This window comes from Rutilus rutilus (genome assembly GCF_951802725.1).
Source record: "Rutilus rutilus genome assembly, chromosome: 7".
NCBI lineage: Eukaryota > Metazoa > Chordata > Actinopteri > Cypriniformes > Leuciscidae > Rutilus > Rutilus rutilus.
This window is the reverse complement of record NC_140221.1, coordinates 8875254-8947342: the sequence shown is the minus strand read 5'-3', so window position 1 is coordinate 8947342 and position 72089 is coordinate 8875254. Positions and strand designations below refer to the sequence as shown.

At 40.0% G+C, this 72089-nt stretch overlaps 1 protein-coding gene across 1 annotated transcript; it reads left to right on the top strand.

Moving 5' to 3' along the window:
• Window positions 1-28793: 28793 nt before the first annotated feature.
• Window positions 28794-30965, top strand: LOC311292945 (E3 SUMO-protein ligase ZBED1-like; the record flags this gene model as incomplete). The annotated part of the gene is made up of 2 exons (XM_084412778.1): window positions 28794-29882; window positions 30417-30965. The coding sequence occupies 2 exons, from the start codon at window positions 28794-28796 to the stop codon at window positions 30963-30965; spliced, it is 1638 nt and encodes a 545-aa protein (XP_084268904.1).
• Window positions 30966-72089: the final 41124 nt, after the last annotated feature.

Sequence of the window (72089 nt, the reverse complement as noted above, 5' to 3'; positions counted from 1 at the left end):
TTGAGAAGGATCCATTTGCAGCTTTATTGAAGGAACGTCAAACAGGCAGGGGTCAGAGAACAGCAAACAGGGAAATCAAAGGTCAACACAGAGAGAGTAGTCAGGTAACCGGCAGAAGATCGGGGCAGGCAGCAAGAGACAATAATCCAAAGGCAATCCAAGTCAAGACAGGCAGCAAGCAGGCAGAAGTGAGATAACAATCCGAGGTCGGCAACAAGATCAGTAGAATAGGGTAAACGCTCAGAAATTACAGGCCGTGGCAATGCAATACTTCGCACTGATCTTCCATTTGAGTGTGGATTAAATAGAGAGTCTGAATGAGGTGCAGGTGTGTGCGCAATCAGTCCCAGGTATGAAGCATTATGGGGATTGGAGTTCCCGAGAGAACTAGTATTCCGGTGAAGGCTCCCTCTGGTGGTGGAGAGGAGGCGGTGCGGGAGCCCGCTCTGTAACAGAGCCCCCCCCCTGCGAGCAGCTCCTGAGGCGAGAAGGCAGACGACGCCGGGGTCTTCCACGGGGTCTAGGGGCCGGTTTTCCCGGGTATGTTTGATGAAACTCTTCAGTGAGTGATGGGTCCAGGATATCTCCGGCATTGACCCAAGATTGTTCCTCCGGACCGTACCCCTCCCAGTCCACCAGGTATTGGAGGACGTTACCCCGGCGTCTGGAGTCCAGCACTTCGTGCACCCGATACGCCTCCTCGCCGTCAATCAGGATGGGTGAGGGGTCTGGAGCTGCAGCTCCCACTTCCGACGCTCCTCCAGGCCCACCGGCAGGTTTCAACAGAGATACATGGAATGTGGGAGAGATGCGGTAGTCAGCAGGTAAATCCAAACGAAAAGATACAGGAGAAACTTGTTTTAATATCTGAAATGGTCCAACATACCTGGGGCTGAGTTTGCGGCAGGGAAGTCGAAGTCTCAGATCTCTTGTGGAGAGCCACACCCACTGACCAGAGCTGTACTTCGGAGCAGGGCGCCGATGACGATTGGCCTGTTGTTCTTGTCGTCTGACTGCATGAAGGAGATGTATATGAGCCTGATCCCAGATCACCTCGCTCTTGCGTAGCCACTCTGTGACAGATGGTAGTTCTGTTGGTTCCCCTGACCAAGGGAACAATGGTGGTTGAAAGCCCAAGACGCATTTAAAAGGAGTAATACCTGTGGCAGGTTTGATCAGTGAATTTTGTGCGTATTCGGCCCAGAATAGATACCGGCTCCACTCGGCTTGTTCCTTCTGGCAGTAGGATCTTAGGAAACGTGTGACATCCTGGTTCAGACGTTCTGTCTGTCCGTTGGATTGTGGATGGTACCCTGAGGTCAAACTGATGTTGACATTCAGATTTTTGAAGAATGCAGTCCAAACTCTGGATGTGAACTGAGGACCCCGGTCGGAAACAATATCCTCAGGTAAACCATACAAGCGGAACACTTGGTTGCACAGAATTTCAGCTGTTTCTAGAGCAGTGGGGAGTTTGGGTAAAGGTATGAGACGGCATGCTTTGGAGAATCGGTCGACAATGGTGAGTATGGTGGTGTGTCCTTGCGATTTAGGTAGATCTGTGATGAAGTCAATTGCAATATGGGACCAGGGGCGGCGAGGTGTGGGAAGTGGTGTTAACAGCCCAGCAGGTAATTGTCTGGGTGATTTGGACGTATTGCAGCTGACACAGTTCTTTACATGTATAGTGGTGTCGACCCGTAGCGTCGGCCACCAGAAGCGATTCTGCAAGAGATGAATGGTAGCCGTGATTCCTGGATGCCCTGAACTGGGATTGGAGTGCACATGATCAAGGAGCCGGGAGCGGAGAGTTTCTGGAACAAACAGTAAATTATCCGGACATTCAGAAGGGGGTCTCACCTGACTGTTCGCTTGTTGAATCTCCGTGACCAAATCCCACTGTACTGGAGCTACCAGCAGATTTGTCTGAATTATGTTCTCTGGAGTGTGGTTCTGAATTGTGCCTTCTGTTTGACGTGATAGAGCATCTGCTTTGATATTCTTGGTTCCTGGTCGATATGTGACGGTGAATTGAAATCTAGTAAAGAATAGTGCCCATCTGGCTTGTCGTGGATTTAGGCGTTTAGCTGACCGTAGATACTCCAGGTTCTTATGATCGGTTAGGATGACAAAGGATTGGTTTGCTCCTTCCAGCCAGTGTCGCCATTCTTCCAGTGCCAATTTCATTGCGAGCAATTCTCTGTTCCCCACGTCGTAGTTTTGTTCAGCTGGCGTAAGTTTGCGGGAGAAGAAGGTGCATGGATACATTTTTTCTGGGTTACCCTGTCGCTGTGATAGTACAGCCCCGACTCCTGTGTTAGAAGCGTCTACCTCCACAATGAATTGGCGTTCAGGGTCTGGATGATGGAGAATGGGTGCAGATGTAAATCGGGATTTGAGTTCCTTGAAAGCCTGTTCTGCCTCCTCTGACCACTTTAATCGAGTCGAATGACGTTTGGTCATTGCGGTTAAAGGAGCCGCGATGATGCTGAAATTTCTAATGAACCTTCTGTAGAAGTTGGCGAACCCCAGGAAACGTTGTAATTCTTTGAGGGTTTGAGGTAGCGGCCAGTCCAGAACTCCTTTTACCTTTCTTTCGTCCATAGCGACCCCTTCCTGACCGATAATGTAACCCAAGAAGGACGTTCTTGTCTGATGAAATTCACATTTCTCAGCTTTGGCGTAGAGTTGATGTTGTATGAGTCGCTCAAGGACCAGCCTGACCTGCTGAATGTGTTCCTCTATGGAATTGGAATAAATTAGAATGTCGTCAATGTAAACGATCACCCATTTGTCCAACATGTCTCGGAAGACGTCGTTCATAAAGGATTGAAACACGGATGGACTGTTGGATAAACCGAAAGGCATGACCAGATATTCGTAGTGCCCACTAGTGGTGGAAAACGCCGTCTTCCACTCGTCCCCCTCACGAATACGGATCAGATTATAGGCGTTGCGTAAGTCCAGTTTAGTGAAATACTGGGCTTTGCGGAGTTGTTCGAGTGCCGCGGGCACGAGTGGTAGGGGGTAGCGGAACTTGACTGTGATATCATTTAGTGCCCGGTAGTCAATGCAGGGTCGTAGACCACCGTCCTTCTTCTTGACAAAGAAAAACCCAGCGGCAGCAGGGGAAGTTGAGGGTCTGATGAAACCTTTGGATAATTCCTCATGGATGTAGTTTTTCATGGCTTCGGATTCAGGTTGGGATAGAGGAAATATCCGTCCACGAGACGGAGAAGCACCCGGAAGGAGGTCTATGGCACAGTCAGTAGGGCGATGTTCGGGGAGCTGGGATGCCTTCTTGCTAAAGGCTTCGAGGAGGTCTGTGTATACAGCAGGTATGTTAGGTTCTTTGTTAGCTGAGGATTCAGGCTCTGTGTTTTGCAAAGGAATGTGATTCTCCCTAGGTGGTCGGTGAGTTGGGCTGCTGGGATTCGAGGGCTCACTTTTCGTCTCTTGAAGCGATATGCGAGTCACAGGAGTCAGGCAGCGGTTCTGGCATGAAGCATCCCAATGTATGATTTGACCCTCCTTCCAGGAAATATGTGGGTTATGAGCGTGTAACCAGGGATGCCCCAATATGATGGGATGATGGGGTGATTGAATGACATAAAAACTGATGATCTCTGTGTGCAATGTGCCAACGTGAAGTTTAATCTCTTCTGTGGTGTCCTGAATCCTTCCCTCTCCGAGGGGTCGGCCGTCTAACGCCTCCACTGCCAAGGAGGAAAGACAAGGCGTTAGATTGAGTCTGCATTGTTCAGCAAAAGTACGGGACATAAAGTTTCCAGCAGCCCCGGAGTCAATGAGAGCTATGGTTCTAAAAATCTTTCCTCTTATCGTGATAATTACTGGCAATTGGAAACTGGATGGATTCATAGAAATTTTAATGCGTGGACTCACCGCACGGGAACTGGCAGAAGGACGGGTTGGGCATGCAAATTTCATGTGTCCTGATTGACCACAATACAAGCACAATCGGTGTTGTATGCGGCGCTCTCTCTCCTCTGGAGTGATGTGAGTAAAACCAATCTGCATGGGTTCATGTTGAGTGGGTGTTTCGTGATGATATAGCTGCAAGGGTCGAACTGATCGTCGTGAGCGAATTCGATTATCCACTTGGATAGCTAGATCAATGTATTCTGTCAGAGTTCTCCCTTCATCACGGCAGGCTAGTTCGGACTGGAGTTCCATGGTGAGACCTTTGCGAAAGAGAGTTTTCAGAGTGCTCTCGACCCAGTCAGTTTGTGCTGCGAGTGTGCGGAAAGTTAGAGCATATTCGGCTGCAGTTTTATTCCCTTGAGTGAGAGATAGTAGCTGTTCCCCGGCGTCTCCTCTCTCAGTAGAATGTTCGAAAACCTGGCGGAATTGTTGCAAAAACTCACTAAACGAAGCGAAGGAAGACCCATCAGTTCTCCAAACAGCTGTAGCCCATTCTAGCGCTCGCCCCGTGAGCAGTGAACAAACAAACGCAATCCGGCTTGCGTTGGTGGTGTATAATGACGGTTGCTGCTCCACAAAGAGAGTACATTGAAGCAGAAATCCCTTGCATTTCGTGGGGTTTCCATCGAACTTCTCGGGGAAAGCCAGCCGTGGATTTACTGAGGGAGTGGCAGCCGGTGGAGGATTTTCTGGGGAAGAACTGGCAGGTGCAACAGGAGGATTTGTGATCGCAGTTCGTAGTTCTTGCAGACCCAGAACCAGTTGCTCGGTGAGTGAAGTCAAATGACTAAGTTGATGGTGATGTAGATCCAGACGAGATGCTTGAGAGGTAAGTTCAGTGGATATCTGCAGAACAGCTGCTGGATCAGTTGATGGCGAAGTATTCTGTAATGATACAGGAGATTGAGAAGGATCCATTTGCAGCTTTATTGAAGGAACGTCAAACAGGCAGGGGTCAGAGAACAGCAAACAGGGAAATCAAAGGTCAACACAGAGAGAGTAGTCAGGTAACCGGCAGAAGATCGGGGCAGGCAGCAAGAGACAATAATCCAAAGGCAATCCAAGTCAAGACAGGCAGCAAGCAGGCAGAAGTGAGATAACAATCCGAGGTCGGCAACAAGATCAGTAGAATAGGGTAAACGCTCAGAAATTACAGGCCGTGGCAATGCAATACTTCGCACTGATCTTCCATTTGAGTGTGGATTAAATAGAGAGTCTGAATGAGGTGCAGGTGTGTGCGCAATCAGTCCCAGGTATGAAGCATTATGGGGATTGGAGTTCCCGAGAGAACTAGTATTCCGGTGAAGGCTCCCTCTGGTGGTGGAGAGGAGGCGGTGCGGGAGCCCGCTCTGTAACAGCTACAATAATAAAAACAGCCCCGATCAAGCTTTATTCTATGCAAAAATAAATCATCACATTTCTGTAATTATATTATTATTGTTAATTATTATTGCTATTATTAGAAGTATTGCATTCTCTAAAAAGAGATTTACTGCTAGTTATTTAGCTTCAGCTGGAGAATATTCACCTCTCACCGGCTCGTCTCGTGCCGGGTTTTTCCTCTTTAAGTGTTTTAACATGCATGTTGTGCTCCCGTGAAAAGCAAGTTCCACCTTGCATGTATTGCATACGACAGCATTCTTGGTTTGAAGTTTTGTGAAACTTTACACACCTTGCTAGTTCGGATTCGTTTGCACTCCGTCATAATTCGCGCTGTGTTTTCTTCTACCGCAATAGCATTTGTAATGGCTGCATTACACTCTAGCGCTACAGCGCCGTAGCGGTCAAATCGCGATATTGCAGGCCCTTACATTAGGTCACGTGGGATCAAACGACTACTCGACAACAAAGATATTTGTCGACAATTTTTTATTGTCGACGTTGTCGACAATGTCGACTAATCGTTTCAGCCCTAGTGATATATATGTGACTAAAGGTTAAAGTTACAGACAGAAGAATATAAAATGTCATTTTAAGTTAGTTAAAGTGGTTAAATCAGCAAATGCTGTAAATTCATATAAATGGGTTTTCAAGTAAAACTGTATTCCGTTATTTTGATTTAAAATCTAAAAAAAATCCTATGTAAAAAGGGATTAAAAGCAGAGAGAAAAAGTTCATTAGTACAATGTGTCTCTATAATTACATTTCATTGTAATGACATAAGGTTAAAATGGTATATTCTGATTTAAATAGTTAAAATAGCTATTGTTTTCTTCACGTGAACTATGCTATGATATTTTCTAACAGTAATATAATGTTGTACAATACTTTAAGAACTATTTGATATAATTGATTTTGGACTGAACCTGTTCTATATACAGGTCAGGTCTTTTTTTGATGAAAATTCAGAAATTCCAAAAGCTCCAGTCCTTGAATTATACCAGGTGATCCATAGATGGCGAGCCTTCCCAATGAGCCGTGAATCTCCACCACAGCATTCCGGAAGCCTGTGGTAGGATTGTGTCAGTTCAACTAACCGGCACCAACGAGATTTTCCCTTGACTTTGACTATTTCCCTTGACTAACTGACTTGAATTCTGGATTTAACTTTGGAATTCCTAAGGGAAATTTCCAAGGAACATTTTCAACAAAGAAAGGACATTTTATTTTATTTTATTCTAAATTTATTTTGGGCCCATAGGTATTGTGAACAAAAATTTGTTGTGAAGTGTTGAAACATTTTGTTGAACTAAAAGTTTACACATGTCAAACGTTACACCTGTGTTGCTTGGTTATTACTGTACTCTCAGCTCCTACGAACCTAGGGTGTACATACTCTGAAGTGGGTTACATCAATTAATAGCCTATATTTTTGTATTTTAAAGGTGCCCTTGCATGGATTATTTTATTATTTTAGAATGTTTCCCGGGGTGCCCTTATAATGTTAGTATGTTTTTTAGATCAAAATTTGTTATAATTTTGAAATAAAAGGCATTTTTCCTAGCCTGATTTTAGCCTGATTTTTGAACACTCTGTTTGAAGGGGCGTGTCTGCTGTGAGACTTCAGTGTAAACGCCCACTGCTGTGATTGGCTGCTGTGAGACTTTAGTGTAAGCCCGTTGATCAAGTGAATGAAGATCTTATCATTGCAAAGCAGTTTCTGCACTCTCACTAATGATTTCACCAATGCAAACATGATGTACGTACAGTAAGAGCTTCGTTGTACAGTGTAACAGCGTCATTGATTTCATAACGAGTTTTGGCAAGTGTCCAGGGGCCCGTTCTTCGTACGTTGCTTAAAACATCCGAGATCAAATGAGACATCCAAGATGATATCATCGTGCTAATCATGATCCGGCTAATTGGGTTCTTCGAACACACCTGTTGTTTATGATTAGTATCGCTGGATTAAGTTATCTGAGATAACTGCGCGTTCATGCGCTGGTTTAAAAGGGGATATGTATCGATAGTAGAAACATTGATCAGCAACGCTGCTATTGGCTGATCAGCGCGGCCAAAGAGCGCGCACAGTTTTTCTCCTCAGCAGAGCAATAACTTATAGTCGAAGTTTATTCGGAATTTTAATGTTTAATCAAAACGCCAGGGAACACCTCAAAGTCTGCAAAAGCCAGGAGAGAGGGCTGGCAAAAAGTAGCAGACAATTTAAATCCATTAGAAGTGGCCATGTTAGATGTTTTTTATCACTTATTAGCCTATATTTTTGTATTTTAATAATTGCATAATTACTTTGTTGTCATTGTAATTGTAATGTCAGAGTCACCACACTAGAACATGGGAACAAATAAAAGTGAAGTACAAAAATATTCTACATAATGTTAATTTTTAGTTATATTATAGTCTCTTTTATAAAAGGCACTGTTAAATAAATGTTTGTCTGTTTATAAAAGCAACCAAGAAAAAAACAAAAGAAAAGATCTTAGTAGCCTACACTGTTTGTTGCTGCATTACATTAAGGCCATATAGTCATTTCAACTGTTAAATCTTGAGTAATGATGAATTGCTTTGACTTGTGAAAGTGAAAACTGATAAACTTTTTATTTTGCCATGAGTTATTGATCACATTTTTCCAGAGTGTAGTTCATTGTAATGACATTTTTTGTGCACTTTCACATTATACACCAACATTGTATCTGTTCCCAAGAAAGTGGTGGCTGAAATATGTGCAGTAAGTGGACATGTTCTAACTTTCCAAAGGAAAGAAAGTATAAGACTTTGTAATGTCCATTTGTTTCCATTGCACTGGACAGTGAATAAACCCTCTCAGATAACTGTCATAATAGGAACTAGCCTACCTGCAAGTGCATAAATAACTTTACTTAATTTATACTTGTATGCATTATGGGTGCAATATAAGTTGCAGGATTCCACATCTATAGAAAGGCCTACAGAAGAGTCTGCACAGACAGAGGAGACATACAGTAGGCCTACAGATGGGCAGTGTATAGCCAACTTTTCCTTTTTATTTGTTGCATGAGGCATGTGTCTAATATCTCTTGTTGCAGGCACTTGACCACTGGCTTTCCTTTACAAAGAACAATTGAAATAAAACTCAAGGAACTAAGCATATTTGTCTTTTATTAAACATTGCTACATTCATTGTTTGTATGCCCTGAGGATGGTCTTTTGACCGAAAGCTTGGTGATTAAATTTGCTTAAAGGATTCAAGTGTGCAGACAGTTTATTTTTTGAGATTAAACATTTAATGAAAAGTTTTTTGTTTGTTTTTTTGGCAATGTTGTGTAATATGGCACATGCAACAATGTCACAGGCCCTGTCAGGTGTGCAACCCTCAGACCCTTCAGACACTGAAATCTTCCCTTTAGTTAGCCAAAGTTAATTTCATTGTGTGCCCTTGTCCTGGCTAGAGCTGCATTGTAACTGGTTTGGGTCAGGGAATGGGGTCATAAAACACCTGTCTGCAGGCAGGAACATGTAATCACCTATGAAAAAATGCAGTTCTGTTAGGATCAGCATAAGTGTATGTAATACAGTGAGCTTGATATGTAATAGTGGAACTTTCCTTACCACTTTCAAATAATGTGCATAAATGTGAATCTCAAAAAATTCAGTCATGCACAGATCCTGGCCATTTTGCTTTCACATTTGTGATATGGAAGATTTTAGTCAACGGCCTTTTTTAATTTAATTGATTAATCTGGAATATTAAGAATCCCAATAGTAACTGGGCTGCACATTTACATTGTGAACCCCCTTTCTGTTCACATAATCCCCTTCATTGAGGCCTTGATGGCAGTCTATAGTCTATGGTACCAATCACGTTAGTGAAGCCTGAGTGACATATACTGTAATCGTCATGATTGCATGATCTTCATAAAAAATTATGATAGCCTTAAAAAAAAAAAAAAAAAAACTGCTTTAAAAAAAAACTGCTTTACAACATTGGGTTTTAAGTGGCTTGGAAATGCCACAAAAAAACAACCTAAAACTGTTTTTTAAACCTAAAAGCGCCAGGTAAACTCCAAATGACACGACAGACAGCACTTTCCATCAAGTTCTCCGCATCTCCAATAGTGTAAAGGAAAGAGCCACTCGCAAATAATCTTAGGGCAATGCAAACAGTTTGTGCTGTAGTTAAAGCCCGACTCCGACAAGTCGAAAATAAATGTGCGTTTCCAACAAATTAATAATGTAAACGACAATCTCACGAGTCACGAGAAAAAAAAAAAAAAATCTCAGAAAGTGCACTATCGCGCTGTGCTGGACTTCAGCTCGGCTTATAAAGCCGGGATCTAATCCTGTTTACATGAAATAAGCCTGCTCCCGAGCTGGTTTAAGCTTGCGCACCTGTTGCTATGACAGCAAGTCCAGGATGAGCGTCGAAGAACCAAACAATCCAAGATCATGCCAAATCGGCAACAATCAAATCCAGCTAACTGAGTTAGCGACGTACGAAGAACGGGCCCCAGGTTGCTAGGTGCCAACAGCTGAAGTTGAAGCTGCTGTCTGCTGTTCCAATAGCACATTTTATCAGATTGAGTGTAATTGTAGAGACTATAGAGCATGGCAGTAGAGTCCTGCACGGGTCCGATTTTGTAAATCCGCACCTGCCCGTACCCGCAGTGCTTAAAATCGCATCCGACCCGTTTTCCGACAGCAGCACTAATTAAAATCCGCACCCGACCCGACCCGCTTAAAATAGAACCGACACCCGACCCGCACCCGAAATAAAATCAGTTTAGCCAATCACATTATAGACACAATTACAAAAATGTTTATTGCCAGGTCATACAGAAGTTATTACACGACAATTAACACAAGGACAACTTCAGCCGAAGCTGTCAAAAGGCAGGTACATGAAGAACATGGCAAACGTAAAACTGAGTAGCCTTGTAACATCTTACCAATCGAACAGACGCGGCTACAACAACACTATATGCCACGCAATTTCGTCTAGCCTACATTTGACAATTTTGGGTTCAAACACGCCCTGCACACCACACATAGCCTACTTAACAGTGTTAAATTTGAAAAATACTGCTCGATAGAACTGCTTGGCACCCGTGCAGGACTCTACATGGCAGTGTATAGGCATCCTGGAAATTTCTCTCAATTTTGTGAAATCACTGTTTGATGACTGTGAACATTGTTTGTATGATGCACTTTATAAAGTCACGGTTCAATGTGTTTTTTTTTTGTTGTTTTTTTTTTTCACATAAAACAAACAGCTTGCGGCAGAAAGCTTTTTTTTGTGTGTGTGTGTGTCCAAAACATGCACAAAGGACTCTTTGGACGTTGAATAAATGTTAAGAGGGTTTAGTCATATTAGATTAATTAACATTTTAAATAATTTCATGTCATTTAACGCAGAAACATTGCTATTTTCTCTCTCTGAATTCATAAGAGAATTTCTCTGGGGTTGTCAAAATGCTTATGCATTAATGAAAGCACTTTTGTTATGGCATCAAGTGGATTACCATTAATGCTTTGAATTAATTTGCTAAACAAGCACTCCTGCCTAAAAACTTAAATAATCTGTCGTCTACTACATCTACAAATCATTTTCTTGACATTAAACATATAGAAAAAAAAGAAAATAGAAATACAATAGAAAAAAAGAAAAATATAAAATGTTAAAGTTAAACTCTAATAATATAATTAGTAATTATGTTAGTAATTCAGTGATCAGTGCTGGATAATTGCTTTTGCCTTCAAACCTGTATTTCTGGGCTCTGGTAGCAAAAACATATAGGCTGGAAACTGAAGAGTCTTAGATTCAAACCCTGAAAGTTTGTGCATCACCAATGTAGCCTTGAGCAAAAGATTTCAACCTGAGTGGCTGTGGTTGCTTTAAAACTCTCCTAAATAACAAGTCCACTAAATGTAGATAGATAGATAGATAGATAGATAGATAGATAGATAGATAGATAGATAGATAGATAGATAGATAGATAGATAGATAGATAGATAGATAGATACTTTATTAATGATCAATTTATCATTTCTAAATTTAGTATTACATTATTTACAAACCAGTTATTTAGGAGTTGTCAGGTTCATTAGATCATTTAGAAAGTGTAAGTAAATGATTAATAAACTATTTAAAGGTACATTTATACATATTATTATGCAGTAATAGTTCCTAAGTGTGTTAATAAATGCTTTGACAACACATATTCCTACTGTAATTCATGATTAATTCAGGTAGTTATAAAACATTTAGTAGTTGTCAGTTAACTATTTTTGTGAGCTCCTCTAAAATGAGGACTATTTAAGCCTCATAAAGCTGTTACAAAGGAGATTTAAAGGCTTAGTTATATTATAAACAGAAAAAGGAAACAGACACAACACAGAGTGATACAGAACATAGATATATTATTTCAAGATGCAAAAAAATGTAACTGTACAACTGGTAACTTGAAATAAAACGAAAGATATACCTCTGCAATGTTATAGAAAATAAAAATCCCTGTACACCTCCAGAAAACATAACTGTGCAGTAAAATTAAACTGTTCTGTATCACTCTGTGTCCTCACTTTAGATGAGCTCACAAAAATAGTTAACTGACTACTAGGGCTGCATGATTAATCGCAATTTACATGAAATCGCACTTAAACCGATTTGGCTTATCGCGATTATGAAATCGCAAAGGCTGCGATTATTTTTTATGCTCAGCTTGTCATTGATGTACGGCTCTGTAAACGCTGCTCCATCTTTAAGCACTGTGAGTTTGAGTCACTTATAACGTGCATTTGAAAAAGCAGCACGCATCAAACATTTTTCCAAACATGAGAAGCATTTATGAACTCTTGTCCAACAAAAGACAACATTAATAACATGCCTTTACTCCAAACTCACTTTGTAACGACAGTTGAGCATTCTTCTGAGATGATGTGGCTTCTTACACAGAATAAGGCAGTCGTGTGTTTAGTACGGTGGTCGAGAGAGCTCAACGCGCTGCAAATGAAGAAAACACATGCAAATAGAAAAAACCCCGCTCCAAATACAACACAACCAAATACAGAAACGTGCTGCAAAAGTTCACAACACAACCAAATACAGAAACGCGCTGCAATTAGCACAGAACACAACAGAAATGTTTCCAGGGGACCCAAATAATTGACGAACCCGGATGGGACATGCTTATTGCTCAGTGTCTACTTTTTATTTTTATTTTTTACTTTTTTGTCTTGCAAAACATACAGAGATGACATGTTTATGACATACAACTTTGTATACAATATACAAAATGTATTAGAGTTAAAGGATTAGTTCACCCCAAAATGAAAATTTCCTAATAATTTACTCACCCCAATGCCATCCAAGATATCCATGTCTTTCTTTCCTCAGTGGGAGAGAAATTATGTTTTTTGAGGAAAAAGCTCTTCTTCAGCTGTGATCGCGTACAGCCCGTTTAAACACTTCACTGTAAAAAAATTCTAACCTCCCTAACTCAAAATTTTCTTGTGACTGATAACATCAAAATTTTTCAATTGGCCCAAGTGAAATTCTGTAAATTATAAAATTAAATTTACAGAATTTCACTTGGGCCAATTGAAAAATGTTGATGTTATCAGTCACTAGAAAATTTTGAGTTAGGGAGGTTAGAAATTTGTTCAAAGACTTTTGAAACTGCATTGATTTGGACTTAAAAACGATGGTAACCAATGAAGTCCATTGTTAGAAGAAAAATCCAGAAATGTTTTCCTCAAAAAATATAATTTCTCTCCCACTGAGGAAAGAAAGACATGGATATCTTAGATGGCATTGGGGTGAGTAAATTATTAGGAAATGTTCATTTTGGGGTGAACTAATCCTTTAACAAAGAGCTGACAACTAAAAATAAAATAGAAAAAAGATAGAGAAAAAGAACATGAGGATAAGATATTCATCTATACATCAGTAACATTGTACACATTTTTGTAATGTTATGTTTAAATAAGTTTCATAGTAAGAAATGTTAGATAATGGAGGGTCCAAAGATGAGACAGCAATTTGTAAAGTTGAGACGCACACAGATAAAGCATATTATATATATATATTTTTTTATATATATATATTTTTTTTTTATAAAATGTATTTATTTGCAACAGTTATGTTAATAGCAATAATAAGACATTTCTGTCATAAGAACAGCTATTCAGCAGCTGATGGACGCCATTCTGCGTTGTCATGGGAACATCCCAGGTGAAAATAATGAGGAAATTACGTTAACTGAATCCAAAATCGCCCCCTAAACCCTCATTCATTAATCCTTACGTTAGTCCAGTAATACAGTTCACTTGAAGGAGTGAATGTGAATTCGGACAGCCATTGATCCTACCTCGGCTGTCCACAGCCGGGTTTGTCACTTATTGGGGTCCCCTGAAAACATTTTCGTTGTGTTCTGTGCTATTTGCATCGCGTTTCTGTATTGTTTGTGTTGTTAACTTTTGCAGTGCATTTCTGTACTTGGTTGTGTTGTGTGAGTATTTGGAGCACACGTGTGTTGTAAAACTGATGAAGATGTTTTCTTAATTTGCGGTTGTTTTTTCTATTTGCATGTGTTTTCTTAAGTTGCTGAATGTTGAGCTCTCTCGGCCACCGTAGTTTAGTCATGTTTAATCAATCAAAGCGTTTCAATCTTCTGTTTATTCAGCTACAGCAATGATTTCCTGGAATGATGTGCATCATCGTACTTCTGCGGTGGGGCATGTTTGGCGTGTCTGCGTGAGATTGCCCTCTGGCGTTCAGATGAAGCAGCATTTACTACCGATCAGTCGTGCTGCACTGACAAGCTGCGCATAAAATAATCGCAGCCTTTGCCAAATCGCGTGCGGTTTCTTTGCAATTAATTGTATAGTTTATTAATCATTTACTTACACATTCTAAATGATCTTATGAACCACTGACAACTCCTAAATAACTGTTTTTTAAATAATATAATATTTAATTTAGAAATGATAAACTGATTATTAAACACAGTATATACTTATAAATCAAAGAATAAAGCATGTATAGCTGTGTTTATAAACTGCTTATTGATGTCTATTAATGCTTTATAACTGATTAATTAACTATTTACTAATGCTTAACTAATGATTCATAGCATGCAGTTATTATAAAGTGTTACCATATATTTATTTCATTTTGTTTTGAAGATGAACTGTTTAGAACAACATGATGGTGATAAATTGATGACAGAATTCTTCCCTTTTGGGTGAACTATTCCTTTAAATTTTAATCTTGTTTGACAGTCACCATTTACTTTTATTGTATGGAAAAGACTAACTTATTGACACGTTGTCAAATATCTCTTTGTTTTTTGTTTGTTTGTTTGTTTGTTTGTTTTTTACAAGTTAGTCATGTCAAATGAAATGTGGGTTTCGTTTAACTTCGCAATAGGGAAGAAAATCGCAATAGGGAAGTTAAGACTATCGCAACTTCGATTTCATGCCAACTTTAATTCAGCTATAAGCAGCTCTACAGAAGGCTGTAGTGTTGTAATTCAGCTCAAGTCAGTTCAGTGTTGATTCAGTTTAGTTCAGTTTATTGTAGATTTTGCAGAGTTCATCAATTATTAAACAAATTCGCTTTACTTATTAAGCAGCTCTACTGAAGACAATTGTCATTATCCAGCTCAATTTAGTTCAAGTTTTGTTCTCATCCAATAGTGTCAGTGTTGTCAAATAGATGATATTAATGAATATTAATATACTAAATGATAACAGAATTCTAATTTTTGGGTCAACTGTCCCTTTAACTAAAAGAACAACGCAGTAGTCTCAAACCAATCCCATGAATGCACATTTTGGATTACTACCTTATTGGGATATCAAATTCAAATCATGGAGTTCTATACCACCGAGTTCAGTTGATGCTTTAAGTGGTTTGTTAGATTAGAGAGACATCCAAAATATGTAGCGGGGGGCTTTGGACAGGTTTGAAAAACACTATTGTCTTCACAGTTGGACTGAACATTTTCAAAATATTGGCTACACTGTTGCCTGGCATCTGTTTTATACCCAATATTTCTGTTTAGCTGACAGCCAGCCTCACCTGCTTGATCTAAATCCAGATTCATGTGGGGTCACCCAGCAGACAGATCTTTTCCATCTCTGAGACACTCTATTCAATAGTCGACACAGCCCATGTTTGTACTCTAGTCAGCACAGCTCGTGTTTCCACCACTCCTGCCCATCTGGGCCTCGCACAGGCTGCAGCCAACACATAAGATTGACGACAACACATATCCTTCCAGAGAAGCCATTCTCATCTGTTCCCAGGAGATGCATGTGTTTGCATTGCCACAATGAAATCAAATGGCATATTTGATCTAATTTGAATGCCAGTTAGCATGAGATGAAGAATGTGGTGTGATTTGAGCAAACTCTAATTCAAAAATGAACACAATGATAATAATTTATCTCAAATACACAGTGACTTGCGACTATGTTCCCAGCTAACATTTATGTAAATGTTAAGATTAAACATTATTAAAATAATATTTATAGAACATTCATATAAGATAATTTATATTTGATATGCATTCTCATCTTGAAGTCACCATTAAAACAAAATTGACCATTCTTATTATTAATTAAATATTGCAGTATTTATTCTAATTGATTTATCCATGCACATCATTTTTTTTAATAAAAAAAAAAAAAAAAGTATTCATGTACCCTTGTAATCTTTTAATCAAAATAACCCCTCCCTCTTGCAGCGACATCTCTTCTCTTATGACGCGCGAGGGTGGGACAACCTGACGCTCACATGATATCAACCAATAGCAAACAACAACAATCAAACCAAAATCAAGTCCCGCACTACTTCTTTCAAGAAGCCTTTTTTCTCATTCTTCTCATTCTCTTTCGCATTCTTATAATGTTCTAGGACTGTGTTTATGATTTTGTTTTTACTTAATGAACATTCTCATATCGTTAAGAGAATACATTCTGAGAACAACATTCTCAGAACATCTTTATGATGTTTTTTGTACTTGATGAATGTTCTCAATGTTGACAGAAAGTGTTCATAAAACAACATTCCTTCTGTTACTGATATTTGCTGAATTTTAGCTTTCTTGGGATATTAAATAAACTGAAATAATGTTCTATTGTGATAAAAATAAGGTTAGGTGAATATTGTACTATCATAACCTTTTTAAATATCATTCTAATCACAACAAGGAAACTATAACTATAACTATAACTATAACACTATAACTTTTTAGAAACTTTGCAAACCATGGTACCCACAATGTTTTTAGCAGATTTTAGCAAATTCGTTAGCAGGGTTGTTTGTTATGTGAACTGACAAGGTGAATTAAAGGTGGTCATCACTGTCACCACAAGACAACGTCCTATTACTGGGCTGAAAAAGGCTCCATCTTCCATCCACCTTGGACATTCGTGATGTAAAATGCAGGCTGACAAGTCTACAAATCAATTTTACTGAAATCTGTTCTGGTAGTTAACATTTAAGGGTATTTAAAGAATAATAATTTTATAATAATAAGTTCACATGCATATTTTTTCTCACAGCATAGTAAAGTGATCATCCAATGCACACTTCAGAATCTCAGCGGAAGTAGGTAATTATGGAGCTAGAACTGTGTCTTTATTACATGCGAGAAAATAAATGATCTGAGAGAGAGAGAAAAAAAAAAGTTTGAGAGAAAAAGTTATCACACTGATAGCAAAAAAGCATTTCATGAGAGAAAAAAGAATATTTGAGAGAAAAAGTTTTCATACCAATAGCAAAAAATAATAATATTTAAGACTAAAAAAAGTTTTGAGAGAAAGTATTTTCTCATAGAACATAAAAAAATATAAATTTGAAATTTTTAAAATCTCTCTCAAAATACTTTGAAAAAAACTCTCAAATATATATATTTTGCTATCAGTGTGAAAACATTTTCTCTAAAAAAAAAAAGTGTTTCTCTCAAAACGCTTTCCTTTGCTCTCGATACAATTTCTTGCTCTCGTGTCAGGATTTTGCTTTTGCTGTGAAAATTGTGTCATGGGCAGGGCCACGTTCCTATTGGCCAGTCGGGTGAGCATCGTCTTGTCTTGGGAGTCGAAATGAATCATTACACCATTGTTCTAGTTGAGCATTATGCTTAGTTGAGCATATAATACACAATATAATACACATTCATTCATGAATATGAGTGCTATTTTTTAATGTTTAATCTTCAGTGATGCTGAACTTGCTCAGCCAGCTACCCATCGAGTTGTGTGTGTCATCTTACCCATACGCGTAGGAGCCATTATACGACATGTCCCCCCCACGTTTCAAAATCTAAGTTTTGTCCCCCCCACTATTTCCCAATGCAAGATGTTGTTGTGCATTGCCTGCCTATCTCTGCCGATTTCGGAGTCTCCAAATGAATCCATTCTGCAACTTTTAAATACATAATAAAAATTTTAAAAACGAAATTATAGGCTTAAGTGCAGGGTCCGAAAGTTGGTCGTTTTGTCGCTATGGTTACACACACACACACACACACACACCGTTGGCGGTGCGCTCAAAGTCATCTGTCAGTTGTGCAGTTACCCAAAATCTCCTGAATGAATTAAAACCCATCATGTCACTGGATGAAATAAAATCGACTAGCAAAAATACAGGAGGCCGCCTTACAAACGAGTGTGTGGAGGATATTGTCATTTCGCTGTAAGGTTTTTTTATTTTTTAAATAAGAGACGATCTAGGGCTGAAATGTGTTTTTTAAATCAAGTGATCAAAGTGCTCGTTGCCGCTGCACTGTCTTCACTCGGACGCGCGCTTCAATCCGTTGCGGATACTCTCTCTTCATTCTGGTGAAATCACAAAACATAATGCACACAAACGTGTCCCTGCTTGATATACAACCACTGATGAACATAATAGGCCCACCTATTAATGATGTTCTGTATCCGCCACTGACGTAACGTAGGAAAGGAAACGTGGAAGTTAAAATACTGAAATAAATACTGATAACATATTTTGAGCATTTAAGTGCTTTATATATATCTGAATCATTACACCATTGTTCTAGTTGAGCATTATGCTTAGTTGAGCATATAATACACAATATAATACACAATATAATACACAATATAAATTCCCCCGAACCCCCCTAGCATTTACTGTCCCCCCCAGGTAGTGTCCGTGCTCAACTAAGGCAGAGGCGGCATCTATGCCGGTGAACTGAACAATGGTGTAATGATTCAGTTCGACTCCCAAGACAAGACGATGCTCACCCGACTGGCCAATAGGAACGTGGCCCCGCCCATGACACAATTTTCACAGCGAAAGCAAAATCCTGACACAAGAGCAATAAATTGCATCGAGAGCAAAGAAAAGCATTTTGAAAGAAACACTTTTTTTTTTTTTTGAGAAAATGTTTTCACACTGATAACAAAAAATATATATTTGAGAGTTTTTTTTTTCAAAGTATTTTGAGAGAGACTTTTTTTTCTCTCAGAAATATCAGTGCAGTCAGAAATACTACTCTATGTATTGGTGTAGTTACTATATAGGGAAATATTCGATTTAAGACAAAGTGATGCATTCGGATCAGTCACAAATTAATTAATCATTCATTGCAAAACTGGTTAATTGAAAAGAATCAGCTCGTTTGGGCTCGTCTCGGAGCAGGTGATGATTTCTTCAGTTCAAAATAAGGAGGAACGACATGGTTTCATAAAATGTAATGGAGTACAAAGTACTAGGTTATATTATGCTTTTGAATGTAGTGAAATAAAAGTTTCCCAAAATAAAAAATACTCCAATAACGTACAGATACCTGAAAAATAAAAATGAAATGAAACACTTCCTTACCACTGCACAAAAAAAAAAAAAAAAACAAAAAAAAAAAACGGACTTTAGAACGATGGAGCCATACGTGCTAAAATGCTAACTCATTTCTGGGTTTTGTCCTACAGAAATATGTTGTTCCTGCACCATACTATTACATCTGCTAAATCTGGCCTGTGATTTCATCACCCTAGTTAAGGTTGCATAACTAAAAGTGGCTACACTGGTCATTCATTTTTAATGAAGGGGTGCAGGGTCATGTAATTTAACATTTGGCAACATGGGATACTGCAACACAAGTGACAAAAGGGTGACGTATTAAAGTTCAAAAAGTATATGTAAACAGATTCAATAAGTAACAACCTCTGGCTTGAGACCATTAATCATGCAAAAAGGTCAACAGCAGATGGGAGACAACATAAAAAAAAGCAATAAGAGCAGGTTCTCGGCCTCAGACTGCTTGCTTTGAAAGCTACAATCATACCATTGGAGTGAAACACATTTTAGGGTTCTCCAATCTCCAAAATCTCAATGTAACCCCTAAATATGTGACACAAAAGTTGAGTTAAAGAAAACAATGGTACTTCTTAGTTACCCTCTTCATAAGAGGTCAAAGAAAATGTAGCTGCCAAAGTTGCCATGGAGGTGTGGATGCTTCACTGTGGTCAACCATGTGTGAACGGGAATGATGTACTACACTATCATAGGAAAAATAAGGGGCTTAAAAACGGAAGACTTTTTATGCATTTTGGACATTCATTTATACGACAGCAGTGGTTTGGTGGCCTGAAACCGGGTTTCAAAGTGCAAGTTTTTTAAAACGACACCCTTATCTCCGTGTAAACAACAAAAATGTGAATCTGTGAAAACGTTGACATCATGCACATGTGTAGGCTAAAACGTGTTTAGTCTGTAGGCTTTTTTTAAATTAAAGGTTCCTTACAACAGATTTAAGGATGATATGTTTTCGAAGCCTTTGTGTTCAAAGGTTGACATTTTCTTAAAGGAAGTAAAAAAGGGACTTTATATCATAAACAATAAACAAACATTCTAAAAGTAGAATTACAGTGAATGTTTCTGACTAATTGTGAAGATGAAACTTACCCAGAAGACAAAGTAATAATACAGTATTATCAAGATACCAAGAATGAAAATCTGACAAAAAAAATTATAGATTATGTAATGTGCATTCGCCTCGACTCCACCGGAGTAAAAGTGTGTGTGTGTGTGTGTGTAGGCACGTAGTCTTTCTTTACAAAGTGACATCGCCAACTAGCCTACTTGTCTGGCATGCATAATACAGCGTTTTTAGTCGTTTCCTTGGATCCATGTGAACGGGATCATTTTGATAACGTTGTCATCTGTACAAAGAAAAAAACTTTTCAGTTTGGTTGTCGTGTAAACGTAGCCTAATAAGAGTAATTACTCACCTCATTTCAAAATCACCTTGTGTAATAGTTCAGGTTGAGAATGTGGCTCTTTTTTTTTTTTTTTTTTATCCACTGAACCAGAAGTAATATAATTCTCAATACAGATGTCAGTGTACTGTAGATGTGCAGTGTACAAACATAGTGACACACGAGCTTATGGGCTTTTCACACTGTGCTTAACCCAGGGTTATCATCATTCTATACACCACTTTTACCCCGGGTAAAGGAACGTACCTGTAATTTAGAAGCGGGTTAAAGGAGAACTCGGCAACTCTAGCGAACTCTAGTCACTTCTTCGCTGATTTTCCCTTTTGTTGTCGCATGTTTTCCCAAAAAAACGATGCGTTGTTAGTTAAAGCTAGACGCTTAGCAACAGACAACCAAATGCGTAAACAGTGCACATTGTAAACAGTAGGCCTAAATTCAGCATTTCAGAGGAAAAATGTCAAATGGTGACAGAAAACGCATCGCTTTGAGTGAAGAAGAGACCTTTATTACCTTTATTGTCCGAAGTATCCATTCAGTAAACTCGATAGTACGGCAATACGAGGATGCGCAATGCTTTTATGTAAACAGGTCGAGTGATGCGTTCATCTAATCAATGATACTGACCCCGCAAATAAGAACGTTAACCAGGGTTTAGGAATGTATTTTAATCATTTAATGAATACCCAGGATTAATTGTTAACCCAGGGTAAATTATGAGCAGTGTGAAACGTGAAGCAAGATAACCCAGGATTCTGTGTGACATTGATCGGCATATTGAATAAAAAAAATATATATCATTTAAAATAATTTGAAACTGGGTGTTTTGTAGTGGTGCAACGGATCATCATTGATCCGTTCGGATCAATATCTTCGGTTCGGCGCACACGTGATCCGCGGATTGATTTATGAAAAAAAAAAAAAGTTGTGCGCATGTTCAGTCCACACACAGCGTGGTCATGGCGAGCGGAGGAACGGAGGAGCTTGAACGCCCCGCGTCATTTAAATCCCCTGTATGGGAGCATTTTGGCTTCCCTGGAACACGCGTCTATTTCGCTTCAAACGCTATACGCGCGCGGCGCGTATTCGCTTTGGACGCGCGAAAGGATTCAAACTGTTCAAGCATCGAACTAGACGCGAATTTGACGCTCTATTCGCGTATGGTGTGAACGCAACAAAATGAACAGGCTGCGATGTATGCTGGAATGTGTATGTGTGTGTCAGAGAGAGAGAGAGAGAGAGAGAGAGAGAGAGAGAGAGAGAGAGAGAGAGAGAGAGAGAGAGAGAGAGAGAGAGAGAGAGAGAGAGAGAGAGAGAGAGAGAGAGAGAGGGGCACGGGCGCGATCGAACAATCACACACACACACACACACACACACACACACACGCTGTTTAAAAGCAAAAATTATCTCATCTTTTGGACATTCATCATATTGCATTGGTTTTCATTTCTTGTCCTCAAACAGAGTAATCGCTTTATTTTGAAGTTACACATTCTACATTGATTAAAAAAGAAAATCAAATGTGTTTTTAATGGTAGTAGGCTATCATTTTATACAGAAATAAATGATTTATAATTCAGATGAGAATAACGTTAAAGTTAATTAAAAGGAAACAAATATATTGATCTGAAATATAGCAAATTAATTTTAAATTCATTCAGGTAGCCTACAATTACCAAACATATCTCAAGGTCTTTTGAATAAAGGCTGGCAGTCTTTCATTATCAACTGTTGTTGTGGACTATATACTGGAGAAGTATTTGTTCTCCATTTGAGTGAGATGTTTTTATGTGGCTAATTGAGCAAAGTGCTTCCATATATTTATATTATTAGTAGTATTAGTTCAAGAATAAAATAAAAATATCGGATTGATATCGGTATCGGCAAATAGCCAAAGCTGCGGCATCGGTATGGTATCGGAAGTGAAAAAGTGGTATCAGGACATCCGTGGAAACACATCAAGCATGGCCACGCATTTGAAGCGACATCACCCCGGTGTTTCACTGACAGGAGTGAAAACGAAGGCTGCTCAACGTTGCACAATCAGACCGGGCTAAAGCCATCACAAACGCTATCAGTGTTTATAGTCACGCTTCATGGAATGAACCCGTCGCGCACCCACTGTTGATTTTATATATTTTAATTTAATATTTTAAAAGTGTTAATAAACAAAAAGACAAAACTTGTGTTTATTTGTCTTGTCCCTTTTTTTTTTTTTTTTTGCTGATCCGAAAAATGATCCGATCCGTGACTCTGATCCGAGAAACGATCCGAACCGTGAGTTTTTTGATCCGTTGCACCCCTAGTGTTTTGAAATCAACACTCTAGAGAAAATATGTATATTTGGCAAATGTCTCAAACCCTTTCATGGCAACAACTAGCCCCAGTCTCCCCTAAATGTACCTGTTCATTGTAATTGATTTCTGACATAATAACCTTTTTAGCTACTTATGAGCTTTTCTGTAGATCAAACACTGGGGGATTATGAGCTTTTCTGTAGATCAAACAGTCAAACAGTAGAGCATGGCATTAGCAAGGTCAGTTTCCATAACTTAAACAAATACATAAATAAATATTATTATAATAAATAAATACAATTATATAATTATAAATTGAATAATTAAAATAAAATAAAATGAAAATGAAAATTATACCTTCAATGTAATGAAAGTTGCATAAATGGCTTATGTAAGCCATAGTTTCAAAAAAGCTGCCCAGCTCTAATAGACTGTGAGGACATCTTAATTTCAGATTACATTTGCTGACAGTAATGCTAGTTCACACTGTCCCAACATCAAACGGCTATTGAGTTTTGCTGAATCAATGTTAAATGTCTTCTTGTTTGTTGGAGCAGTGAACCAGTCAGCTTATAATGATATATACAAACACTGAATCTGAAATTTACTTGTTACATCTATTTGTAGCACTGGAACAAGCATCATTAAATTTGGCAAGTGAAAGCCAAAAAAGATATTGTGTTCCTATGATAATATTAATTCTTTCTCTCATCTCTAAATATAATTTCCAGCACTTTTAGAAATCTCTGAGCCCTGCTTAATTCTGCATGCCATCTGCTTGCTAATTTCAGAAGCTTTTAAACTTCATCTTCAGTGCTCTTCAGAAGCTTACAGAAGGCCTCTGTAGTTTTATTTTGTTGGATGTATAAGATTAGCCCTCTAGAGCTATAATGACATTCAGAGGAGGCAGGTGGCTCATTCTGGAAAATTATCAATTAATTTACAGCTGACACCGGTCTTTTATTGTGGGGACATTGACTTTACATTTCCACACCCCTAAACATGACCCTAACAAAACAAACTGTAATTGGTTGCTTTACATATCGATCAGACTTCCCTCTTAGGCGGTCATTGGCCAATAAAGCTGCGATGGATTTCAGACCTTCTGCCATCAGTCTGAATGTCTGGTTACGCAAGACTAGGACTTGAGTGGGCCAAAGTCGGAAAAATAACAATTACACATTATCACACATTAACAATAACACATTTTCATTCTTTCAGAGAGGAAGATCGCCTTCTGAAAAAGAAGTGCACTTAATTGAATTATATCTGTAGTGTACTTGAAATCTTATAAATATTGTCACGGTTCATGGATTCATTGACTCGCCCTCGCTATGTGTGTGTGTGTGTGTGTGTGTGTGTGGTATGAATGGGCACGGCTCGTTATCTCCGCTGATGAGCTGATCAGCGTCAGCTGTTTTGAATGAGAGATGTCCTATATATTGTTTGTCACCTCGTCCTGTCTTTGTCAGATGGTTGTGGAGGTTCTCAGGCTCAGCTCACAGTCTTCTCTCCTCGCTCCAGTTCCTGTATTCCTGTTCTGAGATTCGTCTGCCTGTTCTGAGGATCGGACGCGAGTTCCTGTGTTCCTGTTCTGTGATTCATCTGCCTGTTCTGAGGATCGTCTGCGGTTCGTCCGTTTGCTGTCTGCCCACTGAGTACTGCGTTGCCGAGCCTGTTATCTGCTGTTTGCCTGCTATCTGAACCTGCACTACCTCTATACTTTTGTGTTAATAAACACCAGTATTCACTTGCTATTGAATCCTTGACTTTTCCTTCGAGCCATGACAGAACCATCTGACCAGATCATGGATTCAGCGAGTGCAGCCAGCTTTGAGCATATGTATGCCGGTAACCACGCCCGCATGGACCGTCAGGATGAACAGATCGGTGCCTCGGGTCGGGCGATACAGGCTCTGGTAACGCAGGTGTCCGAGCTCACCTCTCAATTACAACATCTGAGAGGTCCCACTGCGCCAGCACCGCCCCCGCCTGTTCCCCCGGAAAATCCCAACATCAACCGACCGGAGCCGCGCATCCCCACCCCCGAGAGGTATTCAGGAGAACCTAATATGTGGCGAACTTTTTTAACCAAATGTTCGATTTACTTCTCTCTTCAACCTGTGACGTTTTCCTCCTCCGAGAGTAAGGTGGCACTAGTTATGACGCTGTTGTCTGGACGCGCGGCTCTGTGGGGAACAGCGGTGTGGCAAAATCAACACGCATGCTGCTCCTCGTTCCAAGCACTCGAGCAAGAGATGAGGCGCGTGTTCGATCGCGCGGTCGCTGGACACGAGGCGGCCCGCCAACTTGCCAATCTCCGACAGAACAACAACTCTGTTTCCGACTATTCCATTCAGTTCCGGACGTTGGCCGCCGAGTGCAAATGGAACGAGGAGGCGCAGTGGGACATGTTCCTGCATGGGTTGGCTGACCGTGTTCGAAAGGAGATTTACACGTTGGATTTACCCAAGACTCTTGATGGACTGGTTGAACTTGCACTGCGAGTCGATGCACGATTACAACAGAGAGAGAATCGACCGTTCCAGACTCCAGTGGTGGATTTCGCTGAGTTTCTGAAGTGTGAACACGGTCAGCCCCTCAAACTATCCTGAACCCATGCAGGTAGGTCGAGCTCGGCTCTCCCGGGAGGAGAGAGAACACCGCCGCTCGAGGGGTCTGTGTCTATACTGTGGGGAGGCTGGCCACTTCGTTTCCACCTGTCCTTTAAAAGGCCAAGCCCGGCGGTAGGACGGAGGATACTGTCGGGCGGGCTTTCCATGACCAGACCCTCGAACGCAACCCTCCTCCCGGTGAGACTCCAGTGGGCAGGCCGCTCCTTCAACGGCCAGGCGCTGGTGGATTCGGGAGCGGAGGGGAATCTGATGGACTTTTCATTGGCTCACAAACTTCACATCCCCATCACACCTCTGGAGCACAGTATCACCATCCACGCACTTAATGGACAGGAACTTCCGGGCATCACTCACACCACTGGACCCATCACACTTATCACTTCGGGTAACCACACTGAGAGGATCTCACTCTACCTCACTCAGTCACCTCACGCTCCAATTGTCCTGGGTCATCCGTGGTTGGTGAAACACGGACCCAGGATAGAGTGGGGTCAGAACTCTGTGTCCAGTTGGAGTAATCAATGTTATGCCTCATGTCTTTCGTCTGCTGTTCCGTCTGTTTCTTGTTCTGTGTTGCAGGAGGAGCCAGTGAATCTGTCTAACGTGCCACCAGAGTATCTCGACCTGAAGTAAGTGTTCAGTAAGTCCCGGGCTGCTTCTCTTCCTCCGCATCGTCCCTATGTCTGTGCTATAGATCTACTGCCAGGTACGTCTCCGCCCAAGGGCAAGTTATATTCGCTTTCTGTTCCAGAAAGGGAGGCTATGGAGAAATATATTTCTGATTCTCTAGCAACTGAATTCATCCGCCCTTCCTCTTCTCCAGCGGGGGCGGGATTCTTTTTTGTGGGAAAGAAGGATGGCTCTCTGCCACCTTGTATTGATTACTGGGGGTTGAACAGCATCACGGTAAAGAATACTTATCCTTTGCCGTTGATGTCTTCAGCCTTCGAGAGGTTGCAGGGAGCATCAATCTTCACAAAATTGGATTTACGTAATGCATATCATTTGGTTCGCATCAGGAAGGGGGATGAATGGAAGACCGTGTTCAACACCCCCAGGGGGCACTTTGAATATTTGGTTATGCCGTTCGGGCTTTCCAACTCCCCAGCGGTTTTCCAGGCACTCGCCAATGATGTGTTGAGAGACATGGTAGACCAGTTCATATATGTTTACCTGGATGACATATTGATTTTTTTTCTTCGTCTCTCCAGGAGCACGTTCAACACGTCAGACGAGTGCTTCAGAGGTTGCTAGAGAATGGGCTTTTTGTCAAGGCGGAGAAATGCGCTTTTCATGCAGTCTGTTCCTTTCCTAGGGTACATCATTTCGTCTGAGGGAGTACGAATGGATCCTGAGAAGGTTAAGGCTGTGGTGGAGTGGCCAAGCCCAGATTCCCGTAAGGCCCTACAGAGGTTTTTGGGGTTCGCCAACTTCTACCGGCGTTTTATTCGCAACTTCAGCCAACTAGCCGCACCTCTGACTGCCTTGACCTCCCCCAGAACGGCGTTCAGGTGGTCAGACACAGCTGAGGCTGTGTTTGCTAAACTGAAAGGCCGCTTCGTTTCAGCCCCCATCCTTATAGCCCCTGATCCATCACGTCAGTTCGTGGTGGAGGTCGATGCGTCAGAGGTGGGGGTAGGAGCAGTGCTATCCCAGAGTTCTCCCACAGACGACAAGATGCATCCCTGCAAGTTTTTGTCCCGTCGTTTATCGTCTGCCGAACGTAACTACGACATTGGTAACAGAGAGTTGTTGGCAGTAAAGTTAGCGTTGGAAGAATGGCGTCATTGGTTAGAAGGGTCGGGGGTACCTTTTATCGTCTGGACCAATCACAAGAACCTGGAATATATCAGAACCACCAAAAGATTGAACTCCAGGGAGGCTCGGTGGGCACTTTTTTTCGGTCGTTTTGATTTTTCTCTCTCGTTCCGCCCGGGTTCCAAAAACATCAAACCCGACTCTTTATCGCGTATTTTTGACCATTCCGACCGCCCGTCTACTCCCGAGTGCATTTTACCCGAGACCCTATTTGTCTCCACACTCACATGGGAGGTCGAGTCGAAGGTCAAATCGGCCTTAGAAGGGGTAACGCCTCCGCCCGGTTGCCCACCGAATCGTTTGTTTGTGCCAGGCGGCGTTCCTAGGAGGGGGGTACTGTCACGGTTCATGGATTCATTGACTCGCCCTCGCTGTGTGTGTGTGTGTGTGTGTGTGTGTGGTATGAATGGGCGCGGCTCATCAGCACGGCTCGTTATCTCCGCTGATGAGCTGATCAGCGTCAGCTGTTTTGAATGAGAGATGTCCTATATATTGTTTGTCACCTCGTCCTGTCTTTGTCAGATGGTTGTGGAGGTTCTCAGGCTCAGCTCACAGTCTTCTCTCCTCGCTCCAGTTCCTGTATTCCTGTTCTGAGATTCGTCTGCCTGTTCTGAGGATCGGACGCGAGTTCCTGTGTTCCTGTTCTGTGATTCATCTGCCTGTTCTGAGGATCGTCTGCGGTTCGTCCGTTTGCCGTCTGCTCACTGAGTACTGCGTTGCCGAGTAGGGATGGGCATAATTAATCGACGATCGATAATTGATCGTTAAGAATTTCGTCGATCACGTTAATTTGTTATCGATTAATCTAATGCATTTTTTTATCTAATGCAGGTTGCGTTGCGTAGTGTGACGCCCGTTTCACACATACTCCGTTTGCAGTGCGTATGCGGTGCGTATTTTTTCCCGTACCTATGTTAACAGGTTAGAGCTTTCACACAGCACACGGTTGCACTCCGTCGATCCGTTCCAGGTGCGGTGCATATACAGCAGTGCAGCGATCGTTTCCGCACCGAGTCTATTTTTGCTATTTTTTGTGTTTAAACGTGAATACGTCTATTAAAGTGTATATATGTATACAAAGAGAATCCAATGCTGAGAAAACTTTTTTTTTTTAAATAAAATTTGCTGATAACTTATGGATTTGAAATTATGTGTTTGTGGTACAGTCGGATCAGTTACGCACTGCAAACGCAGCTTATGTGAAAGCACTTTAGCGCGTGCTGCTCCTGCACCGCATATGCACTGCACACGGAGTAGGCCTATGTGTGAAACGGGCGTGAGTCTTGAAGCAATTAAATGAATTTCACTGTGTGGCAGCAATTAAACATTTTACCACCCGGGGGCAATATTAAACACCATACTCGGTTATCTGTGATCTTCCGTTCTGATTTCAAAATAATCATGAAGAGGTCACGGCGAAGTGCGGCGTGGGACCATTTTGATTTAAAAGGCGAAATAGTTCACTGCAAACATTGCGATGCAATGTATAAATACAACACAGCCACGACTCAGATGATGTACCACTTAAATAAAGTGCATCCGTCCCTGGTCTGTGGCGGTGCATCCAGCTCTCAGTCTCACTCTCAACCTAGCATCAAGTCGGCGTTTGCACGGACTCGGAGCTGTGATGCACAACGAGCAGAGAAAATTACCCAAGGGATCTGCAAGTTCATTGAGATGGATATTCTGCCCTTAAGTATTGTTGAGGGCAATGGTTTTCGAGAACTGATACATTTATTGGAACCAGCATATCAAATTCCATCACGACGTACCATCACTAGACTGGTAGAAACCCACTACGAAGAACGAAAGCAGCAGCTGTTAAAAGAATTGAGCAAAGCTGACAGAGTTGCTCTAACTACAGACTGCTGGACCGCTTTAACAGCTGAGAGCTACATCACCATAACCTGCCACTACATCAGTGATGACTGGCAAATGAACTCAGCGGTCCTGCTCACAGAAAGCCTGCCAGGCCGGCATACAGCTGAAGGCCGAGTTATTGCATGCGTTCATGACAACGCGGCCAATATTGTAGCTGCCAACAGTCCCACCAGAGTGCCCTGGATTTCCGTTGCCTGCTTTGCACACACCCTCCAGTTGGCCATAAATGACGGATTTGCACTGTATCTTTATCGGGTAATATCAGCGGCTAGTAAACTCGTTAGCCACTTTAATCACAGCACTACAGCAACCAAAGCGCTGCAAAAGAAACAGGAGCAAATGGGCATCGCAACTCACCGGCTTACCCAGTCGTGTAAAACACGGTGGAACTCCGTATGCGAGATGTTTGATCGGCTGGTGGAGCAGCGGTGGGCTGTTGTTGCTGTGCTGTCGGACCGAACCGTGACCAAGCTTCAAGATGCCAGGATCCTGGAGTTGAAGGATGAGTACTGGCAGCTGATGGAGGACACACAGCCCGTGCTGTCAGCACTTAAATGTGCCACCACGGTTATGTCTGCAGAGAAAGACGTCTCCATCTCGAACACTTATCCCGTCACCTTCGGCCTCATCAACATCCACCTCATGCGCAGTGAAGGAGACGGGCCCAGACTCATCGAATTCAAGACAAAAGTGCGTTCCTCTCTCATCCAACGAATGAATGTAAGCTAAACTTTTTATCTTAGTTTACATATACATAATTACATGGATACTTTCCTGTTATCTGCGTCTTACCTTTTTAGATTTAAGCAATAAGCCCCTCGAAGAATAAAACTGTTACTCCATACAAATATTTATTTTAATATTTATTTTATTCATAAAATAAACAAAAAATATAACGTTATTATAACACATGTAGCCTATTCGTTTATTCGTTACCTATTTAGATTTAAGCAATAAGCCCCGCGAAGAATAAAACTGTTACTCCATAAAAATATTCATTTTAATATTTATTTTATTCATAAAATAAATAATAAAAATATAACGTTATTATTACACATTTATTCGTTACCTATTTCGATTTAAGCAATAAGCCCCGCGAAGAATAAAACTATTACTCTTACTCCATAAAAATATTCATTTTAATATTTATTTTATGAATAAAATAAACAACAAAAAAAATACAACGTTTTCTGATTATTGATTCCCTATCATGTATTTATACAGATTGAGGCTGGTGAGTTTGTGTCATTCGCCCCCATGATCTCATCAATGCTGGACCCTCGTCACAAACACCTGGGCTTTCTTACACCAACACAGAGACTGACTGCTAATGTGAAACTGGTTGAACTGGGAGAGGCGGTGGGGACCGATAGGGCGGCTATCCAACAGGCTGGGGGAGTCGAGGATGCGTTGTCTGACACGGGCGAGGGGAGCGCAAACACTGAAGTCGCGACCTCCCAGTCATCTGCTATGGCACAACTCCTTGGGGATCATTATACCACTCAATGTGAGGCTGGTATTGAAGCAGAACTTCAGAACTTTCTGAGGGAGACTCCCCCACCCCTGAATTGCACACCTACAGACTGGTGGAAAGTGAACGGAATAAGGTTCCCCGCGCTGGCCAAGTTAGCGCGGAGGTACCTGTGCATCCCGGCAACGTCAGTCCCCTCAGAGCGGGTGTTTTCGGCGGCTGGACTGACGGTCACCAGGTTGCGGTCGCGTCTGACCCCAGATCATGTCAACATGCTCTTGTTTCTCAACAAAAATAAGTAACGTTAGACTGGTGCAGAAGTTGTATGTGATTGCAAGTTACTAAAGTTAGTTATTTTTCACTAGCCTAACGTTAATTTGTTAAGTTAGCCTAATTGTTAGGAAGGCTAATAGCCTATCTCTCACCCTCTTTCTTCTGGCGTGGATAGTTAAGTTACATTTTGACAAAATCTGTCAAGTATTATTATGTTTTTTTGTTTAAGTTATAGTTTAACATGATTCTTTTTTATTATTATTATTTTGGAACAAATTAGGTCTCTGTTTAAGAACGCCGGCTCGCAGCTGCAGGTTCCGCTGCTTTAGAGCACCGCATATATGTTCGGTTTGTCTAACTGAACGTAGTTTAACTGTCTGCCACAAGTTAATCTTGTAATAAAGGTCTCATTGAGGAAAAACACGCTGTATTTTTGTATTCATTGCATTTTTGAATTATAGAAGTTAAATAATTAATTTTATTCTAAAAATATTAATGATTAATCGATAGTCGATCGTTAATTCTCCCGACGATCGACTAAGAAAATTTAATCGAATGCCCATCCCTATTGCCGAGCCTGTTATCTGCTGTCTGCCTGCTATCTGAACCTGCACTACCTCTATACTTTTGTGTTAATAAACACCAGTATTCACTTGCTATTGAATCCTTGACTTTTCCTTCGAGCCATGACAAATATATGTTTCAAATATATTATACATATAAATATATATATTAAAATATATCTTTAAAGATACACCAAAACTTTTGGCCCTCTAGCGGTAAAAAAAAACCAGCATGCATTTTGCAGAAGAACATTGTTTTTGTTTTGCCCAAAAACAAAAAACAAATTGTCATGCCCATCACTCGCTCTCAGTCACTCGGCTGTACGTCATTACTTGGGTTGTAGGAGTGCCCACTAATGGCGGAACCTTTGCAATAGGCTGAATTGGAACGTGCTAAACCCTTGATCACTTATAATCCACTATGGGGTTGATTTATTATTTATATATTTTTCTCTTACGAAATTGTTTAATGCATCATTCTATATGTATATAGGTGTGTTTGAGTTGTTTAAATAAAAAAATAATAATATATCATAGAGTTGTTAGTGGTGGGGTAAATTAAACGCAAAATACGTTGACGTCACAATCGTGTTGCATTGTGGTATATGGAGCTGCCTGAAGTGTACATATGAATTAGACTCGCTCCCTCTGTCAAAATCGAGGGAGCGAGGGTCTGTCCATATAAACTTGCCCTGTCCACTTCACGAAAGTGGAAACGCACTTCAAAATGGCGGCAGGGATTCCCCCGAAGGGAAGTGCTTCTAGAAGTTTGCAAGTGCGTGTCTAAAAGTTGACTGGAACGCAGCCCTGGTATTAGTCTAATGCCGAGTTCACACTGAAGGATTTTAGGCCCGATTTTCGCTCACCGACAGGTTTTGTGCGATCGCTGACAAATGCACGAAATCATAGGCAAATCGGTGCTCGTTCACATTAGTGACAATCACGCAGTGTGAATTATCAAAGACGCGGCGAGTCGGCGATTCAAAATCCTGCTGTGTGAATGTGTTCTGACTGAAAAACTACATTGGCGATGACCTACAGCCAAAGAGAGAGAGCGCAGGGAGGAGTTACCGACCAGAATATCAGTATTTTAATAGATATATTTACAATTATATCAAACAGAAACAAAGCACAAACAGTTGCTTGACCAGCTGCAACAGCAGCACATTGCAAAATGATTTATTTACCCCCAAATCTCTTTGCAGAACACACAATTCTTACTCCCCACATCTCCCCAACCATTTCCTCCTGCATAATCTGTTTGTTTTTTTTCTACTCCTTTTTGCCACAAATCAGTGCACAGACAATTTGGATTGAAATTGGTCTCTGGTCTCACGCACACGTGATCTTGCATTATTTCCTTATCGCGTGTGTTTGGTTGTGAAACGTAGTTTGTGGACCAGACCGAAGTTGACGGCGATTATTTCTTTTGTAAAGTCATGTAGTGTGAAACCCCCTGTCGCCGATCCATCGTGCAGTGTGCACACACCAGCAACTGAATGTTACCCCAGATAGTCACATGCAGTGTGAAAAGAGCAGTGACCTGACTACCATGAAAATCATGCAGTGTGAACTCTGCATTAGTTAAGCTGGGTGCACACTGTGCGATTTTGGCCACGATTTGGCCGTCTGAGAAACATTTTACAAATCCTAAAAGATTCCTCTGATCCTAGGCTAAAATCTAAAGTCTTTGATCATTAGTTTGACATCCCTTACGAAAAAGAAGTTTATTCAAGTGTGCTATTAGTATACTTCTTTTAAACTAAAAAATAAGAAAGTATACTTTCAGTATACTTTACTTTTTATGTACTTCTCAGAAATATACTTCAAATTCCACTTAAGTATACTCGACTTATACTGAGAGAAAAGTCTAAGTATATTTGGCCTATACTTGTTGATCGAGATATACTTAAAAGTATAATTAAGTATTCTAAGTATTCTTGGCTTGTACTTGTGTTTACTATTTTGATTGAGTAGCTTATTAAATACTTTTTTTAAAACATAATATTACACACCGTCTTATAAACTAACATGTTCAGGTTTATATAGTAACAAACTTTCAGGTGGAATAGCTATTTATTTGGCCTATACTTGTACTCAATCTTTTGATCGAGATATACTTAAAAGTTTAATTAGTCAAAGTATACTTGGCTTGTAGTTGTGTTAAAGCGGGGCTCAGTAGTTTCGGGATTTCTTCACTGTATTCTCGCTTTTTGCTCGCAGGTTTCTCTCTAGAGCTCCCCCCACAGCTTCGGAATAGATATTTGACAACACTGTTGTAAAAACTCGTTGGCGATTCTCAGACACCAGAGGCTAGTAGATCAACGACATCAAAGCAGATGGGACATTCTTTAAAACGTCTTCTTCATTCGGGTTCGAACAGCGTGAGGGAGCGCAATAATGACAGCATTTTAGCAGATTTCTTTTGGCCGTAAAGCAATTGTTTACATCGCGAGACCTGATATCACGCGATACTTCCTGACGCGGCGGCCGGCGGCCTGCCGGCTCAAAGTTCCAAGTGCGGATTTTCCGCTCACGGGCACCAGGGGGGTGCGAAACGACCACCATTCAACCCGAAATAAGTAATATAACCATTCCAATGACTCCGAAGCTGTTCAGTTAAGGTAAAAAAGTTACTTAGTTCACCTTTAACTCTTTTGATCGAGTAGCCTAAATATACTTTTTTTACATCGTTTTTCATATACAGTCTTATGAAATTTTGTTTGAAAATATTGATTCAAATATTGATATAAAACAGATATGTTTCTAATTATGCATATCTGAATTTTTGTGTTGGCTAGTCCACTGGTATTGTACATAGGAATTTACTTAATTCTACTTTACTCTTTGCCCTCCATTGACTGAATTTTCCAGCTATCCATGTTTTCACTGTTATACGGTAGGGGGCGCTATGACACATCTTCTAGTACAGAATGATCTCCGGATCAAAACACAGGAGAAGAAGAAGCTGAAACAAGTGATAGAAGATTGCTCACGCAAATGTAAAATAATGTGATCATCAAACATTAAACAGCTTGTAAATCAAAACTGCTTAATGTTTCCAAATGAAATGAAGCGTAGCCTAACCTATGAAGAGAGAACGACTGAAGCTGTGGGGGTGTTGGACTCGATCTACTCCATCTGTGTTTTTATCACGTTTCTGAATCTGATCAAGGCATAGTCTTTGACAAAAATGTGATTTTCTCAACTATTTTGTTTAAAATGTTGCTTTTCTTTATGAAACTTACTTACATTCAAGTGTTGATAAAAAAGGATGCAGGAAGCTAATAAAATGTTTTTAAAATGAAGGTACAGTTAGAGGTATTTTTCAAGTATAAAAAAATAACATTTGAACATAGTAGTATAGTAGGCCTACTGCAAGTGCAAAAATTTGTATATAAATAGTAAACTATAAGTATAATGTTTAGTTCACTTAAAGAAAACTTGTAGTATAAAACTACTAAACTAGTAGTTTACTGAGAGTACACTAAAAGAAAACTTGCTAGTACACTTGCGGTATAAAACTACTAAACCAGTACTGAGAGTACACTAAAAGAGCAAAAATAATATATAAATGGTAAACTATAAGTATGATGTTAAGTTCACTTTAAGAAAACTTGTAGTATAAAACTACTAATCTAGTAGTTTACTGAGAGTTGTTGTGGAAAAATTCAGTATTTCTTATATGCATTTGTTTTAAACCATTGTTAATCTCATTGAATCATGTATTTCTGTGAGTATCTTAGCAGCTGATGGAGGACAGGAAGGAACAGACGCAATAAAACAGATGGGCCAGGGAGATTGTAAGACCTGGGCTCGAGAAATGGTTCAGCCAGGAGAATACAGGGGTCGTTCAGTATTAAAGTGAAGCCCCATGCCCTCTCAGGAGGGGAACAGGAGATTATTTAAGTCATAAATGGAAGCCTTTTGGCTTCTCGGGGACAAAGAACAATTTGACCTGCCCAGGGGGGTAGAAGCCAGTCCAAACCGGTTAAGATATGAGGATATCAGTAAGGAAAGTTACAGAAACTGGGGAGGAGGAGTATAGTGTCAGAGAAGACACTATAAAATGTCTGTTTTTGTTGAGTCTGTTAGGTTCTGTCTTCCTGATACCGGGTAGCTGCGGTAACTGTGAACAGAATTCTCTCAAAGAATACATTTTTTTTCTCTTTATTACAATTTGCCTCTGAAAGTTTTCTTATGCCTTTTGATGCTGTTTGATTAACCTTTGAAAATTGCGATTACAGAGTATACTTCAAAGTTGCTACAAGTATTAAAATAGTAAACTACTAGTATACTCATAAGTTCACTTGCAGTACAAATGAGAAACATAATTATGAACTAGTTGTGCACTTAAAATTTACTACTGTTACACTTATAGTACACTTAAACATATACTTTTATATACTTCAAGTGGGCCAATTTAGTCCCAAGCGGTATTAAATTAGTACACTTACAAGTTTACTACTAGTACATATTGACATTAGTATACTTACTACATAAAGTATACTTACAAATATACTTGAACATTACTAAAGTATACTTCATAAAATTAACTTGAAGTATACTTTTTTTTCGTAAGGGATGTTCACCGACAGCCGATTAATGACTGTTGCGATCAAATTTTACCTCCGACAAAATTCTGGCAGTGTCAGAAGATTTGACTCACAGTCCAGTAGTGTGACTTCTCCTATGACGACCGTCAAATTGTTTTTCAAGACAAGCCATGACAAAATTAACGTTAGAGATTTCTTTGTAGCCACCATTTCAATCCCGCGTATAATGCAGCTCACTGTCACCGAACGTGTCATTGATGTAAAACTACGGACAAGTTTTCTTGCGTGCGTCCGTTTTAAACGCGTCTTGACTGCCATACAGTCTGACATTAATGACAACTGAGATCCTACAGTGTGACATGGCTTACAGCTATGATCATGTTTGTACAGTCTGACAAGCAACAATCGTAAAGGACTATTATAAATTGTACAGTGTGCACCCAGCTTTAGTTAGATGCTGTATTGTCTGTTTGGTGTTGTTCTTCCTGGATATTCCAAAGTTTCTTGGTTTTGAATTTAAAGAAATGTTTTCCCTGGATTCCAATCTCCTTTGTTGAGAGAGTAAGATACAGCGTGACAGATTTCCAGCACTGCCAATGCAAATGGCCACATTGCCTCCAAGTCCAAGAACTAACGCCCAAAGAGCGTTGCACTGTCCACAACTCTGGCATTGTGTGTCTGAGCCACACTCACTTCGGCTCCAGCCCCTGAAAACAGTCCAGTGTCGGCTCTGTAAGCCCAAAGAGTGCAACGCTGTCATTCATGGCCACGGCTATTTTGTGTGTGCACAGCCGTAGCCCTCCCGATAATTTTTTTTAATTAATTTTTCATTTTAATTTTAATGTTAAATTTCACATTGCCTCCAAATCCAAGGATTGCATCATTGCCAATGCAATGGTCACAATGCTTCCAGTGAGCGATATTCCTGAGTCCGTTCCATTGACAGAAATTTCCAATCCGTTCCAGTAAGAGAAATTTCCAAGCCCATTACTGTTATGAATGCTCCGAGACACGAAGATTGATCCAAACGCAGCTTTATTAAATAAGGGTAATCCAAACTCGTAATCCAGTATACAGGCAATGGTCAAGGCAGGCAGCAATAAACAGAGTCCAATAAACAATCCAGATAGGGGCAGGCAGAACAGAGTCAGAAACGTTAAACAGTCCAGGGTCAAAAACAGAAAACAAACACGGGAAAACCGCTCAGAAATGCAGACTAACAGTACAACAAGACTTTGCGATGAGTGAATGTGAAAACCAGGTATTTATGGTGTGAGTGAAACAAGGTGATGAGAAACAGGTGAAAGAGATGAGTGCTGATGAGTCCAGGCAGTGCGTTATGGGAAATGTAGTGTTTGAAGGAGTGATCACAGTCTAGTGTGGAGTGGCCTCTGGTGGCTCTCGAAGGCACTCCAGCTGGTGACCGTTACATAGCCCCCCCCTAAAGAGCGGCTTCCAGACGCTTTAAAATTGTCCAGGAGGGAGGTGGAGCGGAGGCGGATCCGGGGGCGGGATGGAGGGCCAGGTCCGTGGAGCAGAAGAGGACCTGGAGACTGCGGCAGGACGGAAGGCCAGGGCGGAGCAGGCTGTGCAGGCGACCAGGGCCGAGCAGGCGACCAGGGTGAAGCAGGCTGTGCAGGCGGCCAGGGCGGAGCAGGCTGTGCAGGCAACCAGAGTGGAGCAGGCGACCCCTCGGGCGACCAGGGCGGAGCAAGCTGTGCAGGCGGCCACGGCGGTGCAGGCTGAGCAGGGGACCACGGCAGGTGTCCATGGCAGTGCTGGCTGAAGAGGAGGACTTGGGCTGGGCGAGACCGGCTGAGGAGGAGGACTTGGGCTGGGCGAGACCAGCGGAGAAGGAAGCTTTGGACTGGGCAGGACCAGCGGCGAAGAAAGCTTTGGACTGGGCAGGACCAGCGGCGAAGAGGGCTTTGGACAGGGCAGAACCAGCGGCGAAGAGGGCTTTGGCTCTGGCTCGGCGGGCATGACACTTGCAGTCTCGGCTGGACTGGCGTGAAGTGCAGGCTCGGCAGGACTGACGTGAAGAGCCTCTGGCTGGGCAGACGTGACGTGAAGAGCCTCTGGCTGGGCAGACGTGACGTGAAGAGTCTCTGGCTGGGCAGACGTGACGTGAAGAGTCTCTGGCTGGGCAGACGTGACGTGACCGGCTGAGAGGAGAGACACCGGCTCAGGAACAGACAGCAGGGCAGCATCCATCTTGTCCGGAGACACTGGCTCGGCGGTGGCCATCTTGTCCGAAGACACTGGCTCGGCGGGGGCCATCTGGTCCGAAGACACTGGCTCGGCGGCGGCCATCTTGTGAAACGCTGGGCTGGACGAGACCAGCATCTCGTGAAACTCTGGGCTGGACGGGACCAGCATCTCGTGAAACTGCGTGAAACTCTGGGCTGGACGGGACCAGCATCTCGTGAAACTCTGGACCGTCTGTGGAGACGTAACAGGGCTCTGGTGACGTGGCGGTGGCGGTGGCCACTTTCGCTGAGGGCTCAGGTTCAGCGGATGCTGTGAGTTTGTGGGACCCCTCATCCATAAAGCCCACTGTGAGGCACCGGAAAGTGAGATCAATATATTGAATTAAAGTCCATTGAGGGGTGTTATCAGGCATGAGATAATCAACAATGTCTGGAAGCCCATAGCAAAACATGTCCTTCAGGACACTCTCATCTACATCCACCCCATGGCAGAGTTCACAGAACTCCTCCACATACCTCTCTATAGGGCGGTCACCTTGGCTGAGACGGAACAGACGAATTATTGGATCCATGGTAGGTCTGGATTTTAATTGGCTGCTGGATCTGTAGTAGGCGAAGTCTTCTGTTATGAATGCTCCGAGACACGAAGATTGATCCAAACGCAGCTTTATTAAATATGGGTAATCCAAACTCGTAATCCAGTAAACAGGCAATGGTGAAGGCAGGCAGCAATAAACAATCCAGATAGGGGCAGGCGGAACAGAGTCAGAAACGTTAAACAGTCCAGGGTCAAAAACAGAAAACAAACACGGGAAAACCGCTCAGAAATGCAGACTAACAGTACAACAAGACTTCACAATGAGTGAATGTGAAAACCAGGTATTTATGGTGTGAGTGAAACAAGGTGATGAGAAACAGGTGAAAGAGATGAGTGCTGATGAGTCCAGGCAGTGCGTTTTGGGAAATGTAGTGTTTGAAGGAGTGATCACAGTCTAGTGTGGACTGGCCTCTGGTGGCTCTCGAAGGCACTCCAGCTGGTGACCGTTACAATTACAGTCAGTAAAATTCCAGAGCCTGCTCTTGAGAGGGAAATTCCAGCGCTCAGCCCAAAGAGCGGTGCACTGTCCACAACTCTGGCATTGTGTGTCTGAGCCACACACACTTCAGCTCCAACCCCTGAAAACAGTCCAGTGTCGGCTCCAGCCCCTGAGTCCACTCCAGTGTTGGCTCCAGCCCAGGGCCGGAGTGGGACCACTTTTCAGCCCGGGAGTTTCAGGCCCAAGACCAGCCCACTTTTTCCATGATGGAATTCTAAATTAGCACTTTTTCCAAATAGGATAAATGAAGCAACAGTTCAGCTCTTACTATTGTGTAGTTTTTATTAATACTATGGTTCAACAAACACATAATATAAAGGTTAAACAATAATTTACTTAAGATGATAAGTTAACAAAAAAATATTCCACTATTCCACAAAGATAGGTTGATAAATTAACAAAAGCAGAAAGAAAGAAAGAAAGAAAGAAAGAAAGAGAGAAAGAAAGAAAGAAAGCATTTGAAACACTCTTCCACAAAGAGGCAAATTGAACTGTTTACAGCACCAACAGCATCTACAGCATCAGTAACCGCCTAAGCAGTGCACTGGTTTCAGCCACTTTATCAATAACTGTGTCGTTGCTTATAGACATGTGGATTTACTTCTCTGTGCACATCAACATAAAAGCTTTGTAGCCTATTCTTCACAAACTTTAAAGTTGAGAAGCTTCTCTCACATGCAACCTGCGTGATGGACAAAGTCAACAGAAACTTATATGCTAACCCAATCACATGATAAGCATCTGTGAGGAGGTTAAACTGTGAGAGTATTAAATGGACACAAATGGCACAGTTTTTGCAGGAGGAACAGGTCCTGCTTTCAAGTTCCATCTCTGCTTCTTCCATATATGGCAGTCCGCCACTATCCTCCTGACCTTCCTGTGTCACCTCACTACATGTCCTGACAGTATAACCTTCAAGAGAGGACTGTTTCAGTCTGTCCCACAGGTATGCCAGGCTAGAAAGCTCAGTTTGTAATGTGCTAACAGTAGCTCTGTCATCAAACCTAAGCAGACATTTGCTGATTTCCTGGAGTGCTGAGTTAGGGAGCCCATTTCTCTTTATTTCAGGAACGTTTTTGAGGTCAAGACAAGCAAAATCTCAGGCAAGTTTTGCATTTGCTGAAAACCTTCTATCTATGCTACCTGCCACAGTGTCCAGAATAACATTATGGACATTCACCTCAAAGGCAGAATCAGATGAGGCTACTGTTTCATCATCTAAAAGCTCTCCTGGCATTATTTTCTTTTTTCGGACACGCTTCTCTGGAAGTGCAGTCTGCACAAGTAGTTCATAGTTGTCCATCTCTTCCAGCTTGTCATTGGCCCAACTCATAAACTTATCAGCTGCCACTTTCACTCCCTCAAAGTCCCTGACATATTTTTTGAGGTTATCCTTTGTCCCCTCAACCAGATGCTGAGCTGACAAAATATCCACTCCGTGTGTCTGTAGGTACTTGGAGACGGGGGATGTATGTTGGAAAATGCGAAGGAAAGTTTGAGCAATAAGGATAATCTCATATTTCAGAAGATTTTCAATTAATCCCTTTGCTTTTACCCTCACTGTTGACTTCATACTTCCATCCTTCTCAACAGAGGCTAGGGTCAGCAGCAGGTCAACAAACAATGCATCCTGGGGATTACCAAAAGACCCAAAGACCTTAGTGAGAGCTTGATCCTTAGCCCACCACCTGGTTTTCCCTATTGGGCTCAGTCTCCTGTGATGTGTGTCCTCACTTGTCTCTTCCCAAGTCTGCATGCGTTTATAAGACTCCCTGAGGAAAACTGCCACATCATTTAGAAGTGAGAAGAGAGATGCACTCTCTATGACACTGCCTGTTGTGTCTGCCAGTACCAAATTTAAAACATGGGCATAACACCAGACATGAATTTGTGTTGGAGACTGTTCAGACAGGAATGCAGAGAACCCTTTATATGGTCCCTGCATATTTGCTGCTCCATCAGTGGAGTTGCCCACACACATGCCCATATCAATGCCAAGTTTGTCCAATGTGTTCTTTAGTAGCTGTGTCAGATGTTTACCTGTGGATTTTTCACAGTTCACCACAGCAACCAACCGCTCATGAACTACATCTGTGACATATCTGACAATGATAGCACACTGGTCCTTTGATGTGACATCTTGGGTTGTATCGATCTGAACCGAAAACAGTCCCGTCTCTCTAACCTCATCTGAAATTGTGCTCTTTATGACCTGGCTGAGAGCATCCACAACTTTCCCAACAATGTCCTTTGATAGCAGAGTCACAAGAGATCCTCTACCTTTTGCACCAGTGTCATGATGCTTCTTGCTCTGCTCAATACAACTGCTAATGTGCTGCTGAAGGCACAGATCATAACGACTCAAAAGTATTACCAACTCTAGAAAGTTGCCATGATTGACTGCAGTATCTTCTAGTGTATAAGCAGCCTCTGCTTTATCCCCTCTGTAACTAAGTCCACATTTGCCTATAACTTTTATCACATCTATTATGCGTTCCATCACCTGACGCTTCTTCTTCACCTGCTCATGATGTAAAGACATTTGTTTGTCTGCCAGAAGGCTTTTTATATCTGCCCTTTTAGCCAACAGTAAGCATCAGCACTGTCTCTGTGGATCTTACTTTTCTCATGCTCTTCTATCCGCTGATGAACATGTTTCCATGTTTTCATACCTCCCTTTATGAAAGGACTTTCACTTGTAGCAGGTGCAAATGCCAAACACACAGAACAATACAGTGATTGTGTTTTTTCACTGTATGTCAACCACTTGCGGTGGGTGCCATGCTTGCTGTGAAAAACTTTAGCTAGTAGGTGGTGTTTTGTGGGCTGCTGAGGATGGTAATTGAAAAATGTGTCTAGATCCTGTGCTTGAGGACGAGCAAAATAATCAAAATGACTGGCTTCCTCATCTACACTTGCATCTGCCTGTGCCTCTGGAATCTCTTGCAGGGCTGTTGTCTCACTGGATGCTGTCTCTATATCTGCTCTTTCAGCATCTGACTCGCCTATATTGCATAACAAATAGGACAGAAGGACATATACCAGGGGTGTCAGACTCAGATTAGACAGTAGGCTGGATTTGTTGGAATGAGATCTCATGGGGGCCGTCATTGCCAATTTTTTTCATATTTTATCTAATATGTCCAAATTTATTCAAAAATAATGCTTTTTTACTCAAAAAACATGATACCTACTCTCAGATAAATGAGGCCTATTATTAATCAGATGCAAATAGAAATATAAAACCAGGCCTATTTGAAAGAAAACAAGTTGACAAAAAGATTGAATCCAATATTTAGATTATATAGCATAACAAGTGATTTATAAGCTATTTTTTGTAGCCCAGACATTTTTGACCAGGAACACAAAAGGTGTTATAGGGTTTTGAACAACACCTGAGGGTTAAATAACTTTAATTCATATTGTTTACTCTGGTATCATCTCTACCTGTCCCTGTAGTCATCATGGCCTCCTCATTTTCAGCGGGGGACTGGCTTATCTGCTGCTCAGATGCTACAAAAAATAATTAGTAATTAAAATAAAATAATTAGTAATTAAAATAAAATAATAATAAAAAGTAATTTTACTGCATAACGTTACACAGATCAAGCTTGCGTTATCAATATTAAATTGCATAATATTTTGCTTGTGAATAGGTGGACAACGGTATTAGCAGAATAATTACGTTGCTAATGCTAATCATAGGCCAAACATTATCTCTCTTTACCTGTTGCCACTTGTGTTTGTCCTCTTGAAAATAAATCGGTAAGCTTAACACATTTGACAGCATCCTCCTCCAATGCCTTTCTTTTTTTTAAATCTGGCTTTTTCAGCCCCCCCTGGTCTCTTCCTACCATCCATCCTCCCTGAAGCGAACCGTTACGGTAGGGCTGGCCCAGCTATCAGTAGGCACCGGCGGTGCCGCGGTAGCCTTCCTGAGAGAAAATGATTTGGAAAAGACGGGCTTTGGACCCAACCAACTATATGGGAGGGGAGAACTCCTTCATATGGTACAACCCATGCAGAGGCTGCACGCTGCGGTGTCAGAATGCGGAACGTGTTTAAAAGAGAAGATAGACTCAAACGTGAAAAAAAAAAAAGAAAAAAAAAAAGTGTCGGCTCCAGCCCCTGAGTCCGCTCCAGTGTTGGCTCCAGCCCCTGAGTCCACTGCAGTGTCAGCTCCAGCCCCCTCCGTTCCAGATCTGCCCGCTCTCCCAGACAAGGCCACGGTCTCCCAGGTATGGCAAAGGATGCCGTCCCCAGCCTCCTTGTCACCCACCCTCCCTCCCCTGTTGGCATGGGCGGTGCTAGGGAGGGGCTAGCAGGAAGCATTTATATTCAGGCTGTATTCTATGGAAGCCCTGAACTGCATGGTAAAAAAAAAAAACCTTTCTTGTTATTTCTAGATAATAAGTCGTTATTTCAACGTAATATCTCGTTATTTGGACATAAGTCGTTATTTCGACATAAGTTGTTATTTCAACAGAATATACATATACATATATATATATATATATATATTAGTGCTGTCAATCGATTAAAAACTTTAACTAGATTAATCACAAATTTTTTCTGTGATTAATCGCAATTAATCGCAATAAAAAAAGAAATGTTTTTGTACGTTTTTTAATATATTTTATAATGTAATAATTTCACAGTTAATCAAATTAATGTAGAAACAACATAAAGACAGTATATTTTAAATACTTGTTTAATGGCATCTTTTTATGAATGAAGGCCAGTATTACTGATATTAATACAGCTAATGATTTTTTTTTCTTTTTCACATTTATTAGGCTTCAAAAATATAACAGTTTTTAATTTAAGTGAACTTAAAACAATGCTAACATAAACCCATAATAAATGTCATATTTATTCGTGCCCTTCCTGTCTTAACAGTTAGGAAATATACAGAAATTTAATAAAGTTATCAAAGTTATATGCAGTCTGCACTGCATAAACTATAAATTAAATAGTTAATCCTTATTAAAGCTACAAAAGTTATTTAGTCAACAGCAGTGAGTCATTTTCTCTGTTCCCTTTGTTCTTTAACTTTACTGACAGGAAGCTTTATTAGTTCAAGCGCGAAAGAGAACTGGATTCTGGCGCCCTGTCTATGTGTGTGTGTGTGTGTGTGTGTGTGTGTCACATAAGGACATTCACAGACAGCGCATTGTCTTTTGTCTTGCCGCGCTTGAAATGTTTAAAAGCATTTAAATGAATAAGAGCGTGATCATAAAATGTAAAGCTAGCCAACGGATGGCAGAAAAGACGGATGCTGCGTTAATTGCGTTAAATATTTTAATACGTTAAACCAGACAAAAATTAATCGCATGCGTTAACGCGTTAACGTTGACAGCACTAATATATATATATATATATATATATATATATATATATATATATATATATATATATATATATATATATATATGTATATATATGTCTATATGTGTTGTAGTCATATTTATTAAAATAGTATAATGTTTTTGTTTTTTTTCATCTATGTTGATTATGAAAAATGAACAGCATGAGTAAGATAGGATGCGCAATATATCGGGTGACATGGAGTGGGTCAAACATGATTTTGACCACTTCATTAAGTTTTGTTTTGTAGAAAGCCTTTCTTTAAAGTGAATTTCGTTTTGTATAAATTTTATCTTAATTTTAATCAATTTTTCATCAACCAATTGCCTGGATTTAATAAATAAGAAACAAATATAGCAGACAATATAATCATGACATGGAGGCGCCGGCGCAGTCACTTGCATTGCACGTGAACTGGAGTGCATCTCATCATAAATTAAACGAAACGTCTCGGGTTACAACTGTAACCCTTGTTCCCTGAGAAGGGAACGAGACGCTGCGTCGAGAATCGACACATTGGGGAACGCCTTCAGCGTGACACGTCTGAAGTCTGTATAGAACTAGTCCAATCTTGATTGGTGTTGCGTCATGACGTCACTCGTGACGTTGCATGTGACGGTGATGCGGAAGCTATAAAAGGACGCCGGAACATAAGGTCAGCTTCAGGGAGGCGAAGGCAAATTGCACGCCTCGTACGCTGAAGAAATAGTCTCTACTATCCACCTGCTGATAGTTTGCTTAGAAACAGGGGAACCCTTCTTAGGTGACCCAAAACACACAAGTAACTGATCTGACTTCCTCCAGCCTGAGGTTCTTCGAACATAGACCTCAAGGGCTCGGACCGGTGCATAATATGTAGCTTCGTTTGTTCGTCCGACACATGCGGTGGAGGATGGAGTGCCTGAAGAATTACAGACTGTGTCACATTTCTGGGCGCCTTAGGCATATAGCCAGGTCTGGGGTGGAGAATGGCTCTTACTCTGCCGGGAGCAAACTCGAGGCAAGAGGGAGCAACAGATAGCGCCTGCAGGTCGCCAACTCTTTTTAGGGAAGTAATAGCGAGCAGAAAGGCTATCTTCAAAGATAAACATTTCTCAGACACCTTGTCCAATGGTTCGAAGGGACCTAGGAATGGACGACAGGCCTTATCCTCCTAGCTCCACGAAGGAAACGTACTATATGTGGGTTTCTCCCCAAGGTGTCCACCCCTAAAGACGTGTGGAAGGCAGCTATGGCTGCCACATAGACCTTAAGCGTGGACGGGGAGAGCCCGTCAGAGAAACGACTCTGGAGGAACTCCAGCACTGAAGCCACTGGGCAGTTAACTGGGTCCAAATGATGTTTCTCTGCACCATAAGTTGAATACATTCCATTTTTATGCATACAGTTTCCTCGTGGATGGGGCTCTAGAGTTTAAGATGGTCTCAGAAACCTCAGTTGAGAGACCAGCATTTACAAGTTGGTCCCCCCCAGGGGCCAGACCCATAGTTTGCACAGCTCCGGCCGAGGGTGGAAATTGTGCCCTCAGCCTAAGAAAGAAGGTCCCTTCTGATCGGGATTTGCCACGGAGGGCCTGCAAGTAGAGTTATGATGTCCGAAAACCAAACTCGGGCCGGCCAGTACGGGGCTACTAAGCTGATTCCGTACCTCCGGACCCTCTCTAGAACCCCTGGGAGCAGAGCGATCAGGGGAAATGTGTACAGGCGTTGCCTCGGCCACGTCTGTACCATGGCATCCAGTCCTAAGGGAGCAGGATGAGTGAGGGAGAACCAGAGCGGGCAGTGGGTGTTCTCGTAAGAGGCGAACAGATCCACTTCCGCTTGGCCGAACTTCCTCCATAAATAACTCCACCGTCTCGGGGTGTAGTCTCCATTCCCCGGGCCTCAGCCCCTGCCTCGACAGGATGTCTGCTCCCACATTTTCGTCCCCAGAGATAAACATGGCTCTGACTGAGAGAAGTTTGCCCTGGGACCACAGAAGAACCTGATGTGCCAGTCTGCATAGAGGGCGCAATCTCAGGCCCCCCTGTCGATTTATATATGAGACCACCGACGTATTGTCTGTTCATACTAGAACATGATGGCCTCTGAGGTTCGGAAGGACATGTCTGAGTGCCAGAAATACAGCCAGCATCTCTAGGCAATTGATGTGCCAAGAGAGATGGTGGTTTTTCCACGAACCCCTGGTGTAGCAGCCTTCCATGACCGCTCCCCAGCCTGTGAGGGACGCATCCGTGGTCACTATTTTTTCTCTGACACAGTGCTCCCAAAACGGGGCCTGGGACAGGAACCATGGTTCCCTCCACAACGGCAAAGAATGAAGGCATCTGCGCGTTACTTTGATTGTGCGAAATGGGTTCCCCCTCGGGGAAAACCCTCTGGTCCTGAGCCACCACTGCAGGGCTCTCATATACAGCAGGCCAAAAGGTATCACGTTGGACGCTGCTGCTAGAAGACCCAAAACTCTTGAAAATGTTTGACAGTGATGGCCTGGCCTAGCTTGATACTCGTTACTGTAGTCAAGATGGTTTTTACACGAGCAGGAGACAATTGTGCCCGCATCGTGACTGAGTCCCATTCTACTCCCAGGAAAATAGTTCTCTGTAGAGGAATTAGTGAACTCTTCATGACATTGAGTCTCAATCCCAAGCACCTTAGATAGTTCAGAACAAAATCTCGATGTTGAACCACCATCTCCTCTGATTGTGCTAGAATGAGCCAATCGTCGATATAGTTGAGGATGCGGATGCCTTGAAGTCTCACAGGAGCAAGAGCTGCATCCATGCATTTCGTGAAGGTGCGAGGAGACAGTGCTAGGCCGAACGGAAGTACTCTGTACTAGGTACTAGGGCTGGGTATTGACAAATTTCACAATTCGATTCGATTTTGATTCACAAGCTTGCAATTCGATTCGATTATGATTCGATTCGATTCAATATTGATTATTTTGGATACCAGGTACAATACATTGCAAATTTTTTCAAGGAAAACAAATCTCTTAACTATTATTGTAAACTATGGGAGTCAGTTGTAGCCTATAGGCTTCATTAGCCTACTATAATATTGAAGGTAAAAATTAACTGATTTGTATACAAACACTTAAAATACACTTTTATTTATTTTTATAATAATAAAGTTATATGCAATTATATAAAAAAAATTTATGGTAGCTGTCATAATAAACTTTCCAGATTTATTCAAACATGCATTAAATATTGAAGAACATTAAAAATGATAATGAATATGTAATATGGTGCATATACAAAATGCTCCTCTCTAGAGTAAATTTTCTAGCTGACTAACGAGTTTATGGTCACTGGATATTGTTTTTCTGAGGTAAATGCGACGTTACATGACATTGTTTACTAACGTCTTTCCACGGTTGAAACACTGATTGAACGATTCCATGTGACATGATACGGACTTCGATAAGTTGTTCTCTATCTTTTAACACACTTTCAGATGCTCATTCATGTTTATTTTGCGCGGTAACTGGTATTATTAAGGCGGAAGAGAAGATCATGTGCGCTCCGCGCTGCTGCTGCTCTACAGCTGAGCTGCGCCAGAGCGATATCACACCACAGCGCCAAGCCCCAGGCTCCTTGAGGGGGGGGCTCTAGAGGCGACGCTCTCCTTTTGCAACGTTCACTGCTCATCATTTTAATTCCTCAGAATTAAAGGGATAGTTCACTTTGAAATTAAATTTTGGTATGTTTTAGCTTACCTCAAGGGCATCCAAGATGTAGGTGTCTTTTTTTCCGCAGTAGTTTCAATTTTGATATTTTTAGGTCAAACCGTTCTTGTCTGACAGTCATATCATGCAGGTCTATGGTCACCACCTCAAAGAGCATGCACAGAGTCCAAATTAAAACAATTCCCCATCGTCCAAATTAAACAATTCCCCATCGTAAGTACACATTGATGGCCTAAGACACGAAACGAGCGGTTTGTGTGAGAAAACGAACAGTATTTATATGGTTTTTACCTCTTGTAACACAGCCACGTCCAAGTGATCTGAGGGCGCGGGCGCTTCCTGCTGTGTGACGTATGCGCAGACTGGTGCATAGATATATACACTAGATGTCGCATTAAAGACATTCGTTCCAATGAACTGCCGTAGCCAAGGCGACATCTATCAATGCACCAGTCTGCGCACACGTGCTGCATGCTCTTTGAGGTGGTGACCATAGACCTGCATGATATGACTGTCAGACAAGAACGGTTTGACCTAAAAATATCAAAATTGAAACTACTGCGGAAAAAAAGACACCTACATCTTGGATGTCCTTGAGGTAAGCTAAAATATACCAAAATTTAATTTCAAAGTGAACTATCCCTTTAAATGCAGCCATAAACACTGGATAAGTTAAACACAGTCTGTATGGTAGGCTGAATTAAAATATCTAACTTCTTAAAGTCAGATAATATTCCATCGTTTTAATTTCATAGAATTAAATGCAGCCATAATCACCAGGCAACACTGTTTTACAGTTTTTCTCGATTGCTTAAACACATTTCTTGAAACTATGCCTCATATTCTCAAAACAGTAAACACAAATCCATAACGTCTCACCCAATTCCCCAAACATCCTATTTTCAGGTCAAAATGAAGCTCTACACTCAAAACCATTCACTCTTGCTGAAAAACCAAACTTTGCCCTCACACTGGACACACAAGCCCTCAAAATCACACACACTACAACATAGTCTAACACACTGGTGCAATAAATTCAAAACAACATTTCCAAAACTGGCAAGTTATGTTACTTGTGGTTCCCCCCATCACAAACCTTTTCACATGATGAACACCAAAGACACAACCAATGGATACATTGGCACATTTTTATTCATTCATGTACTACACAGTACAACACACACACACAAAAATATATATTTTTTTACTCTCTCCTCAATTCTTTTTTTACAGTATTTACTTACTTACAGTAAGATGTGTGTGACCATCATATGACAGTAAAAGAGCACACACAAAACCTTATTCTAATATGGAATTCGAATAGTATTGGAATGGTAAAGAGTGTTGTTACGTGACAGGAGGGCCTCCACTCAAGGAGACAATATGATGAACACGTCTAAGAATGTTCCACATGTGGTTGAAATACCATCATTTGCCTAGAAAGATAACATTCTGGAATCAAGACTATAAAGGATAAAGGATGTCCTCCCTTCACTGTCACACTCTGTGCCACTCTGTGTGACTGTACGACTGCTGGCCTTTTCTTGCAAGAAAATAAACCTCATCAAAGACTATTGGAAATGTTTGACTCTTATTCAGTGATAGAATTTTGTTTGCCACCACACACCTCCCTGAAGGCTCTCGAGGCGACAGTAAAGCGACTCAAATTTGGCCTTACTCGTAGCCCAGCCTCCCTCATAGTCATACCATTGACAAAGACATGGGCAACTAGAGTGGCTTGAATTTCATCTGAGACTGCTTGTCTTCTTGTCCTTCGTCCTCCTCCTCCTCCTCCTCCTCCTCCTCCTCCTCCTCCTCCTCCTCCTTATCCCTCCTCGATCTCTTCCTTCATGTCTTTCTGGATCCATTGTTCCAAAACGCAATAATCTGATTTGGGCCCCTTTATCTATCTATTGAAGGATCTGATTGATGTGTGTTAAATTTTGACTCTTAGTGTTTCCACCTGGATAATTGTGTGTAACTGAGCTGAAGCTGTGCTGACTTGAGTGAACAATATTGAATGCTAGTGCTTTCTAAATGACAACATGGTGTAGGCAATGAGAAATGAAGGGATTTGTGTGTAGAGTTTTGCAGTGACAGTTCAACAAATTTGACTCATGTGTCAAAACAGGGAATAGTGTTTATAGTTTAGTGAAATGGGTGTGCTTTTTGATAAATGGCATTATGGTTTTGAAATTTTAGTTCAAAAGCCTGGTTATAGTGTTTAAGCAATCGAGAAAAACTGTAATATTTATTTATACGGTCTCGTAATCTACACGCTGCCTCTGCAAATGTGAGATTCGAGCCGTTACAATATATTAGGCTTTAATCCCTCGAGAAGAAAGTCAACAGTATAGATTCACAGATCGTGTGTGTCCCTTTAATTGCAGACCCATAACCTACGCGCTGCCTCAACGAGCGCGATATTCGAGTCGTTCACAATATATTTGGCTTTCATCTCTCGAGAAGAAAGTCAACGTGCGCGAGGCTGAAACACCCGAAAACGCACGCCTGTGTGCATCAGGATATATCTCAATGAACACAGCCAGCACCCACAGAATCTTTATTGCAGAGTAGACCCATAATCTACGCGCTGCCTCGGCAAACGCGAGATCCAAGCCACTATTGATTCTGTATTGCAATGCAGGCCTTTAATCTGCGCGCTGCCTCGGCTACGTGAGATCCTAGTCACAGAATCTTTATTGTAGAGTGGGCTCGTAATCTACGCTCTGCCTCGGCAAACGCGGGATCTGAGCCACTATAGATTCTGTTTTGCATTGCAGGCCTTTAATCTACGCGCTGCCTCGGCAAACACGAGATTCGAGCCACTTTGGGACAATTCTTATGGGACAAACAACACCAAATAGGACAGACAGTTTGACACAGAGCGCTTGCTGAAGAGCAAAAAGCTGACGCGGTTATGTTCCGGCATCCTTTTATAGCTTCCGCATCACCGTCACATGCGACGTCACGAGTGACGTCATGACACAACACCAATCAAGATTGGACTAGTTCTATACAGACTTCAGACGCGTCATGCTGAAGGCGTTCCCCAATGTGTCGATTCTCGACGCAGCGCGAGTTCCCTCAAAAGGGAACTCAGTGTATGCCTCACAGACATGAGAAATATATCTATAGAAAGCATGAAATGTCTTTAAATGAAACAATTCAAAACAAAAAGAAATGGGCTAATCTCTGATTATGTAATCCATTATGTGCATTTATCTCTATATGCGCGTTCACTATGGATATGGCGATCATCATCTTGCTTGTTGCACGCACACATATTATGTCGAAATAACGAGATATTATGTTGAAATAACATTAGTAATAATAATAATATTTAAGGAATATTTGATTGAATGCTGAATGTTGTGCTTGTTCAATTTAATAAAAGTAAAACTTTAATTGTGATAATTAAAATAACTGAATATTAAATACTGAGTGGCCAAGTTTTGGTCATTTAAGATCCCCCTCTCAATGATCTAGCACCCCCTCAGCACCTGTTAACAATTCTCTGGCACTGCCCCTGCCTGTTGGACTTATTACAGTATGGGGACACGCTTTCTGGGAGAGGGGGGTGTACTGCCACATTTTTTGTTTGTTTTCAACCTGTTTTTCTGTTCTGTTTATGTCTGAGTTTCATTGTTAATCTTCTAGTTTGTTAATCAGTTCTGTTAATTATTTCTGGAACACACACGGGCGAGTGACGTATGTACGTCATTGCCGCTAAAACCATCACGTCAGGTCTAAAATATAAACACGTATAATAGGCTTACCATAGTGAATCAAGGTCAGACAAAAACATGTTTTGGAAGAAGGATTGATGTAATGACTCATTTAAATTTTGTTAATTTTTACATAGAAAAGTTACATAGTGTAGCTTTAATATTAATGAAATAAAAGTCCACTTAAATAGTCTTAAAGAAAGTACACTTTCATTACTATGGTTATAACACACTTAAGTACACTTTTTTAAAAAGTGCACTTTGTAATAATGTCAAATTAAAAGTTTTACTTTAGTACACTTTAAATTATTATGTATTAATAATATTTAGTTGTGTTTTAACGAAGCACACTTATACACATCGTGTTGACTAAAATACAGGACATATACTTGATAAAAATGTATCTGTAGTGTGTTTTCATATATTATTCCTATTTTAGATGTATAAATTGCTACTTCATCATTACAAATGTGCAATGAATTAATAATAGATGTAATTATAAAATTATATAAAAAATGTACTTAAGTCCTACTTAAGTGAGTCAAAAAGAACACTCTTGAGTTCAACTAATTGTATCTACAGTTTTTCTCAATTGCTAAAACACTAAAACCCATTGGCTGAACAAAGTTCTCAGTTGCCTGAACTCATTTAGCTAATTACAGTTTTTCTCGATTGCTTAAACACATTTTTTGAACCTATGCCTCGTATTCTCAAAACAGTAAACACAAATCCATAACGTCTCACCCGATTTCCCAAACATCCTATTTTCAGGTCAAAATTAAGCTCTACACTCAAAACCATTCACTCTTGCTGAAAAACCAAACTTTGCCCTCAGACAGGACACACAAGCCCTCAAAATCACACACACTACAACATAGTCTAACACACTGGTCCAATAAATTCAAAACAACATTTCCAAAACTGGTAAGTTATGTTGCTTGTGGTTCTCTGTGCCACTCTGTGTGACTGTACGACTGCTGGCCTTTTCTTGCAAGAAAATACACCTCATCAAAGACTATTGGAAATGTTTGTCTTTTATTCAGTGATAGAATTTTGTTTGCCACCACTCCTCCCTGAAGGTTCTGAAGCGACTCAAATTTGGCCTTACTCGTAGCCCAGCCTCCCTCACAGTCATACCATTGATAAAGACATGGGCAACTAGAGTGGCTTGAATTTCACCTGGGTAATTGTGTGCTAACTGAGCTGAAGCTGTGCTGACTTGAGTGAACAATATTGAATGCTAGTGCTTTCTAAATGACAACATGGTCTAGGCAACGAGAAATTAAGGGATTTGTGTGTAGAGTTTTGCAGTGACAGTTCAACAAATCTGACTCATGTGTCTAAACAGGGAATAGTGTTTATAGTTTAGTGAAATGGGTGTGCTTTTTGATAAATGGCATTATGGTTTTGAAATTTTTGTTCAAAAGCCTGGTTATAGTGTTTAAGCAATTGAGAAAACCTCGAGCAGTCTGTTGTCAATACCTTAAACCATTTCACATGGTAAAACACAATTTGCAGATTTCACTTAGACATTTCAGCAAAACTCTAAACACATTCTCATTCTCAAAACACATTCTGTACTCTAATGCACATGTCATCCATACTGGTAAACACAAGTTGCAACAGTCAAATACAAATAGAGAACACATGTCATTGATTGAACACAACCACTCAAAATTGGTTTAACCTGTTTCAAATTATGCCCAAAGACAAGAAGAAGTACGGTGATCACGTTTACTCCTTTGTTTTTAGTATTGTATACTGTAGTACAGTGCATTGTAGGCTGTATACTGTACAATGAACACCTTGTATGGCCCAGAACATTGTCCTTTCCATTTGTTAACAGTACTGACTGCTCAATAGATTTTGACTGGTTGCAGGTTCATATCAAAAACAAGAATTACAGTATCAGAGACAAAGGACAAGTTTGTGAGATGCAGGGTACAGTACTGTAAAAATAGGGGTACAAGGAGGAGAAAAAAAAACAAAAACAAAAAAAGCAAAGAGCAGAGCAGAGTCACTTCTGAGTCACTTCTGATCAATTTTGAGCTACTATGATAGACCATGTTTCCGTTCATCAAAAGACAATGACGGAAAAATATGCAATTTGTTTTGAGATTAAAAATGTACTTCTCCCTAAGACCTATGTGTTTTGAACAATGTGTTTTCTATTTTTTGGTGTATTGTTTACTGACTGCTTGATAGTGTATATCATTTTGATCACTTTGTTTAAGATTTGAGAGCAGTGTTTGATTTTGAACACAGGTAAAACTGTTTTGAGGCAAAAGTTTCATTTTGCAAAAGGAGTCAGAGGTTTTGTAAATAGTGCTTGAAGATGAGGTTTTGTGTTTAATGTTTTCAGAAAATGGAGCAAGGTTTCAGAAATTGTGTTTTAGCAATTGAGAAAAACTGTAATAAACACTTAAACTATAATACATTTTCTTTTTATTGCAAATAACATGCAATTCAGTGTACAAAAAAATAACAGTTTGCACAGGTATATTATTTCAATAATAAGTACTCTTTTTAAAAATAAAGTGTACTTCTTTTTCACAAAGGTCTGTGATCAGAACTAGCCAGCCCTTCAGATAATATTAGCTAGATATTTGAAAGTCCAAGTAAGATTTAAAATTTCCATGAGAGGTAAAAATAGAAACTGTCTTGCAGTAAAAAAAAAGAAACTGGTAAATAGATGCAGGTATAAAATAATGTGCAAATGGGGGCATAGCACATTACTATAATACATGATATACATTATTATAATAAATAATTAAATTAAAACCCTTAATTAGCTTCAAAGTAGGTGCTTATGTGTTAACTATATACTTTCAATCAGTGCTGTGTAGCTTATAGACTGACAAGCTACCATTTTAAAGCAGTTTCCTAAAACTGGTTGTACAGTATATGGCAGCATACAAGATCAGTACACTGTGATGGATTTTTAATAGGTAAGATAGTAAACTCTTTTAAAGTAACCATGATTCTAACAATTCTAACATCTAAACCTTACTTCCCCTTTTAGGTCTAACATTCTAACACGTTAGGCAAAATGTACCAAAACGTTCAGGGCTGGGTTTCCCGATAACGTTGTCTCTTAGCGCGCTACGAAGACTCTTAAGGTATAACTTAACTAAAGGTATAACATTACTAGGTGTGTTCCCCGAACTATACCTTAGAAAGCTGCTTAAGATAAACCTTCTTACGTGCGACGTTACCGGGTGCTGTCCGTGGCGATGGTGCTGAATTGGTTGATATTGATGGCTCGAGAATCAATTACTCCCTCGTGCAGTGGCTGTTTCACTGCATTATGTGAGAAAGCGGTGTTTATAAAATAATCACTTCAGAAATAGTTGAAATTGCATTTATTAGGGACTCATGGGATATTATAAAAAATAATCCAAACTATAATAGCCTATAATAGCCTAGCCTACATACAGTGGGTACGGAAAGTATTCAGACCCCCTTAATTTTTCACTCTTTGTTATATTGCAGCCATTTGCTAAAATCATTTAAGTTCTTTCTTTTTTTCCTCATTATTGTACACACAGCACCCCACATTGACAGAAAAACACAGAATTGTTGACATTTTTGCACATTTATTAAAAAAGAAAAACTGAAATATCACATGGTCCTAAGTATTCAGACCCTTTGCTGTGACACTCATATATTTAACTTAGGTGCTGTCCATTTCTTCTGCTCATCCTTGAGATGGTTCTACACCTTCATTTGAGTCCAGCTGTGTTTGATTATACTGATTGGACTTGATTAGGAAAGCCACACACCTGTCTATATAAGACCTTACAGCCTTGGTGAGAGAGGTAAAGAAGAACCCAAAGATCACTGTGGCTGAGCTCCAGAGATGCAGTCGGGAGATGGGAGAAAGTTGTAGTAAGTCAACCATCACTGCAGCCATCCACCAGTCGGGGCTTTATGGCAGAGTGGCCTGACGGAAGCCTCTCCTCAGTGCAAGACACATGAAAGCACACCTGAAGGACTCCAAGATGGTGATAAATAAGATTCTCTGGTCTGATGAGACCAAGATAGAACTTTTTGGCCTTAATTCTAAGCGGTATGTGTGGAGAAAACCAGGCATGGCTCATCACCTGTCCAATACAGTCTCAACAGTGAAGCATGGTGGTGGCAGCATCATGCTGTGGGGGTGTTTTTCAACTGCAGGGACAGGACGACTGGTTGCAATCGAGGAAAAGATGAATGCGGCCAAGTACAGGGATATCCTGGACGAAAACCTTCTCCAGAGTGCTCTGGACCTCAGACTGGGCCGAAGGTTCACCTTCCAACAAGACAATGACCCTAAGCACACAGCTAAAATAACGAAGGAGTGGCTTCACAACAAACCTGTGACTGTTCTTGAATGGCCCAGCCAGAGCCCTGACTTAAACCCAATTGAGCATCTCTGGAGAGACCTGAAAATGGCTGTCCACCAACGTTTACCATCCAACCTGACAGAACTGGAGCGGATCTGCAAGAAGGAATGGCAGAGGATACCCAAATCCAGGTGTGAAAAACTTGTTGCATCTTTCCCAAAAAGACTCATGGCTGTATTAGATCAAAAGGGTGCTTCTACTAAATACTGAGCAAAGGGTCTGAATACTTAGGACCATGTGATATTTCAGTTTTTCTTTTTTAATAAATGTGCAAAAATGTCAACAATTCTGTGTTTTTCTGTCAATATGAGTCAATATGCTGTGTGTACAATAATGAGGAAAAAAAAAAGAACTTAAATGATTTTAGCAAATGGCTGCAATATAACAAAGAGTGAAAAATTTAAGGGGGTCTGAATACTTTCCATACCCACTGTATTTTAAAATGGTATCATATATTGCTGCCACAATAACCATTTCAAAAATTTTACGTACTTTCATCTCTTTCCCATTTTTGTTCGCTGAGGTGGAGCTGCGATTGAAATATTGTTCTTGTAAATAATTTCCAGCATTTCAGTAATAAAAGTGTACATCTTACATACGGTACTTGGTAGTGATCAAAAAGGATTTAAACAGTGAATTTTGAATCTCTTCTCGTAAACTCAGAGATGTGGATTCAGACGGCAATTAAATTCCCACACGATCTGTTTGTCAAAAAACAATTTGGCCAGGGATTTTTACGCGGGTTGGGTGAGAAAAAACACTGATATTATGGATTCGGACGGCAATAAAATCACTTACCCCTGTAAATGTTTAAAATACCGTACGAGCCCATGAGAAACAATTAGCGTCCGAATACGCCAATTCCCTTTGAAAAGACTATTAAGCCTTTAATGGTTCGACAGCTGATGTACCTTTGGATAATATAATTAAAAATCTAACAACAATCCGTATAATAACAATTTTATTCTTTGCATGAAAACACTTGAATTAGCCTAATTGAACACTGTCTGGGTGTATTAAAACTTCAGAATTATATTCGTATAGACCTGCAACAGTGATAAGGTAAAACTAAGAGTGGTCCAGACCAACCTTACGAACGTATGACTTACAGAAGGTATACTTAACTAAGAACGTTTCGGGAAACACGTATTAACGATAAGGTACAGCTTAAGGTGTAACTTAAGAACGACGTAGCGTTAAGAAGGTTTCGGGAAACCCAGCCCTGTTCTTTGTCTATTTGTGTTATGGAAAATTCTCAAGTGCTGACCATGACAAAATCAAAGATATACTGTCTGTATTATGTCATGATATATTGAGTAATCAACTGAACTCTTTGCCCTTTACAAAGTTTTTTGATGATTTGAGATATTTTTGTTAATGCCTAGTAAGGCTGTCACTTTTGAGAAAAATATAATTCGAACGGGTATCAAATATCAAGCAATGTATTCGAATATATTTGAATATCTACGAGCGAAGATTGGATGTCGAGGATGCATAAGTAAACCGTTTTTTTTTGCAAATTCGGCAAACTACCTTATCTTTAACGGTTACTGTATTTTCCGGACTATAAGTCGCTCCGGAGTATAAGTCGCATCAGTCAAAAAATGCGTCATGAAGAGGAAAAAACATATATAAGTCGCATTTATTTAGAAATTTATTTCACAAAAAAAAAAAAAAAAAAAATTACTGACGGGACAGTTCTCCGTTACGGACATGAGCGCTCTGAAAGCGGCACTAAAAGACTGCTTTAAAACTTTCACAGAGACCTCAAACAGAAAGCACAAAGCCTGTCTTTAAATTTAATTTCGTTTTGTATTAATTGTATCTTAATTTTAAGCAATGTTTCATCAACCAATTGCCTGGATTTAATAAATAAGAAGTAAATATAGTAGACAAGAGATAATCAGGAGACAGAGGCGCCAGCGCGTGAACTGGAGCTCGTCTCATAAATGAACCGAAACTCAGCGCCTACTTGCCTCACAGACCTGAGACATATATAGAAAGCTTGAAATGTGTACTTTTAAACAGAACAATTCAAAACAAAAGAAAACAGACTGTTCTCTGCTTATGTCATCCATATGAAATGTGCATTTCTCTCTGGCGTGTTCACTACTGCGAAGATCGCGAGTCAGCATCGCCAACTTCATCTTTGCAGCCGACACTGACACAGAAAACACTTGTTTATTAGGTTCTTTGTGACAGCTTTTAGGTGCTTTATTGGCAGCGCCACCCTTACATGTTACATCACTGCATCAGCACCGAAAACATGGAGATTTATTTTCTTTTTGGGGGCATTTTGTGTTTGCTGGTAGGATTCTCTCTGGGGGATTCTCTCTGAAATTTGTCTGAGATCCTCCAGCCGTGCTTCTTCTTGGGGGATATTCTCTGAGAACTGCTCTGGAAACTCTCCCGGCCGTGATTAAAGTATTTGAAGGACATTTGCTGAAGTCTGTCTGTTATTATTGCTGCGCAGCAAGTTAGTCAGGGGAACAAGTGAGAAATGGGGGAGGCCGATTGTAGACGAGACCCAGATAGACTAAATGTTGACTGTAGACGTTAGGGGACGTCATTTGTAGACTTAGGTCAGGTACAAAATAGAGAAAAATCTACCACAACACACAGTAGACACATCAGTAAATTTTCCTATGACTTTTTAAAATTTATTTTAAGATAGCTGTTTCAAAAGATGTCTTATTCTTGCCGACACCTGACAACCCTGTCAAGTAATAAGAGGACATGAGAATCCAATTCAAATTAAATTGCTTTGACAAAACTGCTGAAAAACAAACACATCCCACTTCACTGACCAGGTCACTCACTTTGCTAGTTTAAATGACAAAATTGCAGAAATCAAAATGATTTTTTACTGAACACAGAGTCATTCTAACAGGCTTCTCACCCACTGAATGTCACACAGTTACATGCTATTTTCAAGGTCAATCATTATGATTGAGAGAACAAACTATAATAAAGCAGTACTATTTGAAACTACAATGTAGATATAGACACTTGAAATGTTGCCATAGTTCTGTCCAGAACAATCCCATTAAACACATTTGCCTTTCTTGTTGTTAAAGCCCTAAGGATTAAACTGGTCATTAAAACAACAAAAGTGATTATTTTGTGAGTCTTCACATCTTTTAAGGTGTCAGTCATGGCAATGCAGTAATTTGTGCTTTGAGCAAATAACCCACGCATGAAGTCAGTAAAAAAATAACACTATAAATGGTCAGAACGAGTCATGCTGCTTGCATAGACCCTTGATTGCTGTTATATAAAGTCAGTAATATACATAGTCACTGAAAGTCTCCATTAACATTCTATTGAATTCATTGACACTATTAGTTTCATTGTATCCCGAGGTCTTGAAGGCCAAACCATCTTCAGAAACCCAAAACTAACAGACACAAACACTCAAAGCAATAATTATTAATAATGTTTATGCTGTAAATAATTCAAGACCTTGAAAATTACTGAGGCATCCAGTTCAAAAGTAAAGCTTTCCAAGAAAAAAAAGAAAGAAAAAAAAACACTTTTTAAAAGATTTAAAACAGGTCACTGTGCAAACTCAGATATACCCAGGAAGAATTCACAACTTTACCAGAAGTTCCATAAACTGAAGATCACTGGTCTAGGATGCATGTGGATCAGGCACCTCTAAATTAAAACCAAATGTGCAATTATAGTTTTTCTCAATTTCTAAAACACAATTTCTGAAACCTTGCTCCATTTTCTGAAAACATTAAATACAAAACCTCATCTTCAAGCACTATTTACAAAACCTCTGAATCCTCTCGCAAAATGAAACTTTCGCCTCAAAACAGTTTTACCTGTGTTCAAAATCAAACACTGCTCCCAAATCATAAACAAAGTGATCAAAATGATATACACTATCAAGCAGTCAGTCAACAATACACCAACAAATAGAAAACACATTGTTCGAAACATATAGGTCTCAGTTTTAATCTCAAAACAAATTTCATTTTTTTTTCCGTCATTGTCTTTTGATGAACGTAAACATGTTCTATCATAGTAGCTCAAAATTCATCAACTTGGCTCTTTGCAATTTTTTTTTTTTTTTTTTCTTCCTCCTACCCCTATTTTTACAGAACTGTACCCTGCATCTCACAAACTTGTCCTTTGTCTCTGTGATATTGTAATTCTTGTCCTTTGTTGATATAAACCTGCAACCAGTCAAAATCTATTGAGCAGTCAGTACTGTTAACAAATGGAAAGCACAATGTTCAGGGCCATACAATTTGATCATTGTACAGTATACAGCCTACAATGCACTGTAGCCTACTACAGTATACAATACTAAAAGGGACAAAAATCAAAGGAGTAAACATGTGATCAATGTGCTTCTTCTTGTCTTTGGGCTGGGTCAGGCCAGAGCACTTTGTCGACATCACAAGCAATTTTGTCCCTCCTAAGGCAACGAGGGAAAAAGCCTCTTGTGTGCCATATCCAGCCCTGACATGATTCCTCACCTGTGTCACCAAAGGCTAAATCCATGGCTTGCAGCAGATTTACTCTTGTGTAGGGTTGTCTATTATATACTTCCCATCTCCAAGAGGAGAAAAACTCCTCAATCGGATTCAGGAAAGGTGAGTATGGAGGGAGGTACAAGTTTATAAACTGCCCATTGATGTTAAACCATTCCCTTACCCGAGCAGCTCGGTGGAAACTGACATTGTCCCAAACATAGGTGGGAATGGGATTCTCATTTAGCTCTTGGCCCTGCTGCTCTTGAACCTGCTGCTCAAATAAAATATATCTTAGATTAGCAATAAATCTTAGAAGGTGCTGGGTGTTATATGGCCCGAGTGTAACATGGTGATGTAGAACACCATGGTTGCTGATAGCAGCACAGATTGTGACATTGTGACCTCATTGACCAAGGACTTCAACAATGGCCCACTGTCCAATCATGTTTTGGCCTCTCCTTCTCCTCTTTGTTAGATTGAAGCCTACTTCATTGACAAAGATGAACTCATGGGGTCTGTCCAAGGATTCCAAGTCAAATATTGTCTGTGTAGAAACACAATATACTGCATTTACAATTTTGTAAGTCGTACAGAGACAGTGCTATATTGTAGAGTACAATTAGGCCTACTGTATGCACTTCTGATTCACATACATTGTATGTACTGAAGAGTAATGTCATTCACATAGTATGTGTTAGTACACACCCTTGGTGAGTTGCGCTTAAAAGGTACTCTGTATACTTGTTTCATTCGCATACTGTTACGATGGAGGACACGGTCAATTGTGGAAATGCTCACACTGTCGATTCCCTGGAAGTGTGTGTTGTCTTGTATCACTTGTTCCTGGATTTCTCTGAGTCATATTACATTATCTTGAAGGACCATGCCCACTATAATGGCCTCTTGTTCCCGAGTGAATATAGCTGTCCTTCCACCTGCATGTGGCAGCCTTGCAATTCTACAAAAAGTAGATGTGCAGTTACAAAAAATATTCATGCTGTACTATATACACAGTGCTGAACTTTACAAAAGTATATTAAGTACAGCTGCATATAGTGTAGTACAGTAAATTTGCAATTACAAAAATACAGTAGTATACTGTACCTCTTCTCGGCTCAAATTGGGTTGCACTCTAAGTCCTGCTTCCCTCATTGTCAGTCCATGGACAAGAACATGGTCTATGACTGCTGCTCGAATTTCATCAGATATTTCCACTCTTTGTCTTCCTCTTCGTCCTCCTCTTCCTCTTTCTTGCCCTCCTCCTTTAACTTTGCAAGCAAAGAGTGACTTCTGGAAGCGATAACCAATGTGAAAAGACGTGATCCATCTTCACTTAGCTACTGCAGTGACAGAAAGATGGAGAAAAAGTATATCCTTGCTTTTAGTAATTTTCAGCTTTTTATATGATATGTCTTTGACCTCACATAGCAGAATTCAGTTACAGTTGATTAAGAAAAAAAAAACAATGTAACAGTTCAAGTTCAGATAAGGAGGAGGCGGGAATCTGCAAACGTTGAACACAACATTTAAATCACAAAATAAACAAACAACAAAATGAAAGTCTAATGGCCGACTGCTGCATAAAAACATAATAAAACAACAACGTCCATGTCGCAGGCCTGGTCCTCTCTCACCCTTCACTGTCATCGTTCCTCCTTATATTCTTCCGGAGCTCCTCCATGACCAGTGTGCCACACAAGTGACTCTCGTTAGCATTTGCTTGACCTGGCCTGTGGAGGGACAGAGCACAGAGGTGAGAGAGGGGAGAGGGAAAAAGAAAGAGGGAAAAAATACTGGTCCGGTTCCCCAAAAACACTGTTGATCAGTCCTCAACCAGCTAAGGCCCTTACTTGTAGTGCCATGCAATGGAACTGGATGCTCCTCAGTGGTCGGCTTCCTACTCCTCCATACCTCCTCTGGCTTTGGGTGCCCGACAGCGAGCACCCAGTTTCCTTGCTTTGCCTGCTTTGGATGTCCATGGACCATGTTGAGTCCAAATGATAATATGGATCTTGCATGGACTATATTTTGACTCAGACTCGCTCTATACTATCTTGTCTCTGGACCAAAGCACATTATGTTTGCTGTGGAGGTTCACGTGACACTGAGGCCGGTGAGGCTAAACTATCAAAACTCGATTTTAATATGGACATTTCTCCTTTCTAGATCAAATTACGTCCAAATTATATCTATTACATTTACATAACTAAAAGAGAACAGTGTCTTTTCTCTTGGTTAACATTATGGCCACAGCAGATCCTACAGAATATGATCTTCCATAACAAACAACCCATCACTATCTCATCATCAGGTACAGCAGATTCTTTCCACCCCTCCCTCCCTCGCCTGTCCACAATATTTTGTATTGGGTTTAGTTTATTTCATATACATTTTAAAAATAGAAATCTTCATAAACATTTCTTCTTATAGGCTAATTTTATTCCACACAGGCTAAGTTTCATTTCTTTTTGTTGAAAAGTTTTTTGCAAATATTGCAAATGTCCCAGCTATCCAAGCTTGTACCCTCCACCACTTGTACCCTTTTTTTCTTTTTTTTTGAGGGGGGGGGGGGGGGGGGGGGGGCGGGGACTTGGCATTGGTTTTTAAAATCAGTTTACAATCTTTGTTGAAATATCTAGCTAGCTAACTAAATTTATGAGGGGCATACAAAGAGGGAACTCAATTCCCCCATTAGAATGACTTAAATGGCTGTCCCAGTTTGCCAGTAATACCCTGTCCCAGTTTAACAAACTTTAGCAAACTGGGACAGTGTCAAAATCACATAAATGTGATTTTTACAAATTCTGATTCACCATTACATCCTATAACAAAATATATAACAATTACAAATGATCCTTGAGTGTTTTAATTTTTATAATCTTAACATTATTCACCTCAGAATGCTATGTCATTTTACTTTACCATCACGGTTCACTGTAAGGTTGTTGAATATGGTGTGCCACACCCCCGGAAGTGATGTCATAGCCACAGAATCTATATTTTTTGATCACATACTTTCTTATGATGAGCTCAGTGTTGATTTTTAGTAATGGAATCATTTGCATGTAAAGATAGAAATTAAGAAGCTTAACTGTCCCACTTTACCCATTGTCCCACTTTGCCAGTATTCACCCTATTGCTAATGCTGATCTTTTTCCACCCATCACTAAATAATTCCTTCTACTCAGCTTGTCCTTGGGGCTGCTGGATGATGATGAGACAGGTGTTCTGGATGATTCGGAGAAACATGCCTCTCTGCTGCCCATTATTTTCTTGCAATTGACAGTAGCTTGGAAAACCTGCCATACCTTGTTTTTACAGACTCAATATTACATATCAGTGTGAAATTTTGGTCAGATTCAGTTATTTGTCTTTTGACGAACACTTTTTAATACAATACATATTAAACACACACTTAGGACAGGGACAGTCACTTTAAAGTATTCTACACTGAGCACTTTGCTCAAGGGCACAATGATGGTTTCACATTGATCACCCCTTCCAAGGTCTGAACCAACAACCTTTGGTTTCACTGCCAAAATCTCTTAGCCATTACAAGAAAACATGGGGGAAAATTGAGATATTTACAGCAATTTCTAACTAGATGCGAAAGTTCGTTGAGACAAACTTTAAGTTGGCTTGGAAAAGTTTGGACGAGAAGTTTAAAGTAGTTTGAAGTATTACATTATTACTTGATTTTGTCTTTCTCAATCCTTTTATAACAATTACAAATATTTTGTTGCCGTCACATGAAATACGATCAAATTATTAAATAATTGTTCTGATTGGTTGCTAGGTGGTTGCCATTGTGTTCTGGGTGGTGGTTATGAGATAGATAGATTAGAAATATTAGATAGAATGGAAAATGAGTCTCGATGGATTAGAAATAGTACATAGAATGGCAGCTAATGAAGTCTGATGAGCCTATCCAACTGTCAAAATCTGAATTTAGTTTAGAGTTAGAAAGAAAGAGAGAAAGAAAGAAATATAAGATAGATATATAGATAGATAGGTTAGGAAGAAAGAAAGAAAGAAAGAAAGAAAGAAAGAAAGAAAGAAAGAAAGAAAGAAAGAAAGAAAGAAAGAAAGAAAGAAAGAAAGAAAGAAAGAAAGAAAGAAAGAAAGAAAGAAAGAAAGAAAGAAAGAAAGAAAGAAATCTTAAATGAGTCTCAATAAATTAGAAATAGTACATAGAATGGCAGCTGATGGAGTCTAATGAGCCTCTCCAACTGTCAAAATTTGAATTTAGTTTGGAGTTAGAAAGAAAGAAAGAAATATAAGATAGATAGATAGATAGATAGATAGATAGATAGATAGATAGATAGATAGATAGATAGATAGATAGATAGATAGATAGATAGATAGATAGATAGATAGATAGATAGATAGATAGATAGATAGATAGATAGATAGATTAGTTAGGAAGAAAGAAAGAAAGAAAGAAAGAAAGAAAGAAAGAAAGAAAGAAAGAAAGAAAGAAAGAAAGAAAGAAAGAAAGAAAGAAAGAAAGAAAGAAAGAAAGAAAGAAAGAAAGAAAGAAATCTTAAATAAGTCTCAATAAATTAGAAATAGTACATAGAATGGCAGCTGATGGAGTCTAACCAGCCTCTCCAACTGTCAAAATTTGAATTTATACAGTTGAAGTTTAAATAGTCTTGGCTCAATTTGAACATTCCGCAATGAAAGTCTATGGGATTTGTCCAATTTTTGATCAGCAATTTTAGGAAAACCGTTAGTCTGATCAGTCTGAAAAGAGCAAGCAACTCGAGTCTTAGCTCTTGTCTTGTCATGTTCATCATGAGCTCTTGGTCTAGCTGTTTGTTCCCCCTATTGTACTCTTGTCTGTGAGCTCTACACCCTTGTGTGTGTTTTTTTTTTTTTTTTTTTTTTTTTTTTAGCACATGGCTTGTGATTGTTTTTATTGGCCATGTGCTCTTATATTGTCATACCACATGGCTTCTGACATGTTTCTTTCTATAGCTCACAATTGCTGTCTGGATACATCTGGATTAATGTAGACCGGGGAAGCCAACCATGCTACCAGAGGGCTACCTTCCTGCAGACTTCAGTTCCAACCCTGCTCCAACACACTTACCTGTTATACCCTGAACACCTTGATAATCTGGTCCAGGTGTGTTTGATTAGGTTTGGACCTGAACTCTGCAGGATGGTAGCCCTCCAGGAGCAGGGTTAGAGACCCCTGCTGTAGACCCCACCCACTTGTTATCTCATTATTAGTTAAATTGCCTCACCTTCATTACCCTCTTAATTTCCTTTCCTAGTTATTCTCCCTGTGTGCTCTGTTCTGTGCCAGATCATGATTGAATGTTCATTTATCTATAGTGTTCCTCAGAGTGCCTTGCCTTGAATGATGTTCGATTCTTGAAAAAATTAACCAAACTTTGGCCTTTGGATAGCTAGAGATGGGTCATTTAGAAAATAGGCATGGCCAAGTCCACCCAAAAGCCTATCATTCCTAAACGAAAACTCAAAACTTTGCAAAAATTGGTGAGAAGATGCAACATAATATTCTAAACAAGCATGCAAACTTTTATGGAGATCAGACCATAGGTGGCACTATAACTGTTAAAAAGCTTTAAACATATTTCCTTAGTAAATTGCCTATTTTGGCTGTAAATGGTCTTTTTCATCTATAATTTAAGTAGTTCCATGGTTGCTAAATAAAACATTATACCTTTTTTCCCATTGGCTTAAAAGTGCTTGAACCCCCGATAACTGCATATCACGGCTATATTTATTATTTTTATTTTAAAAAATTACAATTATTTTAATTTTCTTTTCCATCACACTTCAACGAAAACTGGCCGACAAATAATGCGCAGAGCTAATACTGTTACATAAAACTACGGCTTGGTGGCGCTCAAACAGAATACTACTAAGAGACAGGGAATAGCATAAGAAGAATCCAGTGAATAAACAAATCACAAAAGTCAAGAATTGTACTTGTTTCAACTGCTGTATCAATGTAAGCAGTCAAACATGCAGGAAAATGCAATTAATCATAATAATGCTTGCGGCGTTTACCTCTGGTATTCATCAGCTTTTATTATACCCTGTGCACTCGGGTATCTACATCCAGTTACAATTAGCCAGAATGTGTAAAATATGTGGAACACATCTCAAAAAAAATTTCCCCTAAGTGTTGGCATATCCTGATGAATAGAAGTTGCTGAAAAGCCCAGGGCCCGTATTCATAAAGAATCTTAATGCAAAGAGTAGCTCCTAGTGACAAAATTCTAAGAAAATTCTTAGAAATGTGGGCGTTTACTCTTAAAATTAAAGAAAAAATCCTAGTAAAGAAAAAAGTAATTCAGAAAGCATCTTAACCGGAACTTAAGGTCAAAATTGTTAGGAATACGGATGAGGACTTTTAAGAGGCTTAAGAGTTTCTTTAGCAGAGGAGAAAATGTCAGAAAGACGAAGAGGGAGAAGAAATGTGTTGCAGACAATGGATGACAGTGAGTTAATAAGAAGCTATATATTAGATCGTGCAGGGATCATGTTTGTGACTGATCTTATTAGAGACACACTAACATCTCCGACACAGCGCAGAAATGCCATAGCGCCAGAAATGTAAGTAATCACTACATTACGATATTTGGCAACTGGGAAAATTCCATGTTTGATACATTAAAACCAACATTCAAACCACCACTTAAATAGACATGCCAGCAATCAGTGTAACTGGAAAGAGTGGAACAATTTCATTCTAAGCCAATCAAATACCTTATAGGAAATTAACAGCATGGTAAATATAAAAAAAAAGGATTTATAAACGTGTGTGTGTGTGTGAGAGAGAGAGAGAGAGAACGGTCAAATAGGAAAAAACTATGCATGTCATTTCAAAGTGAAGGCTTAGAATAGATCCTATACTTAAAATCACTTTTTTTTTTTCCTTCTTGGACAACCAACCAATCACAGTCTTCAAAATATTGTGTCATACATAGCAACGGGGTCAGCCCCGCCTCCTCACTAAGATGAAAGTTTTTGCCTTTTCCTTACTCAGAGTTGCTCTCAGATCGGTCCCGAATCGCTTTTAAGCTAAGACTCCTACGTAAAAGTTTTTAAGCTAAATTAAGAGTTTTCTTAAAGGATTCTTAGAATCTTTATGAATACGGGCCCAGGATGATAGTTACTCTTTTGTTTGACTCAGTGAAATTATATAGTGTTAATATTCAGGTGAACAGGTCATTTCATTATGTTGGCTACATATAAAATGAATCCGGTCATAATTAAAAAGGCCAGCATGATAATCACGGTAATTTTGCCAATGCTATGGCTGAAATCAAACTTACATCCACCCATTGAGAGAGCATTTTAGTGGGAAAAACATGTCATTTCTTTTTATCTAATGTATTTGAATGGTATTTCAAAAAAAAAAATCCTGTGTAATATTTTGACATCTCAAGCAATTAATTTTCACTGCTACACAATGGTGCCTAACACTGTCAGTGTTTTCACTTCTCACTTGCTTCACTTTTTAACCTACCTACATCTCTGATGTAAAGGTATCAATTACACGGTCTCTCAGTCATGCTATTCATTTCCACAAGTTCAAACCTCTATCTCCTCGCATAGGGATGGGATTTTACAATGCTTACAACCAGGTGTTAATTGATTTCACAATACAATAGCCTGCACACCATGATACCCCGACTCAAACTGGCCCTCAAAACATACTGCTAGTAATTCCTGCCTCTCACATGGTGCTGGGGCGGAGGGCTTTATTGATGTTATTTTTGTTTAAGGCTCAAATCTGCATGCACGATTAAAAATGGATGTGTTTGAAGTCAGACGGATCAAACCAGATGAGGGCAGTGAAGGTTTGATAGCGTGAAGCCCCAGCATCTACAAAGCCAGACATACCAAATGGGAAATATGAGTCAGAACAGGATACATTGTTTGGCTTGTTCTGGGTGGACCATGCAAACATCCATTGGGGCCGCAAGATGACTAGGATATAAAGTGGATCCAAAAGTTTGAAAATCGCACTCTCAATAAAAAAAAATCTTTTGTTTTAATAACAGCTGCATGAACTCCATAATTAATAATTAACATAATTAATAGAGGCATTAGTGTGGGTTCAGTCTAACAAAATGAACAATAACAAGTTTCTCCTAATAACAAATATCAACAGAATGGATCTAGAGAAAATGTTCAGTCACTGATCTCTTCAGTGGCTTTACAAAGGGGAGTGCAAACCCCTGGTTGTAAAAAAAAATAAAAAATAATAATAATAATAATAAAATGAACATAAAATGCTTAATTAAAAAAAAAAATATATATATATATATATTTTTTTGTTTGTTTTGTTTACCTGCATGTCATGTGACCATTAACTCATCATCAGAGAACCATCAACGTATGTGCACGTTTTGTTAAATTATTGAAATATTTCCTTAAATTTTTTTTAGGGGGGTACTTCAAGTAAATATTTCAGGTCAAAGTGGTTTGGCTGAATCTTTAGTTTGGAAATCCCTGCTCTTATGATTCGTCACAAATCATGACAGCTACATTAATTTTTGCAAATGATCCTGCAATTTGGGGGCCCTGTGCCAGGCGAGCAACTGCCTTTGAAATGAATTAAAATGTTACCGAATAGCTTTCTTCAGCAAACTCCATAGAGGTTGTAAATATAGGCCACTTTTTCAATATTTTGACAAAATGAACCTTCAGGACCTAATCACATCTTTAAAAAAAAAAAATATATATATATATATTAAATAAATAAAAAATATTTTTTTAAATTATCACTTAACTTTTGCAAATTAACATTTATCCAATATGTTTTCACTAGAATAAAAAAAGAAAAAAAAAAAGAAAGAAAAAAATGTCTTGGAAGAATATATTTAAATGACCAATGTTCATTCATTCATTCATTCATTCATACTTCTCACCTTGAATCATCTAGACATCTTACATCTGCAGAAGGAAAGCCTTTGATCATTTCCATTACTTTACCCCTAATGCCTTGGTTGTGGGAAATAACTGAGTGAGTTTTTAAAGTGGTGCATGCCATTCTGCGAAATAGCCTGGTGTGGAGGCCATCTATTTACTATAGCAACAACATCAAAGCAGAATACATTACGATCTACCCCAAGTGCTATCACCATTTTATCTCATTTTCTGTTTGAATTTGCTGTGAAGTGAATCAATGTGCATGTGGTACATTAAGTACACAGTAAAACAGAGCTCTTGGATGACTGTGACCTTCAGATGGATTTTCAACACAGATTGAAAATGTCAAAATATGTTAAGTTATACCTCTTATTGAAGATATAACACTCATATTTAGGAAGTCAAAATCAGTTGCACAATAGGTTAAAAATGTTTTAGTGGTACCATGTGGCAGTGATCAGATGGTTATACTATTTGATAAATATAGTAAAACATATTTGAAGTATTTACATTACCATATAAACATTAAAGAAATACCATGGTACTATGTAAAATATGGTAAGATCAATAGCTTTTTGGTATTTCTTTTATTGTAATCTTAGTATTGTAAACCTAACGCACTGTATATAGGAATGAGATGGTTAAACAAATTACTTTAATTTGTGTTACATTAAATTGTTACATTTGTAGGCCAAAATATTGGAAGAAAATAAGTCAGTCTAGAGCAGAGGTCCCCAACCCCCGGGCCGCGGACCGGTACCGGTCCGTGGGACATTTGGTACCGGGCCTCACAGAAAGAATATATAACTTAACGTATTTTCCGGACTATAAATCGTTCCGGAGTATATGTCGCATCAGTAAAAAAATGCGTCATGAAGAAGAAAAAACATAATATAGCCTAAGTCGCACTGGACTATAAGTCGCATTAATTTAGAAATGTAGCCTATTTCACAAAAAAAAAAAAATAATAATAATAATAATTGTTCGGATGGGACAGTTCACCCTTACGGACGTGCAGCGCTCTGAAAGCGGCACAAAAAGACTGCTTTAAAACTTTCACAGAGACCTCAGACAGAAAGCAAAAAGCCTGTCTTTAAATTGTATTTCGTTTTGTATTAATTGTATCTTAATTTTAATCAATGTTTCATCACCCAATTGCCAGGATTTAATAAGAAGTAAATATAATAGAAAATATTTAATCAGGACACGGAGGCGCGGGCGCGTGAACTGGAGCTGATCTCATAAATTAACCGAAATTCAGCGTATAAGGTAGCCTACTTGCCTCACAGACCTGAGACATAGAAAGCTTGAAATGTCTAATTTTAAACAGAACAATTCAAAACAAAAGAAAACTGACTGTTCTCTGCTTATGTAATTCGTATGAAATGTGCATTTCTCTCTGGCGCGTTCACTAGGCATACTGCGAAGATCGAGTCAGCATTGTCAACTTCATCTTTGCACAGAAAACACTTGTTTAAACAATTAAAATGTCTCCTGCTATATTTTACATATTCATAATCATTAATTTTGGTTCTTAAAATCGGTTCTTTGTGACAGCTTTTAGGTGCTTTATTGGCAGCGCCACCTTACATCGCATCAGCACCGTAAACATGGAGATTTTTTTTCTTTTGGGGGGCTTTTTGTTTGTGTTCAGGCTTTCTCAGTTGTCTTTAGGCGCGATATTACGAGTACCCTGCTAATAAAATTGCAAGTAAGCCTACACATTGGATTCACGTTTATTATTATATTTAATTGTTTTTTATATTTTTTTTATATTTTGTTGTATTTATCCGCCGCACCTTAAAGGCCGGTCCGTGGAAATATTGTCTGATATTAAACCGGTCCGTGGCGCAAAAAAGGTTGGGGACCGCTGGTCTAGAGGACCTTTCATACCAACTATCATAGCTATTGTATACAGGCCTCCGAAGGCCAATTCTGTATTCCAACAGGAATTTTCAACATTTTTAACTTCTCTTTGTTCATTGTCTCCAAACGTGGTTTTGGTTGGTGATTTTAATATCCATGTGGATAATACTGAAAATTCATGTTCTAGAGAGTTTTTATCATGCCTAGATAGTTTTGGACTACAGCAATTTATTAATGTCCCAACTCATTCAAAAGGTCATACTCTTGATTTGGTCTGCTGTT